The sequence below is a fragment of the Amblyomma maculatum genome, chromosome 8 (assembly GCF_055883805.1).
Source record: "Amblyomma maculatum isolate TAMU_Amacu chromosome 8, ASM5588380v1, whole genome shotgun sequence".
Lineage (NCBI taxonomy): Eukaryota > Metazoa > Arthropoda > Arachnida > Ixodida > Ixodidae > Amblyomma > Amblyomma maculatum.
Genome location: NC_139351.1, coordinates 31,550,345 through 31,622,433, shown reverse-complemented (window position 1 = coordinate 31,622,433; position 72,089 = coordinate 31,550,345). Strand labels below are relative to the sequence as shown.

At 44.4% G+C, this 72,089-nt stretch overlaps 2 protein-coding genes across 2 annotated transcripts; both read left to right on the top strand.

The window, feature by feature from the left end:
- The first annotated feature begins 51,912 nt into the window (after nt 1–51,912).
- Nucleotides 51,913–55,075, top strand: LOC146180852 (uncharacterized). The gene is made up of 3 exons (XM_084575668.1): nt 51,913–52,150; nt 52,448–54,283; nt 54,462–55,075. Exons 1-3 carry the CDS (start codon nt 51,913–51,915, stop codon nt 55,073–55,075), a joined length of 2,688 nt encoding a protein of 895 aa, XP_084431794.1.
- Nucleotides 55,076–55,924: 849 nt separating this feature from the next.
- LOC146180851 (uncharacterized) lies at nt 55,925–57,193 on the top strand. Its single transcript, XM_084575667.1, has one exon. It carries the CDS (start codon nt 55,925–55,927, stop codon nt 57,191–57,193), a length of 1,269 nt encoding a protein of 422 aa, XP_084431793.1.
- The last annotated feature ends 14,896 nt before the right edge of the window (nt 57,194–72,089 follow it).

Sequence of the window (72,089 nt, the reverse complement as noted above, 5' to 3'; positions counted from 1 at the left end):
GTACGTGCATGAGGTCCCCAAGCTCGTTAGGGGTTCGTCAACCTAAGCAAAAACAATTCTGTCGCCAGCACACACGCATGTGAAATATTCGGCGTGATTTTGACCTGCACCTCTTGAAATCGTGGCATATCGAAACTGAATGATCAAGGAGGTTTTTGTTTGCACTGGTCTTCTTTCTTTGTTCTTTCATGTGGCACAATCAGTGTGAAAAATCTCGCCGGGGTGGCGCTGTGGTAAGGGCGCTCGTCTACTGTGTCCAAGGAAGCGGGATCGAGTCCCGGCCTCGGCGGCCGCTTTTCGGTGGAGGAGAACACCTAAGCGCCCGTGTGCTGTGCGATGTCAATACACGTTAAAGAACCTAGATGGTCGAAATTTCCTGAGTCGTCAACCACGGCGCCTCTCATAGCAGCTGTCACTTTGGGACGTTAAACCCTGAAACTAAACCAAACCAAACAATCAATTTGAAAACGCAAGAACAAAAAATCATCTGGACGAAGATATAGTCCCGTTCCTGTTTAGATTGTGCAAGCTGTACTTACCAACGGAACAATATCTAAGTCAAAACAGCGGTTATCCGCAGTAACTTGAACGTAAATTCGTGTTCCAACTCTTTCTAGAACTGTTTCCACGAATAGGATAAACAATGCGAACTAAACCTATTAATGAGCGCTGGTGCCAGAAAGTCCAAACAAGTTTGTAGATGAGCTCATCAAATGTGTTTGCCTCCAATATACAAAAGAGGCAGTGCCACACTTATTTTATGGTCAGTTACTTTGGTCTTTTCTATTACGACCTTTAGGTACTTCAAAATCTATGCTTATAATTAACATAAAATAGTCGATGTTTTTACGTGTTATATTTAGATGCGTCATTGTTTCGTGTATGAAGGCCAATTTATGTAGCTGTAGGTTTTAATGAGCACGGTAGCTCACAAACTTGCTAAAAACTATAGCAAATATCTATCCGAACTGTCTGTCTCTCCCCAGTCCCGCGAACGTTCTGATGCCTGAAAAATGAAATCTACATATAAGAGCCGTACCCTCCGCCTCTGAAAACAAAGAGTCAGTATAGCGTATCTTTCTTCCAAAAAATATATATTTTTTTGTTAATTGTGTTTATTACAGTTATATTGCTTATTGTGCATATTTAGGATTCTTGTATACCTAAGTTTACACTGAGGTATTTTGAAGCATATGATAAGGTATTTGAATATCTATATCGCTTAACAAAATATCTAGTCGACACATTTTGCATATATTATAAGAGCCTGGGGTAATGACATCGTTTGTTAAAACTGCAATAAAAATATTATTTCGTTTTTCTCGTATTTCCGAAAGAATAGAGTTATTACGCCTATTGATATTCTCCATTATATAAAACATTGAGAATATTCTGGTCGCATGAAGAGAACTTTCAATAGAAATGCTAGAATGAATAAATAAAAGCTTTATAAATATCACGTAGAATACACCAATGTTACAAAATTACTTTTTCTAAAAACCTGTTCGAGCCATGTGCCATACTCCAAAAGGAACTGTAAGTAGAAGAACCCCTTTAATCGGCGGGAACCTTCATGTAGAATTGAAAGGAATAGCTGTAGAAGATGTTCCCAATTTATTCCTTATTATAGGTTTCTTTTTCCATGTGTCTTCAGGAACTAAGGGTAGATGCGATAGACGCAGATACGTCACCTTTGGTTCTTGAAAAGGCTAGTTATCATGCGCTCTTTTATATAGCAGTGATGCGGAGATCGAAGATTGAATTGAACTGCCTTTAGGATGTTGTGTTCGGAGCCTTTCAAGTGCACCAAACAAGCAGAGCAGAAGCACAAGACCTATCGCAAAAGGAAGCGTCGCTCCCAAACTGTGATGCTTTCATTTCTCTTGAACCTAAGGTATTATATCATGAAAGCACGCTTCCTGGTTTGGTGTCCGTATTGAACGGGCAGGTTGTACAAGAGAAGGAATTTAAGAACCGAGACAAAATGACTTCTACTGCGCTTGCTTGCTTTATGTAGCCCCTTACTTCTTTTTGCGAAGTGGATGAAGGCAGCATTTAAGAATCTTAGCAGTAAGTCTTGAAGGCTCCGCCTTCTACGAAACGGGTCCGCGAGAAATGGTCTCACCCGACGAGGGTAAACAAAAGGGCACTTCAGAACGATACATCGGAAGACAATTGTAGAGGAAAGCATAGCATTAGATGCTTGCGGTAGCGCTATGCCAAGATTACTGTGCTTTTACACGGCGCGGCAAAGCAAAACAAACTAGTGCGCGAATAGGGGGGCGCGGCACGGCAAAATCGCTCATAGCGGCACCAGAGATAATACTTCGCGCGTGGAAACATTTTTGCGGCCTTTAGAAAGCTTTCTCGGTTCATGCTGCACTAGGGTTTCTTAGGGTTTCTTGTCTTGCGGTGTACTGTAGCCGCCTGCAAGCATGGCCGGTACACCGTGTTTTAGTTGCTTAGCTAAAACTGTAGCATAACATTCTAACAGTGTTGTGATATTCCTCTAGAGGATCTAGATTTACTTACCAGTGCTTAAAAACCTTAGAAGTGTACACATTCTTCGCTATTTTAAGCTACATGCTCTTGACAGCTAACTGCTGTTGCTCACATATGTGGTGAGTTGTTTTTTTTTTTGTTTTTTTTTTATTTTTGAGAATACTGTAGGAGATAGAATGCCAAAGAACTGTATCATGGTTAACATTATACTGTCAATGAATGAAAACATTAGGAGGATCATGAAATAAACATATTTCTCAAGCATTTGGTTATTACTTGGGTTGTATTACGAAAATGCAACTGCTTGAGGTATAAGCTGCATTTTTAGCCCTGTTGTATTCATTGCGCATGCATCAAACCCCAACATGTATGTAGCCAAGATTATACGGCCAAAAACCTCTACTCTCTACTAATCCGTGTTGAGGGCCTGCATTGGCTAGTGACGTAGCAATACCGGCAGTCAGAGAGACATATCCACTTGCCGAGGCTGCAGTGCTAGAACACCCCACTCATAAACACAATTAACCATCCATAGTGTGTGGGACACTTTACGCCATTCACAAGCAACTGTGTAAGCTCATCATGTTTGAAATTCCCATGCTTTGTTTCCCAATACTGATTGCTGCATTATGTTGGTCAAAGAAGAGAATTACTGAATAAACGCTCTGTTTAACGGCGTCTCTTGAAATTTCCAGAAGCTTCAGAATGTGAAAGCACTATTTCTTCCAAAGCTGGGAACAGCGTGTAACTGTTTAGCTGTTGTGCAATTTGTGCTTGGGGTCTGGTTGGGCAGAAAAACTGGATTATGTACATACATTCAGATGCTTCCAGTCCGCCCATAGGCTGTTCATACATACATACTAGAATGCGGAAATGTATAACTTCTGCAATATATGAAATGTGTTCAAGGTGATTGAGTCAAGTGCGAAAAGCCAGGCATAAAGTGAAGTTGTCATGTGGTTCTTCATAATGAAAACATCAAGTGAAAACAGTCTCAACGCTTAGCACAGCTTTATTGCGGGCACCCAAAGAAACAGTCAGGCACAAGAAAATAGCCAAGAGTTAAAGCAATTGACCTTTATTATACGACCACGAAAAAGCCAAAGCTCTTGGAAATGGGAAAGCTTTCTCGTACTGTATTTAGACCTCATATTATTTCTCAAGCATACCTTTTGCAGAACATTCTTTACAGCATGTGATTAATGACTTCCAAGCAAGCCTACAAATGATGAATAGTAGTTGTGACAGAATGCCTACTACAGGCTATAGACATCAGCTTCAGTAGACCTGTGGGCGAGTAACAGAAAGCTGTACGAAAATGCATGGTACAGAGCACAGAAATCTTGCTTCGGCAAGATCATACTTTTGATCCTTACAGACGTAAAAGCTGCTAGCTAGGCCAGCCTCCGCCTTACTTGCAGAAGTTTGCACTTCTTGAGAATGCCAACGGCCTTCAGCGCCTCGTTTTCCTTTTGACGGTCACGCAGGAGGTCTCTCGAATTAAAATAACACATAAACTTCATGTATGCAGCACCCTACATTGCATCACAAGTAGCCGATATGTAGACATTCATTTAGTTTTCGCATCCACGTATAGCAGCACCTAGGCCCTTATAAAACTGCTTTACTGAACAGCAAAATTCGGTTTTATACCATTTCTCTCAGCTATCAGCTTTTCTATGTTCCATAACATGAACGATTAAAAATAGCTGGACAATGTTAGTGCTGTCCTCAAGTGAAGATTTTCATATGACTCTGTCTCACAGTATAGAAAGATGCTCCTAATTTTTATCTTTGCAACTGTCTGTAACTGTCTCTCTTTCTATACAGAACAAAAATAAACACCACTGCACAATGTAGTATGTCTACACAATTCAGCAAATTATTCTTCTTTCTTGTATTTCTCCACAATGTTTGCGTGCTCATGCTGATTGCTGCGTTAATGAAAGCATGTTTTGTTATCTGGAGTTAAATCAGTAAATAATTGCTTACACATCAATGTATAACTCTTACAACAGCTTACGTTAGTCTATAGGAAACGAGACCAATCATCGACAGCTGATTGGCGGACTTTGACTTTGATTCTAGAAACTTGCATGCAGCAGAAACGTCTGACGAAAAAAAGTTTTCAATAATTGCAACATCATACGACATTGCGTTGATGCGGGGCAAACAATATAATTTCCAAATCTTTTGAAGACGCGGAACGATGGCGTGCTGCTACCGTCATCATGCGAAAACAGCTATAGCGGAAAGCCAAAATCACCAGAGCGAGATCTTGGAGCCCCTGAACGAGAGAAAACAGCCTACTTTAGAAAATTTCCTAGCTTTCACAGCGCTGCCCAACACTTGCTATTGAAAAGATACACGAAATAACGCCTCGTGTTGCAAGTGCAGCTCGCCGTCGACGGTCAGCCGGCGGATCGCCACCTGTTTTCGCGGTTCTCAGTTCGATGGCATTCGGAACACCTTAGATCGCGTTCTAGTTGAGTTGCCGCAATTGCAAGTCGAACACGACAACACATTTCTAGCAAATTGAGAGTAAATTGCAAGAAAATAAAGGTCGAATGGAGCGCATTTGGGATGAAGCGCATTTGGCAAGCACTCGCAGATTATGACTAGCAGCTTACCGGTATCGCTCAAGAGGAAAGTATACAACAGTTGCATCTTACCTGTACTCACCTATGGGGCTGAAACGTGGAGGCTAACCAAGAGAGTTCTACTTAAGTTGAGGACAACCCAGAGGGCTATGGAACGAAAAATAGTAGGGGTAACATTAAGAGATAGGAAGCGGGCAGAGTGGGTCAGAGAAACAACTCAAGTTACCGACATTCTAGTGGACATTAAGAAGAAATGGGCATGGGCAGGACATGTAGTGCGAAGAGAGGATAACCGATGGTCGCTTAGGGTAACAAACTGGATTCCAAGAGAAGGAAAGCGTAGCAGGGTGTGGCAGAAAGTTAGGTGGGCGGATGAGGTTAAGAAGTTCGCGGGGGTCGAGTGGATGCAGCTGCACAGAACCGGGTTAAGTGGAGAAATATGGGAGAGGCCTTCGCCCTGCAGTGGGTATATTCAGGCTGATGATGATGATGATGATGATGATGATGATGATGATGATGATGATGATGATGATGATGATGAAAGGTCAAAACCGCACGCCCGCAAGCAATGCCAGCAGAAACCAAACCACAGAAACGCCCCGGAAGTCGAAATTCACCTTACAAAGCTTCACAGTGATGCAATGTCCGCCAAAACGTGGACACCACCTATTAAGGCTCCCGCTCAAGCCGAGCACATGTCACGCCCCGCGATTAAGTCTGCACATGCGCGTTTGCGCTAGCTCCGCGCGCACCAAGACGGAGTGGAAGGAGCGCGCGTAGTTCAAAAGGCAATGAGGGGCGCGGGAGCTCCACAGTTTTAGGGCGTTAAGAAACGATCTCCGTCATCAGTGGAATGGCTCAGTTCTTCTACTGGAGCTGTCTTAGGAGGCCGTCCGAGAATGTTCGGCCGGCGTGCTGTCAATCAGGATGAGTGGATACAGGAGACGGCAAACATAACAGGAGGTGGGACAAAGAGGGGTGAATGTAATTTTTATGATTACGGAATTATAGCAGCCTCGGCTGTCAGGACAGAGTTAACCGGAGTTCTTTGAGAGTTACCTTTCTCTTAAAGTGAACGGACTAAAATGATGGCCGCTAACACATATTATGAAGGTGTACAAAGTTCGCGGGAAGGCTACAAGGAGCAATTATCCTTGCAGGCAATAGAAAGTGTTAAAGCAGTGGAAAGCACAAGGTTGTGTGGATCCTATATAAGCATGGTGGATTTGTGCGTAAGCTTAAATGAAATTGCAGGCATTCCGAGTAGCAGTAACACCGGCAACCTCGGAGTATAGAGGCCTAAAAGAAGAATGAGGAGTAAACGTGGGGAGTGGAGTTACACACTGTAGTTGAAGTTCGGAATGTTTGAGCTGAATTTGAGCAAGGCTTCCACTGCGCAAGCATGTTCACCTTCCAAGTTCCGGTCGCAGCTACTCCTCGGTAACGCGATTGTTATAAAAAAGGTTTCATATAATTTGCTTTCAGTAAGTGCGAGCGAAGCTTCGCGGGAAGCACGAGTTAAAGCACAATACGTTAATCAATCGTAAAGCAGAGTGTTGCAGAAATGAATAAACTTGGAAAATACGATTGAAAGTACTGAAAATTTGCTAATATAGTTCTTTTTTCTTCTGGTTGGCATGGGAGCTTGTTGCCTTACCTCCGTGGGTCGAAAAATCGGACGTGTGTGGTTCTCATCAGAATGATTTGTTTTGGTTTTATGGGATTTTAGCGTTCCAAATCTTTTAGGGAAGCTGTAGTAAAGGGCACCGGAATTTCGACCACCTGGGGTTCTTTAACGTGCACTGATATCGAACAGCCAAAGGGTGCCTTGCTTTTCCCGGCCATAGAAAAGCGGCCGCCGAGACCGGGATTCGTTCTCGCGTCCTTGGGCACAGCAGTCAAGCGCCATTATCACTATACCATCGCGATGGGACGCAGGAAAGTTCGGCGAAACGTCAATACTTCAGCATATTCATTCATAAACATTGAATAAGATCTTCAAGATTGCGCACTACAAAATTTATCTTCTTTTATCATTACGTCATTGTCCTCTATTGTGTCTATTAGGCTCTAAAATTGTAGTGCTGTAGACAAAAAAAAAATTTAAGACTACTGACAACCACCAAGCGGAGTATTTTAGAATATCTATATATGTAATATTTTTGGCATATTTGACACCTCAGGGCCTTTAAGCCCGTCCGCATTTAGCTCTTTTATTTTGCTGTGGTGAGTAGTTTTGCCACGTTATCCATGCCCCTATCTATATCATACACGCGCAGTTTTTTTTTCACTTATTATTACTGCTGTTTATTTATTTATTTATTTATTTATTTATTTATTTATTTATTTATTTATTTATTTATTTATTTATTTATTTATTTATTTATTTATTTATTTATTTATTTATTTATTTATTTATTTATTTATTTATTTATTTATTTATTTATTTATTTCAGTACCCTCAGGGCCCGAGGGCATTACAGAGGAGAGTGGGGTACAATAAGAGAAAAAAAAAGAAGAACAGCAATCAGTATGAAAACAAATGTGAACAGTAGTATGGCTGGCACACATAAGCAAGTTACAACAATATAAGAATACAAATTATTAGCTACTGACACAGACGTATGAGCAAAATATATAAGCGCACAAATATATCACGTAAGCAAAACAAACAATTTTACGAGCAGGAAGGAAACAAAGTTGCTGAGATATACCATCATACACGTAATCAGCAGCACAATTTGGGGGGAAAAAGAGAAAAAAAGTGTAATAAAAACAGCAGATGAAATAAAAACAATAAACAAATGACAGTGTGGAAGAATTCAATGTCCTATGTTAACATCAGATTAGCTAAAGCAGATTTAAACGCAGAATGGTCACTCACTTCAACAACCGATGGGGGAAGGTGATTCCATTGTGCCGATGTGCTGGGGATGAATGAGTTCTAGAAGTGATTTGTTCGGCACGGAGGAATACCAACTTTATGACTGTGATCGATCCGAGCAGACATGTAGCAAGGAAGCGTAATGAATTTTCTCTTAAGGATGGGGTTATTATAGTAGATCTTATGAAATAGACAAAGACGGAATATATTTCTACGTTGAGACAGTATTGGCAGTGATAAGCTTGATTTCATAGCAGTGACACTTGAATTACGATGATAGAGAGAATGAAACGGGCCGCACGGTTCTGAATAGATTCGAGTTCATAGTTTAGTGTCTCTTGATAAGTGTTTCTTGATAAATGTTTCTTGATAAGTGTCTCTGTTACCTGAAATGTAACTCTGAAATACCAAGAAGCCTATTGAAGGCGGTGTCCTGATACAGATTTTCTCTACGGAAGATATAAATGCTACTAACTGGTGGGCTGAATGCTAGCTGGAACTGTGGCAAAAACACGAATTGAAATCCCTGTGAAAAGAGTCTCAATAGATCACTGAAAGTTTGGAGCGGAAACAGGAATGCTAATGTTGTAAAGTTTAAAATTCGTCTCATATGCAGTTTGTTTGAGTACTGATATTTACCTTGCACTGCCAAAAGCACGTGTATGACCTGCTTAAGTGAACGATATTGATAATAATTTGTTCAAAGAAAAGGAGAAGCGCAGTATTTGTCACACTTGTTTTGTGGACACCTGAACCGCGCCGTAAGGGAAGGGAGGAAAGTGGGAATGAAAGTGTACAAAGAGGAAGAGAAGCCGTAGTAGAGGGCTACCAATTAATTTCGACCACCTGGTGATCTTTATAGTGCGCCTCTTCGTCAATGATTTCGAGAAACTAAAAAATATAAACATATGATAAACAAAAGATCTGTGTGTTGTGGAACGCCATCTCTACAGGCATGTCTAAAGCACTCTGAAATTAACACGTGTAAATCGTGTAAACCGAGGTGTACGCTTCTTTATTGGAAACATTTTATTTGACTTGTTGCTTCGACCGGAGGAAGCACATAAAGAAAGTGTGCATTTTGTATAAAGCGCTATTACGCCCGCTAAGGTCCATAGATGTTTTTTTCTATTTCTGATGTTTTCTAATGCTCTACATGTTTTCTAATAATTTTTTTTCACCTTTTTTTGATTATTTTGGAAGCATGGAGGCAATGCTCTTTTTTAAGGGGGAGTAATACCTCAAACTATTCAAATCTTTGTTGTTTTCAACAGCCGCCGGCATGAGGCCTTGGCAATTTGATTGTGGAGCATGGTCCGAGTTTGTGCTCTTTGTTTATGTTTGGTACCACGAAAAGCCCCTTTAACACTTTCGTTTTAGCGCGCGATGCACCGAGAATTATCTGAAATTAACACTTTCAAGCACAAAAGCTTGCCTATTATTCCGGACTTTTCCAGTATTGGTCCTTCGCTGGTTTATCTAGATGTTTCAGCGCCACTGCCGAATGCAACGGATAATCGTAGTCCGACGACTGCCAAGCACGATTGCTACTATCCACGCCGCCATGTTTCTTAGCTCTTTTTGGGCGCAAGTCAGAGTTGATACCAGTACTACATCTGTTCGTTTGTCGTCGCTGAGTACATCCGAATATGCTGGACAAACAGAAACAGCCCTTAGCCTTGAGCAGCCACGGGAGCCCTTCATTTTAGAAGGACAGCCCGATAAATATGCAGAAGACTGGATGGACCTCTTCAACCTCATGGCAGGGTTTATTGGCTGGAACGATGCTGTGAATATGAAGCGAGTCAGTGCTGCCAAATGCAATCGACATTCATTGTTCGACGACCCACGAGCATGTTTGCTTATCGTGGCCGCTGAGTTGCTTAGTATTTACAGTGAAGCTGCATCAGGGCCCAGTCAAGCTGTCTGTGACAGCTTTTTCCCTGGGGGCCCCCAACTTGTAGGTTGGAAATAAAGTGGATTTGGATACCTCTATACTCTAAGAAAATTTTGGTGTCGTTGTCGTACTCAAAAAGCTACCGTCCTGGGGGAGGGGGGGGGGGGGGGCATTTGGCTCAAAATTGTAGTTGCAAAAGTTTTCAACGAATCTAGCTTTAGCATGTGGGAGGGAGTCGCCCTGGTCATTGCAACCGTAACAGGGGTGTAACTTCCGTTGAACATGGCGATGAATTGTTAACTTGGTTTAGAGAAAAGGAAAGGCTTATGTAGCTGTCACATTGCTCGGTGGATACCTTAACCGCGCAGCAAGGAAGAGAGGGAGATGGGAGTCAAAGAAAGAGGTGCTGTACTGGAGACCTCGGGAATTAGCGTCAAAATAGCGTGATCGTCGATAACCACGGCGACGTGAGAACAGCGCGGACTTCAGAACAGCAAAAAAAAAATCAAAATGGTGTTACAACTACCAGGTTAGTGGTGAATTAGATTAGAGACGTGCAATTAAAACTCATTGGTGTTTAAAATAACCGAAAAAGATAATTTGCGCTGTATACCTCGACCGACCAAGAAATTTTTCGCGTTGTCGTAAGCCAAATGCACCAGGCCATCGAAAGAAGTTGACGTCCTTCAAAGCCCTCGTGTGAAGTGCAGACAGCCTAATGCATGATAACGGCGCCTGTAAACAATGCGAAGCAAGGTCCATATCCCCGTGCGTGTTTCCCGCTAAAGATTTCGGTTGCGTAAGCTACGCCGAATGGACAAGTACCCAACAGCATAGAAATCACTTAGTGACGTCATCACGATTTCATGTATAACAGGGAGACCGGTGAAGCAGCTAATTCTGAGGTTCGTTCCAGGCTCCCATGGTTAGATGAGCTTCGCTGTCTAATTGCAGCCACATTGTTTAACCTTTCTATGGGCCAATACTTAGCTTAAGCAAGCATTACCTTTCAATTCTCAGCAGGTTGACACCTTATATGAATTATTATTTTATTTATTTATTTATTATACCTTAAAGGTACAATAGTACACTGTACAGGGGAGGGGCATATACCAAGACTAATTACGCAAACAATAGAAAACAAATATAAAGCATAGAGATACAAAAACAACAAAAAGCAAACAGAAAAATCAATGCTTACATGAAAAATATTATATTATTATTGTCCCAAGTTTCACATGGTAGCACGAGCAAAATAGCACAAAATGCAATATAAGTAAACAAACAATGCTACTGCAGACAGTAGGTAATTTGTGGCATTAGTTTACAAAATAAAACCTTGGACAGCCGTTTTAAAATTATCAGCGCTGGCAACGCTTGTAACTGACGCAGTAAGTAGTTCCAATCTTTGCTAGTTTTGGGGAAACAGCGAATACGAATAGCTGCGATGTTATTATGAGGAATATTACTTTTTTGGTGGTGGTTTAAGCGAGATGAAATATATGGTGGTGGTTGAACCCAAAGACGACGTATGTATGAATTGTAATAATATATTTTCTGAGAAAAAAATGTAGGCGCGATATTTTTTCTGCGGATGAATAATGGCGAGAGGTGTACGAATGATTTCATATTAACAATACTGAAAATCCTTTGGTAATTGTTTATGATGAATCGGGCTGAGCAATTTTGAGTTATCTCTAGAGACTGTATGAGGTTGACGTGCCCATTGTCCTAAACTGATGACGCATATTCAAGTTGTGGACGAATGTATGTTGTGTATAATAATAGTTTTATTGACCATGGAGCAAGTGTGAAATTTCGACTAATACGTCCAAGTGTTCGACTAGCCTATAGGTTATATCGTCATTATGCGTTTTTCAGGATAGATTACTAGCAATATGAACCATTTCTAATGAATTGTTATTAAGCAAGTATGTTGGCCACGTCATGTCAATGCGAGATATCCGCATACACTTACATTTTTGTTATGTGTAATTCCAGGCACCATGTGCGACACCACTCATTAATGTTATTAAGGCCCTCCTGAATGGCAGCAATATCTGAGTGGTTAGTTATTTTACGATATAATACACAGTCGTCAGCAAACAGACAAGTTTTGATGCAGCGTGAGCTAGCAACTTGCTAATATAAATTGAGAATAATAAGGTAGGGAGCAAGTACTGAACCTTGCGGAACACCGGAGTCAACTGGGGCCGAAGATGAGAGCATTCTTAGTAGTTACAAACTGAACACGTGACGCCAGAAAAGTGCGGATCCAATCAATTACAACAGGGTTTGTCTAGAACGCTTAGTTTATCAAAAAGGAGTGCGTGGTTAACTTTGGGTCAAATGCTTTTGAAGAATCGAAGAATGTGCAGTCAGTTAGAAAACCATACAGAGTCCAAACTGGCATGCAAGTCATTATTGATTGAGATGAGTGGGTGTCATATCAGATATGCGTACGTAATCCATGCTGCGCAACTGTAAAAAACTTGCTATATTCAAGAAAATTAACTAGGTTTGTGAACATTATATGTTCCATAATTTTGTATGGTCCTGATGTGAGGGAAATGAGTCTTAAATAATGAGGATCGTGTGTTGGTCCAGTTTTGTGAATGTGTATTGCTTTTCCAGTTTTCCAGTCGCGTTGTACAATAGCGGAGTTATATGATTGGGAAAAATACTTTGTAGTATTATAGAACAGTATTCCACAATATCCTTTAATCAAATATTACTGCTTTCATCAACCCTACATGATGCTTTAGGTTTTAGTTTGCTTATTACAACTTTTATGACAATTATATGGAATATGATGGAATCCATGAGAGGATAGTTGGTGGAAGTTATTGTAGGGATCTTAGGCGATGATTGAGTGAATGCATTGTTAAGCATAGCGGCAAACAAATGGGCAGGCACTGCTTCCTCTGAGTTTGTGAGTAATGATATTACGGACTGATAAGTATTCCCCCGTACGGGGTTCGAAAAGCTCTTGGGGTTAGTTTGCATAACATTGAAATATCAATTCTTTCAATTTTTTTATTACCTCGAATATTAATTTATTGAAATACGACGTTTAAATATTTCTATTTAGAATCATCAAACATTGGCTTTTAGCTGGGAGCATTTTAACACATTTGAACACGCTTTTTTCTCATTTCTAATATCGCAATCATTTTTACAAATAATTGATTCATTATACACTTTATATTTCCTTGGCATCATCAGGCATTGGTTTTTCATTCTTAGCATTTTGACACCTTTAAACCCCCTTTCTCAAATTTTCTATCCTTCATTAATTATTATAATCTATAATACTGATAACCCATGTACATGTACCTCGCAGTGAAAATAAAGATGATGATAAAGATCATGAATTAATTGCAAACTGTAAATTGTTCTATCTAGCATTATAAAGCATTGCTTTTTCATTTTATGCATTTTGACACCTTCACTGTGTTTCTATTTTTTATGGTTTACTTTCCTTAATATATCAAATAATTACGTTGGTTTTTTTAACCCTTCATATTTTCAGCTATTACACACCAACCAGTCATCAATCCCTAGAAATACAAATAGGCGTGATAAGATTTTCCGCAAGACCCGATTATTTCCAACGTGCGGTGTCGACTACCACGTAGACTAGGACGCCGACAGCCTTTGGACCGACTGAGCTGTAAAAATACTATCGCTTAAAATTTGCAGACCACTTAAAGCCCGCATGTGAAGGTATGAAATGATACGCTCTGACGGGCTAGTTAATTCATTTGAAGCAAAAGAGTAAAACTACGCGAAAGACACGGGTGTGTGCCTGCGCGCTGCTTTCAGTCCCGTGTCTTTCGCGCCATTTTACTCTTTCGCTTAAAGGTATGACACTGGACCAATTACTGCATCCATCTTCGGCCATCCCGGTGCATCGCCACTCGCATAGAATCGAGTTGCTATCTTCTCAGTCACTGATCTCTTATTCGTGCCACTAGAAGCTAACACATGCTCATTACTTAAGCTACCATAATTTGGGAAAGACCAACATCTTGAACATAAAACCTTGCATTAACTAAACCGTACCAACGTGCCTGGATGTCTGACACGGGATCCAAGTTTTTCGGGTCTGATCCGAATCTCCTGCCAGCATGCGCCATGCTGCGGCCTCGTCCTGTTCTAATACATCTACATCACGGGATGTCGTGACGCCCTGCTACCTGCAGAGAAATATGCGGCCATTTCACTTGCCTTTTATCACCTCTCACGGGAATTCTGATAATTTTTTTCACAATGCCAGCAAACTTCCATTAAACGGCCGCCCAGTCTTACAATGAACGGGAACAGGGCAAAACAAGAGGCGGAATATGGCTACACAATATGAAAGAGAACTGAACAAGCCTTGAAGGGCGTGGCTCAGTTCTCAAGCCAAGCAAACGTTAGGACAAGGGAACGTGTCTTTGTAGGGGAGTAGTAATATTGTGGCTTTGAAATGATGCATGATAGAGCTAGCAGGATTACGCGGACAGATTAGACGAGACATGAACTACATGCACTTAATTAATCCCCGAGTATTTAAGCTCCTTCCAACTTCTCACTCTCCTGTGTCTGTCCTGACCTGCCTGTTCTTGTAACTGTTTTAGTGACCATGAAAGACCAACAAGCCCGAAAATGCATTTCGATAAAACAAGCAGAGCGTTTGCAATAAAATTATTTATGCCTTTGAGAAAACCTCACATGCCACTACAGCATTTCTATAAACATGATGGGATTTATTTCCATCAGTTTCTTTTTCCCCTACCCAGGGTTAGGCATTTAAGTTGGTCATACACGCATATACGTGGACAGTACAAACATAAAGGACAAGATGCCTCTGAATAAATATGCAGAACAAATGCTTCAAATGCGTCACAGCTCGTAGTGCGAAGTGACATCTTTAGCGATATCAAAGAAGATAGCAATAGCAAATTTAGTTGAAGTAAATAGACAATGAGGGTGGGTAGGAATAAAGATAGCACAAAAAAGACAACGTGAAGATTTAACTCAAGCACCGAGGCCTGAACTGTAGCTTTAACAAAAATAGCTTTCCAAGCCGAAGTGCGCAATGGAGCAGCGCTAACGCAGTAGAGCTCATAATGCCGCAATCCTATCGCGCTCGCCTCGATTCCTCGAGCGACGAGCCATAGTCCTTCAAGTTGCGAAAACAGCACTCACAGTCCCCAAAAAGGGAAAGAAAACGCTTCTTCGAGTGTCTTGCGTACTGCCCCGCTTTTCTTACGCCAGCTGTGGATGGCGACACAATTTTCCTGCACGGCATTCTGCGGGACGCTATTCTCGACCTAAGTTTCGCAAAGCAGGCCAAACGTGTTGGCAGCATCCCAGCGCCTATTCTTCTTGCCTTCCGCTTTTCGTTGCGTGCAAGAACGGGCTCTTCGGAATGCGAGCTCTCCGAACGCGAAGTTCTGCGTGGCGCCTCGGCGTAAAGATCGGATTTCGAAGCGAGGTATACCGATTGCATCCCGGTTCTCCTTCTGTTATCATTGCAACACGCTCATTTCGGGTCTTCATTCTTTTGGCCCCGCATCAGCGCAGAAATAGGTACAGGCCGTAATTCTGGGTATGTAATGAACTAAACCCGTTTCGCCGGGCATGAAACACTTCATGAGATAGGAATTCGGTTGCATTGGTTTTGCTCCCTTCAAGCAGCTGTTTCCTCCCTTTAAATGTGGCGCCACTATACATGACGTCATCGTTCCGGCCACAGCCTGGTGCGGTGCACTGCAGAGAAGTACAAATACGTGCGTTACTTTATTCGGCAATTACATCGGAATTTCAAATACTAGCACAAGCATACTTCGCGTTATTTGCCTGTAAGTTTCATACGTTTGTCCCCTTTAAGCTTGTCGAAGTCTGGAACCTCCTGAGATGCCCTTTAAGAAGCCCGAGTTGTCACTTGCGCACCAACCTAGCACATTTCGTGAGCCAATCAGTTCACGGTAATGTCAACTACCGGCTATAATATGACAGAGCCATACACGTGATTTTTGGTTCACAAAGCCGACACCGTATTTTCTGGAGAGCGTGCGCTTTTAACGATATCGCGGTAGAAGAACTTGCGCCGAGAAGTGCCGCCTATTGCCCAGGCATGCAACGGGCAGACTGACTGCTATTTGTAGGCAAAAATATCCAGCAAATACGATTTGCTTTATTGTAACGCGCAATTTCATAGAAACCATATTTGCCAGCGCTTCTTAAGACAAAACGGACACAAGCATAGTATTGAGGGCCCGCGTGTGTAAATAGGAGAATGCTGAAGTTGGGAAGAAGCTGAGCGAATTTAGCAAAGGATGCTTGAGGGTAGATGTTGAGGAGTGGGATATTTTTGAAAGAAGACTAAAGTGAAGTAAACTATACCATTATATTTCGTATGCATAAGTCGGAAGGCTCGTAGACTAGCGGTTCTCTCTTGAACGCTGCTGACAATATTGGTTTTCTAAATAAATGAAGATGAATTAAATTCTTCCTTGTCAGCGGGATATATTATTATATAATATCCATTATGCAAATATTATAGAGTGGTTAGAAGCGGTTATGCACAGAAAGGGCTATGCACACAGACTATTTACAAAGCACTCAGTCGTTCCTCAGCTGCACAACAGAAAACACAACTAAAAGGCAGGCAAAGTAAACACCGTGTTACCAGCGGAAAGCAGTCAGGTTGAAAGTCATTTTCTTCATAAAATAGTAAATACTATATCTGAAAAAAAAATTATAGTGTAGTTAGAGCGCAGGGCGTTAGTGCATGAGTATCGAGGTTAGAATCCTGCCGTGTGCAAATGCTTTTGTAAGTTCTTTTGCAATGTTTTTCTTCGTTTGAAAGGTAGTGGTATCATTTAAAAAGCTTTGAAGGTTTTTGTCCTGCCCGCGGCCGTTTTTTACCCCAGAAAGGAGCGTCTCCGATGCATTCGAGGAATTGTGGAATCACAGATCTTTGATGCCAGTTCAGTGTTTACAATAAAACAGGTGCGGCGATTTCTCAATTAAATTGAGGCGAGATTTTTCGATAGGGCTCTAGTTCTAATTTGGTATCGCAATGCCGCATATCTTCTGTAAATATGCCATAAGGCCATTTTCCTCTCCGCTTTGTGGCCTCGCAACAGCGCTTCTGGGAGGTAGCATAAGGATTCACTAAAAACTACGATCGAAACTGTAGAGATTCGGGAATGACACAGGCTGGATGTTATTTCAAACGCAGAAGGCGCCAAGCGAAATTATATATTTCGGTTGGCTCAGCAAAGTAAGTTAGAACCGACGGACAACCAAGGTATTCAAGTATTTAAGGCGCACAAAAAAAGGATAAGTCGATGGCAAGCAGAAATCGATAAAAAAAATAGTTATAGTTAAACACAAGATCATAGGGGCACCGTCATCACTTGCATTATGCCGAGGAAATATAAATGCGATGAAAACGTCAGTACAAGTTAATATTTATTAGACAAACGGATCTTTCTGTGATAAGTTATCGGGTACAGTCCTCTCGTTTGATGTACACTCAGTGAGTATAAAAACGCCTAGCCATGAGGAGAAATAAGGTCCATGTACATTGTGTGCACAATAAAGAATGTAGGGTATTTCGTTTAAATGCTACAGTTTCTATATGCCGACTTCATTACCCAGCACCCCGTGGTGAGTGGCGACAGCGGGTAGTGTTGCGCAGAATAAAATAACCTTCCGATAGCTGCGGAGTAGAGGCACCAGGAATGGGGGTTCTCACATCCACAGAAGTTTGTAGCATGGACTAGAAGTATATAAGACGCTTGTAGCAGACTGGTAGGAACACGTGTCGACTCTGTGTGCTATGTTATGTTGCCGCACGCATTGCAAAGAACAACAACAACAAAAAACAAGTTTTCCGCTTGTAAGTGCGCATAGTTTTCTAACCTCAGTTTCTGAAATAAAATCATAATTGCTCAAATCAGGGGTTACAAGGAAGAAATTTGTAAAGCCCTGATATAAAGGCAGGCTCTACGTACTTCTGCATGTTTTCTATTGAGGTAAGCTGCAAAAATTTATAGGACTGCATTAAAATGTGCTTATGAGCGGAAATGGCGAATGCCACATTACAGGACTGTTTTCACTTACTGCTTTGTCATTGTCATCCCTATATTTTCCCCCTTTATTCCACCTTAAGGGCCCAAATAGATTAAATAAGGGAGGGCAGATTGCAGATTTTAACGCTTCATGAACATTGTAAAAAAAGAGGAAGCAGAATACAACAAAAACAAATACAAGAAAAACAGAATAAGTATGGGAACATAATAACAAAATTTAAATGGCTGGGAATAAGGCAGAGTGTAGTTCGTTCAGCTGGAATGGTGTATTAGCCTATATGACTTTTTAGTTTATCGCGGAACTGTATTCTATCTAGGTATGTGACTATGTTTTCGGGCAGGGAATTCCATGGGACTATTACGTGACGGAAGACCGAGATATTCATTGCTAGTGTGCGGGTAGGAATGCGCGTTAAAGATTGGCAGTGGTTTAGGTGGGCAGATCTTCTTGGAGGTCATCATCATCACTATCGCTACTCTCATCATTATCAACTAAATGCATCGTCGTTGTCATCGCTGCTATCACCCTCAGGCTAGACAAAAATTACGGTCGGTTAGGCTTTCATTCGGGCAAGCCACGAAGTTCAGTTTTCAATACCTACTGGATTAAGTAAATGTAGGCTCACTCGTGTTAAGGGAATTCGAGTGGCGTATGAAAATTACTTCGTCAGCATTATTGTAAGTAAGCAGTTCACAGAAGGATTTCATTTAAGATCGTCTGTTACACAAGAATGTCTGCTTCCTCCACTTTTATTTTATAATTATTGCTCACAATCTAAACAAAGCCTGTTTCCAATCAAACTTCGTCCCTGCGGACTAGGCATCCGGTACACACTATAGTCCGGAAATTACGGTAGGCTGAGCTGCACACAAGACTTCACGAGAAAAAAAAATTGCAACTGAAAATATATGAGAATCAAATTACTCTCGAGGCGAGGAGGCCCGGAAACAAGACTAGAACTTTATTCACTCGCACTATTCCGAATCACTACTGATGTCATTTCCGGCGTGCTCATCAAGCTAGAAGACTTAACCTGTCATTATCATCATCATCATCATCTCCCTGACTATACCCACTGCAGGGCGAAGGCCTCTCCCATATTTCTCCACTTAACCCGGTTCTGTACTAGCTGCATCCACTTGACCCCTGCAAACTTCTTAACCTCATCCACGCACCTAACTTTCTGCCGCCCCCTGCTACGCTTTCCTTTCCCTTGGAATCCAGTTTGTTACCCTAAGCGACCATCAGTTATCCTCTCTTCGCACTACATGTCCTGCCCATGTCCATTTCTTCTTCTTAATTTCCGCTAGAATATCGGTAACTTGAGTTATTTCTCTGACCCACTCTGCACGCTTCCTATCTCCTAATGTTACCCCTACCATTTTTCCATAGTCCTCTGAGTTGTCCTCAACTTAAGTAGAACCCTCTTAGTTAGCCTCCATGTTTCATTCCCATAGGTGAGTACCGGTAAGATGCAACTGTTGCATACTTTCCTCTTGAGCGATACCGGTAAGCTGCTAATCATAATCTGCGAGTGTTTGCCAAATGCGCTCTATCCCAATCTCATTCTTCTTCTTATTTCCTTTTCATGGTCTGGATCTACGGTTACTAACTCTCCTAAGCAGACATTTTCACCTACTACTTCCAGTACTTTGCTACCTAATGTAAACTGCTGTTTCTTCCCGAGGCTGTTGAACATTACCTTAGTCTTCTGCAGGAACAGATTTAACCTGTAAGTTGGAACAAATGAACACCATATTCTGTACTCTATGTTCCTTGAGCTTATTCCTGCCGTTGACGTGCACACAGCTAAACAATGATCACTTACTCTCGCATACAGTAGTGGAGGCTGCAACAAATATGGCAGCGACCTTCTAGAACCATGAAATGGGATATTTATGCCTTTTTATAGACTTGTAAAAATGGCGCAACACATATATAAGGAGCTAACAGCTAGGAAAACGAAAAGTGTTTCCTGCTTCAATGATATTTTAAATGAAATTTTTCAAAATGTTCGAATATTTCCTTCCGTATTTTTTTTTTCGCCGCCTTCAATACTTCCGGAAATTCCTATTGTCTTCATCGCCACCAATTCGCACACATCGACAGCCTCCCTCTAGCCTTCGAGAAGAGTCTGCCTGTTGTGCATGCGGTAGTACCAGTACACACCATGCGCCGCGGTTGCTTCGTAACCCGAAACGCTGTCCACAAACAGCGTTCGGGGCCGCTCTCTCGCGTTGCTCATCTGACCTGCTCCTCGCGTGAGGGAGAGTTGCTGCGACTATGCAAGCAAAATGACTAAGCTGAACTCGACGGCGCTCTGCGTTTGTCTACAGCTCAGTCTACTGTACGTTCCGTTATGCTGAATACAGCTGCATTAATCGCGCCATGTGCAAATTGACAAACATTATCTCTACTGATGTTTTGCACAGGGCCCTTTAGTCACCGAAGACTCATAGGTGGGATTAGAGGGACGCTACTGTCATCAGCCACGGTATACTCAGCGAACAGCTCATTAACTGCAGCTAACGAGAATGGAATCCGCTGCACGTCGTCTGGTAGCGAAACAAGCGCCAATAACCTTCGAGCACTGTAATACCGGGCCTGATCCTGCAATCGGCCTTCCACGAGAAAATAGCTTTGTTTTTGATTTCCTTATTTTAGCTTTTGCTAATCATGACCCTGCTTTGATGGAATCTGCTGCAGCTAAGGCTATTCGCTATCAAGCTCGAGCCTTTTGAGTTCTATCTTGACCTCGCTTTCCATCTTTCCAATATGGACTTCGGTCTTCTTCTGTTTTTCCGTTGCTTGCCTTCGAACCACAATTTTTGCCTTCGTTTCTCCACGCTTCGTTGTGTTTCGTATCTCAGTTCTGGTCTCTGCTTCATGCTTCCGTCTCCTTCAACTACGGGCACGCTGGTCCGACCGCCGCCCGCCGCCTTTCCGCTTCTCACGTCTGCTATCTTATTACATGTCGATACCACGCACCTCTCGTTCCTAATGCCTGAGCCACGCGTAGCAGTGGGCGCAAAATGTTTGTTCCGTGATTCATGGGGCACTTGGCTACGCCTTTCTATCTCAAGTTTCACACTTCAACAGTTCACAAAAATAGCGATACCACACGTGATATATTCCCCCTTGCACAAATAAATGACTTTTGGGTTTTCCGGTGATAACAGCAGTTTAAATGAACTGGTTCTAACACAGGCGATGTTAAAACAAGCGCTTCCCTGAACGGGCGCTGTTACCGACGTAGCTCACACGAAAATCGAAGCTCCTTCTTGCAGAAAGCTCAAATACGTCAGTTGTCATGGGAAGGGTGTTCCAGGTACAATTTATTATAAGAAACAACAAACATCGCATTATATCACATTCAGCATTGAGCCAAATTAGCAGCGCGAAGCGACCTTGCAGAGTAGGTCCCCAAGCGCCTTGACCCGAAATCGAACTGCTCTTGCGTTGGGACAATTGGTTCCCGCTAAAGTCAATTAGCAGTCACCGTCCGGGTGGGTCTCGATGCCTTTCTCTGTGCCACAAGTAATTTCTCATTCAAGTCGATAACGGTACCCAGTTCACTGAAGCCTGTCCCAGCGCCCCGTTGTGCGAACACGTATTCTATGGGGCGATTGATTTGGGATAACTGGCAGGATAATTTGCCTTGTGAGCTTTGCAAGGAGTGAACAGAGCTAGTGAGGCATGTTTTGTAGAGAACTACATAAATGTCCTCGCATTTATAGCAGACGCGAAAATCGAGCGCTGCTTGTCATGGTCGCTGGGGCGGCCACCTAAACCACGGTTTGGTAGTCACTGGCGAATCGGAATGTGATTTCCACACGCATAATCACGTGAAAAGCTTGGCTTGTTGATTGTTCCGGAATCTGATAATCAAGGATAATCACTTTTCGTTCGAGCGTGGTCATAACATTCCGGGTATTAATATACGCGAATAAAACAGATCACTGAAAGAGCATCGAATAAAAGGATTACAAAATACGTTTGCCCGTATTGATGTATTTCGTAGACTTGAGAGTGTACACAATACACTGTTTACGCATTTTAGTGCAGTAGTTTTCGATATCTTTGTTTGTTTGTTTTTTAATATAGAACAAAACGTTTACTTTGAAAGCATACGATACATTCAGAAGTAAGGTTCTAATAAGGGCCACGTATTCGTAGGTATGGGGCGCCGAAATTGAGGTTAAAGTGAAGAATCAAGACATGACACAAGCGCTGCTCTTGAAAACAATTATTAGAATAAGTAATATAAGCCAACCTCTTTAAGGAATTTTTAATGAAAAAAAAAGAAAAATAAGAAAACTGGTGAATAAAAAACAAAATTGCGTGCTCAACGTTATTCAACTTAAGAGAACAGCTCAGTGACAAAATAACACACACGTTACTCTATATAAAAAGCATCTTTCTCAGAACCAAAGAACAACGCGATAAACCTAGTTCCAAGTATGATCTAGACACATGACCACCTTGCCTATTCATCCTGTCCTCCATTTTGGCATTAACTGCTCTATCAACACGCATAGCATTCGCAAATTTTCTTCACGCGGGTGTATTATGCTTGTTTTGTAATGAAGGTTCACATCCCTCCTCAGTGAGCGCCTGAGGTTTCTTTTAGCAGCCTGGGCACAGTGAACGTAAAAATGATTTGGCTCACACGTCGGAGCTTTTGTCGTTTCTATTTACGTTGATATCAATCGCCTGGGTTGTTTTCGTGAGCCTTGGTTGCTATAGTATACAACCCTACACACTGGGGTAGAGGTATATTTTTTCAAGTCAGGTGTCTTAGGTAGATAATTGCGCAAGCTCGCAATTTTAACACTTCTATTACCGCGAACAAGGCGATGGCCAAAAATACACCACGATAGACTGAATTTGAAGTCCGAAAATGTGGTCACACATGAAACACAATAAGCGAGCTCCCACTCACAGAATTAAGCAGACAGTGCCTTCATTTGAGATAATTTTCGGTCGCAAAATGATTGCCCAATTTGCTTAGTCCCACTAGGAAGTCGCCTAAACACCTTTCCTGCGCAATGTGCTTATGTGGGATGCACGTCTACATTATGCGCATGTACTTGTGAAGGACAAGAAGACCGGTTACTCTATACCTCCCAAACCCGCCCTAGCACCCAAACCGACCGTTTGCAAATGGAACTTGCGATTTATCTTAAAGTAGGTACAATTTCTCAGTGAAAAACACGAGCGCAGTAGAAAGGAGGAATGTAGCGTTTCTCGTAGCAACGTTTCCCATTCACTTTCTAATTCTGCGAAGCAAATTCGTCGCACTGTGAGATAGCCGTCGACTTGTTTGAGAATGGAACACGCAGGAGTGTGTCAGCATGTACTGCAGAAAACAAGAGTTACTGTCTATGATACAATGAAGGCAGGGAGTTAGGATCCTTGTAGAGAAGAAAGCAGAATGAACAATAGCTTCGACGTAGATTATATGTGCTAGCCAACAGATCAGCTACAGAACCGTTTTGTGAAACCTGAAATCTCCAGGTTTTTCAATCTTCGATTCTGTATTATTCTGTCTTGTTTTTAAAAAAGAAAACCTACCGCTTTGGTGAATATCTGTATAGCATCCATATGGGCAGTTGTCTAAAATACTTGTTTGTGTATATGCAATCTTTTTTTTTTTTTTAATTTACGCACTCCAGACGAGGATGACAAAAAAACTGCCGCGAACTCGCAGATCAATCCTATCCACGGGATGAGATCCAGTTCACCTCCACTGTTCGGAAAACTGCACATAACTTTAAGGGTGTGCAATGTTCTCTGTTGCGTTGCGTGAATACAGACGTGGGCTTTCACCGACCTGCGTAGCCAGCGCTATAATTGCTAAAAGCCGCCTTATGCGACGTCGTGTAGGCTTTAGTGCAAACTAAGCGAAATATTGTGCGCCAGCGAAAAGGATAAAGGTGTTAGTTCCTTTCCTAAGCGTATTTTGCTTACGAGCTCTAGCTAGGTACCGTTACAGTGGCGTGGGAGGGCGCGCCATATATTCGCCTATTTCAAATAGTCCTTGCGCAAGAAATCGAAGCGCTCACCATTTTTAATATTGCAAAAGGCAGCTGAAGATCCTCAGTCTACTCCTCTCGGTGCAGACGTTTCTGACAGCAAAAAAAGAAAATGCGTTACGTATAGCATGATCCACTAATAGCCACTGACATTCATCTTTGTCAAAAGCTTAGAGAATTGTCTTCTCGATCATGCTTCTGAGTATCACGGCGAGAGATGTCAACAGAACAAGGTAACCATTTCTTTTGGCCAGTGGGTCTGCGCATACCCCTAGAAGTGCTACTGCGTTTAGAATTCACAAAAAATGCTTGATGATAACTTTCCAATTTGTATCTGTCACTTTATATCGTGCATATACAGTGGCCTAGTGCACACTTTCTTTTGTGAAGTGCCACAGTAGAGCCGTACCTAGCCTTCCTGCAAGTGCTATTAGGCTAGCTAGAGCTCGCAAAATGGCAGCTTTCCAGAACATAAAGGCACGAACATTTGTCAAATAAAACTCGATGTTGCAAGCTTTCTTTGAAGTATAAAATGCAAAGGCCATATTAAGGCATATGGAGCACTACTGAGACTCATCCTGATTCCGGGTGTACAGGTCGCACCCCTAGCTTATCCGGATCCTACACGGGAAAACCGGACAGTGCACTTCCTCCTCCTGTCATGGTCGCTCTCACGAACGACAAGACCAGCGCTTCCGAGGAGCAAAATATCCAGCGCCACTAGAGAGCTGCTTTTATTTCCGCTCGGGTTGAGTTGCCCGGGTGTGCTTCTCCGCGCAGAGACCCGCAAAATCGGCATTCTTGTGCCACGCTGAAAACAACATTTACGCGCTATTTTGCAGATAGTGCCCCTCCGCGTTATTTTCGGCGTCTCTTTTTTTCCCAGTACTTAGCCTCGCTGAAAGAACCTTGTTTTCTTGCCTTTATTTCAGCCTGACTGGGGACGCCGCGTTGGCTACGCTTCGTCACAGCATGTAATCCATGGGCTGCCGACCATAGAGGCCCACCAAAAGGAGAAGGGAACAATTCCTGAGAGGGCTCATGCAACGACAAGATGAATTCTGCACCAGGAAGGAAGTTAGATAAAATCACCGAGTGATCGAGATTAAAACAGAAGCTTAGGCATGTTGGTATTCCATTACTTTCAACTGACAAGTTTATTGCACGCCTGCATCCTTATATATGAACACGTTCACACAATAAAAGAAACAAGAACAACTAAACAAACACCGGAAAGTGTAAGAATGCAATCGAACCATGTGTTATCCAGAATTTCACAAAGCATTATTTTCTCGTGTTCATAAATCTTACTTCACGTTCCGATAAAGTTATAGACGGGCTGCTGATACAAGTTTCCTTTATCCTGTTTATTTCTTTTGCCTCTAAAATCTCCCGATCGAGATTCACATGCGGCTCTAATTATAAGAATAATGACTCTTTGAAAGCACAGGCAGATGATGGCTATGGGCTTGTAGGAAAATAATTATTTAAAGAAGCTGCGCTACTTAGCCTTACATGGATGCTATTAGCAAAGTCGAACACAACAGGTCAAAATACAAATTTGTAGCTGAAGTTTTAATTCCAGAGGAATTAGACTGTAAAAGACTACATAGTTACTGCAATAAAAAGGAACATCACCCTAAATAAGTGTTAGTACGCTATAATATCCTTCAAACTAAGAATAAGAATAAGAATAAGAAAACTAAGAATAACCACAACTACGATTTCAGAATGCTTTTCCGGAAGTGTAGGACGATATGTGTACTCTCCCCAACTGATCCGCACGCGTGTTTGACCCTCAGTTATTGTTTTTCTTGTTATGTACATATCTATTTCTCACCGGCTGTAGGCAACAGACGGAGGATGTACTTATTCATTTTTCATAATACAACCATTGAAAAACGTTAAAAAAATCATCTTTTTTTTCTGTCAATCATTTGCTAAAATGCCGCAGTTTCAAACGACGGCTTACGCTTGTGTTTCTGGAGACGACTGGTGTTTCCTGACGCCCCTAGGGAGCGACATTTCCTTTTTGGTCTAAGAAAAATAAGTTTAGGCAATTTTCAGTTTATCTCACACTGGACTTGCCTTATGAAATAGAATTTTATAACTCCTCGCAGCCAAATATCTTTTTCAAGCGCATTTTCAACGGGAAGCTGTTTGTGAACGCTATTTTTTCACACACAGCAAACCTCTACTGTAACAATCAATATGTCTGCACGTGTTCCATCGAAAGGCTGAAAGCTTTTAGTTATTAGTTTTTAGTTACCTTCAAATATTGTTGCCCATTTCTTTGTTATCGCACTACTAACGACTTAAGGCGAGCAAACCTTTCTCACGAGCTAGTTGGTACATGGAACTTAATCGGGCAATGCACAGGAAAATCTATAAGCGCCTATATTAGCGCGCCTGTGTCAACCCATTTTCTGTTATTAAAGTTTGAAGTTGCGCTTCTGTCCTATCCTCTCTCCTGCTCTATCCTGTCCTGAGATCGTCTATTAGCGCACACTTCTTAAGGCAAGTAGAGCGTGACCTCTAAAGAAAAATTTTATTATTGCGCATTCCAATATTAGACAATTCTATTTAATAAATATTTAACATCTGGCCATACTTCACTAAGCCTCAAAATTAAAATATGTCTAAAGAAACTAGCCTCGATGCCAGAAGCCACTCACCCTTCTTCAACTGTAGGTTCCGCCAAAACATTTTGGATGACACGTAAACTTCGCTTTAAGAGTAGACCCTGTAGAGTTCTTGCTCATTGCATCATTGGTTGCTATTTTAATGCTTTGATCATACTTGTATTTTTTTTGCCTATTAATAAACGACGTTGGAAGTCTAATAATAGGCATTTTTTGCTTTAAGAACAGCTTACGATCGTCGGCAGCTTGCTCACGTTTAAGCTCGGTTCCAGCTCCTCCCGCTTACGGCAATTCGCTACCTTTGCTGATGCTCGTACCTCGGAATCCCACATTCGCTTTAACCGTCTAGCTTCCTCATACTGAGCGTTCTTCTCTTCCTTCTCGGCATCTCTCTTACGAAGTCACCCTGGTCGTTGAGCAGCAACATTACGACAACACACATCGGTAAATGAAGCCCCGCACTATTGCACGCATCTGGTACAATCTAGACGAGGTTTTCGCTCTAACGCCAGCCACAGGACATCGTCCGTATTGAGATTTAGCGAGACGTAGGCAAGATAATTTGTTTACCCAATTGGTGGTATTATTCACTAATCGCTGCTCTCTAACTAACCAATCAGTCAAACACAACCAATCACACTATCAACTAGCTCCAGTCGCTCAGCCAATGCTACTTATATTATATGCACTCCTTACAAGGCGTCTATCAATTTTTTGGCATCCCTTTCGACTCCACCTTGGGGCGCAGTTTGATTATGTACTAGAACCCGAATGCGCCATCTACGTTGGCAAATATTTATTAGGTCTGCAGAGTAGGGCATAGCCCCAGGTCGACGCTTGGACAGCGTCACAACGGTTTAACCCGTCGTTTGCCGGCTCCTTAATAAGTCATACATACATACATGCATGCATCCATGCATGCATACATGCATGCATGCATGCATCTATACATGCATCCATACATGCATCCATACATACATGCATACATACATGCATACATACATACATACATACATACATACATACATACATACATACATACATACATACATACATACATACATACATACATACATACATACATACATACATACATACATACATACATACATACATACATACATACATACATACATACATACATACATACATACATACATACATACATACATACATACATACATACATACATACATACATACATACATACATACATACATACATACATACATACATACATACATACATACATACATACATACATACATACATACATACATACATACATACATACATACATACATACATACATACATACATACATACATACATACATACATACATACATACATGCATACATACATGCATACATGCATACATACATGCATACATGCATGCATACATGCATGCATGCATGCATACATGCATGCATACATGCATACATACATGCATACATACATGCATACATACATGCATACATACATGCATACATACATGCATACATACATGCATACATACATGCATACATACATGCATACATACATGCATACATACATACATACATACATACATACATGCATACATACATGCACGCACGCACGCATGCACACATACATACATACATACATACATACATACATACATACATACATACATACATACATACATACATACATACATACATACATACATACATACATACATACATACATACATACATACATACATACATACATTGCAAAATAACTGAGTTGAGCTAGTTGGTGCATCATTTTTTAAAAATACACAGTGCAACAAACATAGGACAACGAGTAGACGGGAACAGCGCTGACTATCAACTGCATGATTTATTGAAAGAACACGAATATATACAAAAATGCTCTGACAACCAAGGGTGCATGTTCGCAGATAAAACAACATTTCACTTTAACCAGTTTCGTCAAGATATGAGATTTCTCGCGGATGAATGATAACAGATGGGGTGCTTACGCATGTGTCAGAATTCTTGTGAATGAGATAGGCCTCTTTTAATTCTCGTGTTAATTTCTCTCTGTGTTTGTACAACACTGGTTAAAGTGAAATGTTGTTTTATCTGCGAACATGCACCCTTGGTTGTCAGAGCATTTTTGCATACATACATACATACATACATACATACATACATACATACATACATACATACATACATACATACATACATACCTACATACATGCATACATACATACATACATACATACATACATACATACATGCATACATGCATACATACATACATACATACATACATACATACATACATACATACATACATACATACATACATACATACATACATACATACATACATACATACATACATACATACATGCATACATGCATACATGCATACATGCATGCATGCATGCATGCATGCATGCATGCATACATGCATGCATACATGCATACATGCATGCATACATGCATACATGCATGCATACATGCATACATGCATACATGCATACATGCATGCATGCATGCATACATGCATACATGCATACATGCATACATGCATACATGCATACATGCATACATGCATACATGCATACATGCATACATGCATACATGCATACATGCATACATGCATACATGCATACATACATACATACATACATACATAGGTCTGCAGTTCCGGTAACTGCAGCATTGCATGAAGACGCTAATCAAATATTTTCACCAGCAGAAATTTCACCCATCCCTGAACATTTTTCTCAAACCGGGAAACGGCGATGGCTATTTTGTCGCAACGATAATAGTACGCTACGCTTAAGAACGCTTTACAACTGCCTTTAAACTTGCACCGAGAGCCAAAGACAACCTCCACACGAAACACTAAACGTTTGATCAAAACCTCAATCGTTCACATTTTTCTTCATTACCTGTGCCCATATTAGCCTAAGCAATGCCGCTAAACTAAAGTAAATGCTAGATTTGTTATTCTACAACACTTGCTGCTTCCAGGCACCTATAGCTTCCTCGAGGAATTTGGTTTCTTATTCTCATTGCAGGAAACTAGACCGCAGTACGGGTTGTCTGCTTGAGCTTCCATTTTTCCCTTCAAAATTAGGCTTTCCGTCGCTGTAATATCTTTTCCCGATAAAAGAGAGTTTTAGCTAAGCGGAGTAGTAAACAAATTTATCGAACGCCTCCTGCGCATGAGCAGTGGACGCACCGCCACCTTCCGCTTGTGCCAATCTATGTGCGCGAGACGCTCTGTGAGCCGGTGTTCTGTAAACCGGTTCCACAAACCGGTTTTTACTTGTCATCTGCGCTACAATTACTTAGTAGCTCCCTGATGGGTCATCAACTCCATGGGAATTAGGAGCATGAAAACCATTGTAAGGTTGCTTTTTTTTTAAAACAATGAAGAACTCTATGCGGCGCAACTGGAGCAGGGCAACAGACGACGGGACGTTGCTACACACAAAACGCTCCCAGACCTCTTGCTCGGCGTCGCTCCTTTGTGCTAGTGGCCCCTATGGCGGGCCTTCTTGTAAGGCCAGCGCTTGAGTCCTAAGTCAGACATTCACAGGTTGATAAATGTATATAGAAAGGCAGAGATTGAAACCTTCTCCGGGCAGTCCACTGCTATATCCAATAGGGTTTGCGTCTGGCAGCACATAAACGCCGCAAAACGTAATTGTCCATTTACAACGGAGGCCTACGTGTGTGTATGAATGCGCTTTGATGGCATCATGTGACTTGCCTCACATGCCCACATGTTATCTCGTCGACAATCTATTTCGCTTTATTTTATTTATTCATATATACTGTAGGCCAAAAGCTGGTCCAAGCAAGAGGGCCAATGCAATACCAAGTATGACCATGCAGGTCACGATAGAAAGTCATGGAAAGGATGCAGGCTTTAGATGTGTCACTCAAACAAATGCAGTATTACACTAGCACAACGACTCATCATCCTCATCATCATCAGCCTGATTATACCCACTGCAGGGCGAAGGCCTCTCCCATATTTCTCCACTTAACCCGGTTCTGCAGTGCTAGCTGCATCCACTTGACCCCTGCGAACTTCTTAATCTCATCCGCCCACCTAACTTTCCGCCGCCCCCTGCTACGCTTTCCTTCCCTTGGAATCCAGCACAACGACTAACAAAGCAAAAAAAAAAACACATTTATGAATCGGCAAACAAATGGGCAAATTGCTGTGCCAAACAACAGAAAGTTTAAAACATCACAGTGTAAAGGAATTTGAAATGCATGCAGTAAAGTGGGTTACAAACACTGCGATATTTGGGCTAGCTTAATAAAGAAAAATGTGTTCCAATTATTCTGCAAAGTTCATTGACTGTAATACCTCTACAGGGATGGAATTTCATTCGTTTAGAGTTCGGGGGGTACCAGGTTCGATCTTCAGTACCGCCGGGTACACACCGGTTTTCAATGGGTACAAGAGAGCCTCCGGCCTGGCGCTCGGCTCTTCTGGGGTGAAATGCTTGGAAGAAAAGGCCATGGACCAAAAATACTAGTTCATTGGTACAAAAAAAAAAGATCACATTAGAAAGTTGTGTTCTGGCAGCCGCCGATACCTGGAAAGTTCCGGTAGATGCCGCATTTGATGACGACTCCAATCAAATATTTTTTCCAGCAGGAATTTCACCCATTCTTGAAACATCTTTCTCAAACCTGGGAATGTTGATCACCTTTTGTCGCAATTATAATAGTACACTGCGCTTAGGAACGATTTACAGTTGCCTTTAAGCCTGCGCGGAGAACCAAAGAGAACCTCCACCCGAAGCACTAAACGTTTGATCAAAACCTTAATCGTTCACATTTTTCTTCATTACCTGTGTCGATATTATAGCCTAAGCAGCGCGGCTAACCTAAAGGAATTTCTAGATTTGTTATTCTACAACCCTTGATGATTCTAGGTACCTATAGATTCCGCGAGGAAGTTGGCTTCTTTTTGTCAATACAGGAAACTGGACGGGTTTTAAGTTTATGCAGCTGCCCAAACGTCAGCTGCGTAAACTGAAAACCCGTAAAAACTGCATAAAAGTTAGTTTATGCAGCTGGATTACGATTGCTTTGAAAGTTGCGCTGCGTTGAGTTTAGGTCTCCCTGAACAAACATGACCTAGCGCGGTTGAAGGTTCTTTTCCGGATTCGCGCTATTATTTCCTCTTTACATTTATACGCAAAAAGTTGGTTTTAACGGGATCACATCGTCATTCTATTAACCATCGTTTACAGTCGGAAGAAAATAGCCAAGCAAGATTGCATTTTTGTTTTTCCAGGTACGTCTTAATCGCAGCAGAGTGAGATCTACATCCTGTTTTGATGCGGAATCTTTAACAGTCTCTTCCCGCAACAGATGTGGCGTTGTACGCATTGTAAGTGAAAAATCAGGGCCTGGTTCTCGCATCTGGTAGTTGGCAGGTAACTTGGCCGCGTACTGAACGGCTTGGTAATACGGTATGTCAGGAGACCACATGACATGACAGAAAGGGTCAAATCGGACTTCTTTTTGATGGCAGCGTGAGATGAAAATGCAACATTCCAGGGCCCTCAGTTGAGGAGAAAGACGCGTTTATTATAAGTCATACATTCACGTACTTACGACTAATTAAAGCTGAGCTTTGTATAGGTATTCACATCAATGTTTTATTCCCACCAGGGCTCCTTTTGCGCACCTGGCGAAAATTACGAAGTGCGCACTCTGCGTATACCGACTCTTCCTCCCAGATCTTCGCGCGGAAGACGTTTTAAAAAAAATTTACGCGTATTGAAAACTGCCCACAGGGAAGAAGTGTTATATCCAGGGGTCCCTCTGGGCGCCTGGCGAGGACGACGACGAGTGCGCGCGCAGGGACGTTAGGATACACAAACTCGACAAGCTCACTCTACAGCTACAGCTCAGTGTTCGGAAATAAATCCTGCATCGGCCGCAACTTTGCCGATACAACAGTCAGATGGTCGTTCGTATAATTAGGTAGCCTGCAACACCATGCTAATGAATGTGCGAGAGAAAATAAGGCGTGCGTTATAGGATTAGTCATTGCCTAGGAGCAATGTGGAAGCAGTAGGCGAATATGTCTACTTAGGACAGGTAGTAACCGCAGATCTGGACCATGAAAGGGAAATAACAAGAAGAATAAGATTAGGATGAAGCTCATTTGGCAAACACTCCCAGAGTATGACTAGCAGCTTACCGGTATCGCTCAAGAGGAAAGTATACAACAGTTGCATCTTGCCTGTACTCACCTATGGGGCTGAAACGTGGAGGCTAACCAAGAGAGCTCTACTTAAGTTGAGGACAACCCAGAGGGCTATGGAAAGAAAAATGGTAGAGGTAACATTAAGAGATAGGAAGCGTGCACAGTGGCTCAGAGAAATAATTCAAGTTATTGACATTCTAGTGGAAATTAAGAAGAAGAAATGGGTATGCGCAAGATCCATGTAGTGCGAAGAGAGGATAACCGATGGTCGCTGAGGGTAACAAACTGGATTCCAAGGGAAGGAAAGCGTAGCAGGGGGCGGCAGAAAGTTAGGCGGGCAGATGAGGTTAAGAAGTTCGCAGGGGTCAAGTGGATGCAGCTAGCACAGAACAGGGTTAGAGAAATATGGGAGAGGCCTTCGCCCTGCAGTGGGTATAGTCAGGCTGATGATGATGATGATGATGAACATGAGTATACGCGAACGACCATCGGCAAAAGGCCCCGCATATGGGAGGCATTAAATCTACTTCACCATTCCTTTACCGACGAAGCTTATATGTCTCGCCAAGGGTTTTATGGTTTTCTGAGAAATTACTGCTTCTCAGGAAATGCTTCCATTTCCCGCGTACTGCTTGCTTATTCTGTGGACAGATATTACACGAGAACAACGCAAAAACTGCGAACGCAGCGACAGAAACACGTCTTATTCGTTTGACATGTGCAGGCAATACCAGACTTACCGGACAAGACATAAACTTCGGTTAGCTTCTGTTGTCTCTGCTTTGTGAGGTGGGGTGGCGGTATCCAGCCATGTAATGCTTGGTTTATTAAACTAAGAAAAAAATAGGGGAATACTCTTTTGTTTATACGAGACAGCCTCCGAAATACTAGCCCGTGCTTTTTTTATTTTTCTTATTAACGTGCGGAACACGGCATAAAATGATTGTTCCTTGGCTGTTCCTTACGGTATTGCGTACCATAGCCTCAGCACAAGTATACATTTATAAGTAGTAAACTGGTTTTTATTTGCCGTAGCACACAGGCAATTTAATCGAACTGCGAGCTCTGCAAAGTCAAATATAAGATGTGTAGCCGAGCACAGTCCAGGATAGTGCAGCGCCCTGGAAGTCCCAGAGGCAGAAATGACCCCCCCCTTGCATTCACACAGGATACGACAATTTAGGCACGAGCATCGCGTTTTGTTAAGAAATGAAAATGTTTTCGGGCGTGGTTTTCAGGAAAGCTTACTGTTTTCTATATTCCGAACAAATATGGTCAATCAATGGCAGGGAATTAAGACAAGATCACTTTTTTTAGTGAAAAGCGTGTCAAAATGGAAGCGTAGCTGCCAGAAATTCTTTTCTCATATCAGCATTTTCATAAGTGCCAATCGCAAAAAGGCATCGTAGCAAACGAATTGTCAGACAGAGAACTTTACGCTGGTTTTGCAGAGTGGTGCTCTCTACTATGGTCTTCGAAAAAGTACGAAGAAAACAAACAAATTATTCAAGTCAAATTGGCAGGCCAATGTGCATGGAGGAGAATGAGCTCGTTTACCGTTCGACCGAGCAAGGTTAATCCAATCTTCAGTATAATTAGTGTGCGCTCGCAACGAAGCTTATCGAGGCATGCGGTAGTGGTTCGTAGGGAGCACTGGGTTCATTATTTCGCCATGGGCAAGCGAGGTTCTCAGTTTGCTTTCCGTCCCCCTCCTCCTTTGCCTTTCGAAGTACGAAAGCGATACATTGTGGTAACTTGAGCTCTGCTTGCGAAGCCCATACGGAGCCTAAATTGAATGATCGAGCAGCTCTCTTGTTGGCTTTGTTACTCCGAGCTGCCGATCGCAGCACAAGGTGCCCTCGGTGTTATTTCTGGAACATCCGCTACGGCAGAACCAGAGCATAGTAATTAGTGACGTGCCATAAAACGCAAAAAATGAGAAAAATGCTGATGGCTCGCTGAACGCTAAAAGTGCCGAAGAGTTGTTTCTTTTTCGCGCTGAGAAATACACGCGTGGCGGGACGGAACGATCCTTGGGTTTAGTGGGATCTACACATCTTCGGAACATCAGAGTATCATGGGGGTAATAGTGGGCGATTGAATGTTCTCTCTAAAATGCATGTGGTCGTCTTCAGCGCAAGAAAATTCTTTTCTTTTTAAAGCAACCGCTATTTAATTAATTTCATCTCCAATTTACGCTTAGGGGGTATTTTCTGCTCCTTTTGTACACTTGCACTTAATGCTGTTTTTGGGTTTGGAAAGCCCTTAAGGGAGGCGAGTAAAAATGGCGAAACTCCAAGAACGGGGCAATCCGAGGATGGCACACTCCAGAAATACTCTCAGCGTGGTCTTCCGTGAAAGGTGGTGGTATGTTGCAGTCTTTACGATGCGGGAAGAAAAACATCAATGTAGACTTAAGCGATCGCCTTGAAGGGTCTGATGCCACCGCGTAGTCTACCACCCAGCTAGAAACCCCGCTTTTAATAAGCGGTATGAACATGCAATTGGAAAGTTGATTCTATGTTCCATCTTTCCAACTGAAATTAGCAACTCGAGATGGCAGCTTTTCCCAACTTTCTGAAATTATGGTGTCTTGATCAGCAGCGCGAAACATCAAAATATCGTTTCTTACCCTTGTCAACTGCTAACTGCGAACAGCCAGCGCCATGTTCCGTCATTTTTCGTTCACAAAACTAACGCCAAAGTCAGATTTTCTTTGTAACGGGACCTTTATTATTATCGCGTAATAATGTTGGTTAGCGCGAAGGTAGATTATATGGCAGTCATGCAAGACTGACCTACAGGGGGCTGGCTGCCCCAAGCCGCCGTTGGGTCGCTTGGGTTACGGCAACATGGCGGCGTCCGGCCTAGCGGCGGTCGCTTACCTCAGTACGCATTCGTCGTCACCGCTCGATGGTGTCACGCGTTCATGGCAAATGAAAGGTCAACGAAGCTTATGCTATGTCTCATGATTCCCGCACCACCAACTTATAGCGATAAAACGCACTATATTTTCTGATTGCTTCCGGATTTACTGAGGTGCTAGGCTTAGCGAGGTCTCCTCGTTTGGTTGCCATGGGGACAAGACGGCGGAAAGCGCGGAAGGTTCAAATGAGGTTTGCCGGCCTCGGCCTGGATTGACAATTGGCCGATTTCGTGTTGTCTGACGAAAACAGTTTATATAACTGGTAGTTATATATTTTTGTGCAATAATAGCACTTTTTGATGAATAAAATAGTATTGTTGGCTTTTATATATTTGAATGCTTTTCCTTGGTTTACCGTCGTGGCGCTGCAATCGACGAACGCAAGCAGAATATAAATATCTGGGGGTATGAGTAAACGAAGGATTGGAATACATTGGAAAGCATGAGCAATCACTTAAGGCCAAAGGGCGAAGGAATGCCGGGATAATGAAGCATAAGACATTGCGGGGATACAATAGGTATGAGGTTTTGAGGGGTATTTGGAAAGGAATTATGGTGCTCGGACTTACATTCGGAAATGCGGTTTTGTGCCTAAAATCAGAGGTACAGTCGACATTAGAAATAAATCAGAGATACGTTGAACGATTAGCAGTAGGTGTCCACGGCAAAACTACAAATAAGGCGGTACAGGGAGATATGGGCTGGGCATCTCTCGAAGTACGGGAAGCTCAGAGTACAATATTATATGAGGAACGCCTGAGGAAATTGGACAGTAACAGATGGGCAGCTAAAGTATTTAAATACCTGTACCTAAAAAGCGTTGACTCACAATGAAGGAAAAGAACTAGGAAACTAACTAGTAAGTATGCTAGTAACAAGGACGGAGAAATAAAGAGCATTAAGCAACAGGTGAAAAACACAGAAGGTAAAAATTGGATAACTTCGATGGAAAAGAAACAGAGTGTGGAATTATACCGAAAGTGGAAAATGCAGATCAGGAAGGAAGATTTCTTTGATAACTCAAGAGGCAGTGCCCTACTTTTTGAAGCTAGATCAGGGTGCCTTAGAACACGCCGCTACAAAAAGAAATTTAACAATGGAGATGACGCATGTGCTGTATGTGGAAACTCCAGTGAAACAATTGACCATATTATACTCGAATGTAATGGTATCCATCCGGAAGTTGGTGCAGGCGCAATCACTGTTCCTGAAGCTCTGGGGTGTAGAGATAACAGCGGCCGGGTGAATAAACCGGCGGTGGAAACTAGCAAAAAACGACTGGAAGATTGGTGGCTTAAAAGCAGAGAAGTCACATAATGTTTGTAGAAAAAAAAAATTAATAAACAGAATGATGGTATAGCTAACCAATCTAAAACAATAATTAAGATATAGGGAGAAAATGAGCATAATAGCTACTGCTACCACCCCGTTTCAAAGGGGACGCTCCTATAATCCATCCATCCATCCATCGCAAGCCCGGCTCCGCTGCGTCGGGAAAACCCGTATTCTAAAACTCGCCGCTCGGCTAGCACGTTGCGCAGCCGCGCGCTATTTCCTTGGGGGCCCCCAGCCTTGGGGGCCCCTATTCTAAAAATATCTAATGTTTTACTGTTGAACAGCGGAGCGCATGGGAAGAGCGCCGTTTGTAACATAAAAGGTGTTGCCTCGGGAACAGCCTGGAGAGTTTCGAGAACGGAAGGACGAAGGTTTGGCGAGACCACTGAACGCTCAAGAGAAAGGTGGTTGCAATATTATGACTCCAAACTGGGTTTACCCTGAATGGAATGAGTCAAGGCGACAGCGAAGTAAGTGAGTCGTGCTGTCAAAACTGGCTGCTGGAAACACGCGTAGCGGCGAAGTGCAGATGTAAAGTAGTTCCGTTAACAGCGGGGTGAAGAGGAACGACCCCTGCTCTAAGAATCATTGCGTTCATGTCAGTACATTTTGCAAAAACAAAAAAAAAAAAAAAACCTCTGCAGCTCTCAATGAATCGCGCTCTGCATAATGGCAAGCGTCCTGTGCGCTTTTCATCCTTTGCTTCTGGGAATCAAGCTGACTCAATTCTTTTATTAGAGTATTGGAGCAACATAAAATTAAACATCAATAAAACAGATCTCGAATTTAAACGAAGAATACGTCTTTTTCACTTATAAATTAAAATTATGTACTTACTTACCAGAATGTACACACACCGGTAATTTCTCCTCCCGCTAGTGCTTGCTGCAAGAAAAAAAAAGCTGAAAAATAAAGTACTATTCGACGTTCGATATACTTGCATCGTGATCTCACTAATAAAAAGTGGCCGCGACTGTTTATTAATGCGGGATATCATTAAAGAGTATACATACCATTGCTGACGTAGTGGAGGAGCACGCGCGAGGTGAAGCCCTTGCAATGCGATCCTACACTAGCCGCGCCACGTAGCCCCGGGTCACGTAGGCCGAGAATGAGAGGGTGTATACGTGCGAACAAATACGCGGTCGTCCCTCTGCCAGGCTGTTATTGGCTGAGGACATGGCTAGGCACTTATAGGCCAGCCGACTGTGTCACTTCGCAAAACGATGCCATAAGTAAGAAGTTATTAACACCAAGCATTGAATTTTAAGATGTCTTTGCGATGGAAAAAACTTTTCGCTTCAAATATTCAGGCCGATTAATTTTCTCTATATGCAACTACCAAGAATTTTTCTGGAGAAATCAAATGCCCGAGTGCCGCACCTAGTACACTTATATGGTAAGACCCGTGTACGCCCAACTTAAAGTAATCTTGCACAGCAGACGATGCGACCATATGCGATTAGCCATTATGAGAGAATATGTAACCTGACATGGAGGGGGGGGGGGGAGCTGCTAGCCGATAAGAAACTATCAAATCGCTGCAATCACTTGCTTAGCACAAACTTGTGTGGCCTGTACAAAAACATTGTAAGTATTTGCTGAATTACTCATTGCAGGCTGACTGTAATAACTCCAGGTGAACAGGTAGCACTGTATGGGAACATTTTGCGCATTTAAAGAAATGGAAGTGTTTACATTGTAACACAGCATGGAGAAAATATTTCAAAACTAAAAAGCCGAGGTGGCTACGGCTGAAACTTGAACCGGTGTGGTTGTTGAGAATATAATACGCATACACAGGCTTAAGAATGCCTGCAATCTATGCGTCTCCTTAAGGTACCATTTGTATGGTTCAAACATGCTAACTGAAGATTTATTGATGCTGGCAGGGCAATATTTTTCTTTTTGTGCTGTCCACAGTGATTTATGTGTGTGTGTAAGTGGTGTACTGCAGGAACCTGTTCTTAAGTGTGATCTTCATTATCATCATTAGGTTTTGCATGCATAGTAATCCATATTGTTCATTATGGGATTTTTAAACTCTGATAAGTTTCGGAGCCTAAGTGCTCAGGAACATTAATTCTTTATCACCATTGGTTGGTCTAAATTAGATTCTTGCTCCAAAATTGCTCGTTTTGCACGCAGGATGTATAATATTTCTGCGTGTATTTTATCAAGCCTCCGTCATAAAACACTGCATGTCCCTGCAGGCCCAGAGGCCTATGGTAAGAAGCTCATAAAATAATGTGTGGGCATAGGCCTTAAATATATACTTTGTACTAAATCATATAGAGCAACCAGACTTGACCTATATGTTTGAATAAGTGTTGAGGAGGTGAGGTAGGATCTTATGGTGTCTGTTACCTTCAGTGGTAGCAGCAATGACGATGTCGACGATCGGCTGTCCGCCTACGAACGAGTGAGCCGTCACAACTGGGACGACAATCACAAGCTCAACAACGTCATCTTTTACTTGAGCGATGCAGCCAATCTGTGGTTTAGAAACCACGAAAGGGCCTTACCACCTGGCTTACCTTCAAGACCAAATTTTTTGAGGTCTTCGGTCACCCCGTCATTCGCAAACCTCGCACGGGACAGCGTCTTCGGGCGCGATTGCGGCTGGCCGGTGAGAAGTTCACGAGTTATATTGAGGACGTTGCTGATTTGTATTGCCGCGTAAACCCGACCATAACCTAGACCGATAAAATACGCCATGTTCTTACGGGAATTGATGACCGGGCCTTCAACATGCTAATCGCCAAGAGTCCCACTATGGTCAAGGAAGTCTACGAGAGGCGTGTTTTGATTCGCCGCCCACCTGACGCTTCGCTCGCTGGACTGGCCCCGGAGCGGAACCCGTCTGGCCTCTCCGCAGAAATCAAGGTTTTCGTACGTGAGGAGGTCGCAGCCTACTGTCTCTGCTGCCGTCTGTGATGGGTAACCAGCTGGTCTTGCTCCGGAACCTCGCCGTGCAATCGTGCGACAAGTCTCAGAAGGCTTTCTTAATTCCGGTTTTCAACCAGCTCCAGTAGTAACCATACTGTCGTTCACTGCGCCTACAATCCCACCTCCTGGCGTTGCGCCGCTGAGTTACGCTCCAGCACTTGCGCGTGCTCCATCGCACGTATGCCGAAATCGCTTCAAGTCCGCCTCCTGCGCCGGCATATGCCTATGCTTCACCCCTTGTGCGTTCGACTCCAATATATTTTGCTCCTCTTGTGCCTCCGACATCTCCATGGCGCACTTCAGACAACAGGCCAATTTGCTAAGCATGCGGCATCCCTGGGCGCACTGCTCTCCACTGTGTGCGCCCCTTATCTGTGGCATTTGCTGCACGGCCTGCGCCACCTTATCTGGCCCAGAGTTCTCAGTCTCACCGGGTCCACCAACAGCGCCACCTGATCATCCGGAGTACCTCCCTTGTTGTTCACCTTCACCACGTCACCGCTCCATTTCGCCAATGCTTCGACAACCTGCTACCGAGGCGGAAAACTACCCATCGCAGTTCACGAGGCACGAAATGCGTATTGGACAGAACTTCAAAGCCCTCTTATTCATCCCGCGAATGTTATTGCTGCCATCGTTGAAGGTGTTATTATTCTTTCGCTCGGCCACACTGCTGCCGCTGTATCTGTCATCATCCAAAAACTATGCCGCTCCCTCCGAAAGATGACAACGCTTCTCGCTTCATACTGCGTCCGCTCAAAGTACACAACCGAGAGCTGTCTGCACTGCTCGTTAAGTGCCTCCACATATTTGCTGCCCGTTAGTGGTACTTTCTGAGGCCGCGACGATGACTGGACCGATATCTCGACCATCCTGCACATGACGAAGCATGTAAGTGAGCTGCTACAAGCGCTTTATTGCCACGAAGTGGCCAGTTCGCCGTGGAGCGCGAAAGCGGTGGCAAACCCTGTGCGGCATCATTTAGTGGGTACTTATTCCCTAATCTCGAACTGCAGATGACGTCTGCCCTTGCTGTATGGGCTGCTGTGCTCCAAGAGGGTGAGGTCTAAATTCTCCCTGGCATCCTTCAAGGTTTCGGCGAGACGACTGGAAATATTCTGACTGAACCTGGAATAACTGAGGGTCTATAACGCCGAACCATGTGCAAACGCATGCTCAATAAGAAATCAGAGCTCACAACTGAGGACAACAGCCGCCGACATAAAGCCAGTTGACCGGTTTACGGTAATCTTTGTGGCAAAGGCCATTTCCTGCACACTGGAATCCCAGTCACTGTGATGCTCCGTGAAAGCCACATGCATGTTTTCAGGTTTCAATTGACCCGCTCTTTGGTGTTAGCCTGAGGGTGGTAGGGCGTAGCCGTTTTGTGCTGTACGCCAAGAACTTTGCAGTTGTAAGCAAATATCCTGCCCATGAAATACGTCGTATTTTCAGTGATAAGCTGCGTTGGGAAGCAGAACAATTGAATGCTTCTATAAGCTTATCCCAGACTACCTTAGAGCCGAGTTTATGTAGCGGGGACATTTCTACCTATTTTGAAAAATTATCATTGACCGGTAATAAGTATCGATTTCCTTGCTTGATTTCAGTAAGGACCCATTAGGCCGCATACAATTTTCATAGGTATCAGCTCTCTAGAAGTTGCATGAAGCCTGATGGTTTCACTCATCTCTGCTTTGCGTTCTGGCTGGTATACAGGTTCCAACATACTAGTGGACTTCCTTTATCATCTCAGGCCACGTCACAACACTACAGACTTCGTCATATGTTTTCTTACCATCACTGTGTCCCGCGGGATGTGTGTCATGGAAGTACTCTAGGAAAGGCTTGTCAAGGGTTTTAGGATCGACACTAAAGAAAGACTCACCAGCATTATGTGGGCAGCAGGTACATACCGCAGGAGTAGACTATCGTCTGCTTCCATGTAGCAGTCATAGTTACTATTTCGGTACTTCGCTGAGCTGGCTGAGACACTGGCGTAACGTGGAGGCACAAGTCCTCAGCGCGCTAGGCGTCCAGGACTGCTGACAAGACACCAATGTTCCCCAGGTGAGTGCGGCCGCTGCTACAGCCAAGAGTGAGGGGATCGCCTCGTCCTCTTTCCGGCAAGTGGAGCTGTGAAAATTGCGTGTGTTGCACTTTCTGGAGTGTGCCCTTCCTGTATTCAACATGTTATTTTTGGAGAGCGAGAGCCCAGCAGGATAAGCGGCCGGCTGGTTTTTGCAACTTTGTCAGCTACGACAGCGGCTGGTGATCGGTCTGAATGATGAATTCGGCCTCATCCAGGTACATGTCAAATTTCTTTAGTGCAAGCACAATCACTCGGAACTCGTTCTCTGTCATGCTATAGTTCTACTCTGATTCCGTAGAACTATAGAACGCCATTGGGGAAAGCATGCATGGTGCTTTTGGGGCGATACCGCACATATTCCGTACTCACTTGCATCAGTTTGTACAGTGAACGGAAAGTTGAGGTCGGAGAGCCGTAGGCGTCCAGCAGTCATGCCGTATCCGCGAAGGCTGCAGACAAAGCTCGGAATGACCTTTCCTAAGTGCCTGTACAACGCAACCGAGGGGCACCTTTACGCTGGAGATGATGGAACGGTCGCGCTAGACCAGCGCAGTTCAGGATGAAGTGACAGTAGAAACTCACCATACCCAGAAACTTCTGGAGGCTTCTGACATCTGTTAACGGAGGGAACTTCACTATCGCCTGGAGCTTTTCTTTGTCCAGATGGACGGTGCTTTTCTGCACGATGTGCTTTTCCCTAATCCCATCCGCGTCCCTCCCATCAAAAACCGTGTAGCGAATTTACGGTGTCCCAGCGGAGCACCAGAACAGAACATGTAGCGTGGCATGCTTCTCAAACCTAACAGCTCCTGCCGTGAGTGCGCACCGTGCACGCCCGGTTCAACTTTATCTTATTCTTTCGCCAGCTAGAAACGCCGGTCTTAGCGCCTGCCTTTACAGCGTTGCTGTCCACTACAGGGCCCCCCGCCTACACGGAACGGCGAAATGTACTTTCCGACGGGCAGGTATGTGGGTTCCACGGTGGCAGGCAGGTCGGCAGATAAGCCACCAATGTCCGAGGCGAGGTCCAGGGCTGGTGTCTCCATGAATGCGGGCTTGAGGTGATCTAAGGAGATGATCGCTTCTCGATCATCCAGCAAAATAGTTGTCGACTTTGTCTTGTTGAGGACTCGGTACGGGCCAACGTATGGGGGGTAAGAGCCGCTTTTACAGCGTCTCGCCTTAGAAAAACATGCTTCGATGACGAAAGGTCCGGGTGCACGAAGACCTGACGATTAGATGATCGAGGCGGGACTGGGAGCAAGTGCTGAATGCAGTCCTGAAGGCATTGAAGGTATTGCAATGGCTGGAACAAGAAGCGAGGGAACGGACAAAACTCAGGGAAGCCTAAGGGGTGCACCGTAGACGAGTTCGTCCGCCGAACAGCCAAGGCCACTACGCACAACGGCGCGTAGGCCAAGAAGCACCATAAAGGTGGTCAGCCCAGTTCTCATGATCAAGGCAAGTAGTGAGGGCAATCTTGAGCTGATGATGGAGCCGCTCGACCATCCCGGTGGCACAGGGAAGATATGCTGTGGTGCGGCAGTGTTTAGTGTCGAGCATATGGGTGAGGGAAGCGAAGAGGGCGCATTTGATTTGGCGGCCGCGATCTGTGGTAACAATGCCTGGGCAGCCGAAGCGGTAAATCAATGCTGAACCGAAGGCTTTGGCCACTGCTCCCGCTGTTAAATTCGGAATGAGCACTGCTTCGGGTCAACGAGTGAAGCGGTAGACCATTGTCCGAAAGTACCGGCATCCATTAGAGAGAGGTAGCACTCGAACCAAGTTCAGATGAACGTGGTCAAAGCGACAACCAGATCGCGGACTGGCAAGCAAGGCACTAGCGAGCCCTGGTGAATGTCGACGTTTGGAGTTCGGCCAGACGTACTCCTGGCTAACGAGGTATTGTGTGCCTCTTACCGGCAGATGTATGCAAGTGAAGGGAAAATGGCATCACGAAAGGCCTCCGAGATGAGTGGACGCGGTAGAGCCGATTACATGTCGCACCCCAGCGATCCGGTCACAAGCGGATGAGGCATGAGCTGAAGACGGAGGAAACGGGTGTGGTCCCGCGGGGTTTGAAGTTCAGGGTCTTCTGGCTGCGCCCGTGTCAGACATTTCCAATCGACAGCAGATGTAGACACACCGATGGCGGTAATGCACGAAAGGGATTCAGCTGCCTCATCGTCGATGCCTTTGGTGGGCCGTATATCTATTATGATCACCGATATGTAGGCAAGCTGACGAAGTTCGCGGGCAACGTACATGGATACGTAAGTACGGAGCAGATACGCAAGAGACTTATGATTCGTAAGAACTTAAAATGGCTGGCCCTCCAAGAAGGGGCGGTAATGCTGGATGGTAGAGTAGATGAGGAGCAGCTAGCTCATGGTCAAATACGCTGTAGCAAGTCTCGGCAGGTTGTAGCTTCCGAGCGAATAAACGCAGTGGGTGCCACTCGAAGTCGATTATCTGCTGAAGAATGGCACGAACGACCGCGCGGAGCATCTACCACAGTAAGAGTAGGCGCGGAAGTCTTAGGGCGGATGAGAAGGATTTAAAAGGCGAGGGCTTGTTTTGCAGCCGTGAAAGCAGCCTGATGTTCAGGAGACCAGAAAATCGCGGAGGAGGAGAATTTGTTTGTGCTAAGTAGCTCAGTCAGGGGGTGAAGAAGCTAGACTCAGTGAGGGATAAAGCGCCGGGAAAAATTCCCTACTGCCAGGAACTCGTAGAGCTTGCGTAAGGTAGTGGGTGCTGGGAAGTCTTTACTACTTGGACGTGGGAAAGCAATAGACAAATTCTCTGTTCCGAGATGTGGTGGCCCAGGATCTCAAGCTAAAACACAAGTCTAGACGTTGACGACCAAGTCAAATTCTTGGAGGCGTTGAAATAGTTCCTGGAGGTGGCGCTCGTGATATTATGGAGTACGACTCGCGACGAGTATGTCATCGATGTAGGCCAACACAGCTGGGAGTCCGCACGTCACTTCAGCACTAAATCTCTGGAATGTTTGAGCTGCATTGCGCAGTACAAAGGGCATGCGCACGTATTCATACAGGCCGAAGGGTGTAGTGATGGCCGTCGTCGGGATATTAGCCAGTACAACAGGCATTTGATGGTACGCTTTTACAAGGTCCACTTTACTAAAAATCTTGCATCCGTCCAGACGTCCAGTGAAGTAGTTGATGTATGGAAGGGAATAGCTGTCGTGGAGCGTGTGAGCAATCAGAGCCCTGTAGTCGCCGCACGTACGCCAGTCACCCAGTTCTTTCTTGGGCACCAGATGGAGCGGTGAGGCCCACGTGCTAGACAAAGGGCGAACTATACCCATCTGGATCATGTGTTCGAATTCCCGTTTAGCCATTGCCAGACGCTCACCGAAGAGGCGGCGTGGACAGGCTTCAACGGGTGGACCGCGCGTGACAATGTGGTGGGTTATGGCATGCTTCGGTGGCTGGAGCAGATTACAAGGCTTCGTGACCTCGGGAAAGTCTGCGAAGACTTCGGGTTATTGGCATGACGGGATCAGCTTGAGGATGCGAGTGGAAACGACAGCAGGTGGGCAGGTAAAGTATTTAAATACCTATAGCTAAAACGCGTTGACTATAATGGAGGAAAAGAACTAGGAAACTAACCAGTAAGTATGCTCGTCACAAGGACGAAGAAATAAAGAGGGGTAAACAGGTGAAAAACACAGAAGACAAAAATTGGACAAATTCTAAGGAAAAGAAACAGAGCGTGGAACTATACCGAAAGTGTGAAAGGTAGATCAGGAAGGAAGCTTTCTTTGATAACTCAAGAAGCAGTGCCCTACGTTTGGAAGCTAGATGGGGTTGCCTTAGAACACGCAACTACAAAAGAAATTTAACCATGAAGACGACATATGTGCAGTATGTGGTAAATGCACAGAAACAATTAACCATTTTATGCTCGAATGTGATGGTATCCATACGGAAGTCGATGCAGGCGCAGTCACTCCTACTGAGGCCCTGGGGTTTAGAGATACTAGTGGGCAGGTGAATGAACCTGCGATGGAAGCTAGCGAAAAATTATCGGAAGATTGGTGGCTTACAAGCAAAAAACTATCATGATGTTAGTAATGTAGAAAGAAAAATTCAATAAATGGCATTATTATATAGATAACTGACCTAGACCAATAATTAAGATATAGGGGAAGAAACTTGCACCTCTTTTCAAAGGGGACGCTCCTTTATTCCATCCATCCATCCAGACACCGTCGCGTGGGCGCAAGGTAGCGTCAGGCGGAAGGTCTCCTGAGGGCGGTAGGTTGTTGCGGTCGGTCATCTCAGAGGCCAGAGTCACCACTACAGCGAATTTACGGTGTTGCAGTAGAACACCAGAACAGAACGACCAGCGTGGCAGGCTTCTTAACTTAACCGCTCGTATCGGGCTTGCGCACCGTGCACGTGCCGTTCAACTTTATTTTCTTCTTCCGTCGGCTGGAAATGCCGCTCTCAGCGCGTCCGCTACAGTGTCGCTGTGCGCTGCGCGCTGCAACCCCATCCCCTTCTCCTGAGAGCCAGCCTTTCTGGCCACGCATTAGGCAGATCAGCTACAAGTGGTCAAACGGGTTCAGGTAGAGGGAACAGCCAGAGGGCTCCTGGAATAAGAGGCCCTTCTGTGTGGGTCTACTTTAATTTTAAATAAATAAAATATTTCCTCCTGCCTCCTGCAAACAACATCTGTTTATTCGGAATAGACGAAAAACACTCAGAAAAGACACAACACAAAAAACCACTGCGCTTCAAACATGCGGTCGAGACTCACTACAACGCAACACCAAGAATAAACCAGAACGGGGGTCAGGGCTTTAAGGTGGCACGAATTGTGTGATGCGATGCGACCAAATTTTTCTGATCGGTATAAGCAATATTTCCTGTACTATGACAAAACCGCCTCACCCATCTTCATAGCACCGCTTCGGTCTTCGTCCGGCAAAGCTCCACTCCAACGTTCGCGTACCTTAGGCTTGCCCGTGGTGCTCGGCTACCCCGCAACCAGCCCTATAACAATGCTCCCACCAGGAAAAAATCACGAGCTTTGCTTCCGGCGCCCTTATCTACACTCGGTCCATGCCGATAACATGCCGCCCGCAGACTGACAACTCGTGCATGCGCAATCGCGCTGACCGGCCAAGCACCAATCAATAGAAGGAAGCGCGCGGTTTTAAACACCCAAAGGGGTCGTGGGGCCCCGCAATATATATATATATATATATATATATATATATATATATATATATATATATATATAAGCTCGACCTCGTTCATACACCCTAGTTTTATTAGTGTCTTTTTAACATTTGTACTGACTTGAAGCAGCTGTATAGTGTTTCTTTTGAGGTTTCCTCCTTTATTTAAGAATGCTGCGGAAAACTATTACATGAGTACTGTAGCCAGACTCTACTCAGAATGAGCGACAGCCATCACATCGAAATGAGAATCTGCTAAATATTTTCTGAAGAAATTTCTCCAGGTGCTCCTAATTGAAGTCATTACAGGGTTTATTTACTCGATGAAATTCCTGCTCCAATAAAAAAATACATGAAAATATCTTTTAAAACTAAATAGAAATATTTTCTGCAAATATCAAGGGGAAAATTACAATTTTTCGTAAATGAAACATAATTGTGAATTTAAATAGACATTTTAATGGTATAAATAGAGAAGTTGTGGTAGCAGTAATCACACTCTCCTCAGCTCGAAAACAGACAGCTGTCAGTGAAGTTATACGTTTTTGCGGGTGGCAGTGAATTTCGTGAACTTAATTTATTCATACTGTGGCAATAAAGAACGACACCCGTAATCTTTGTACTTATTTCATATAGTTGACTCTGTAAGCATCTTAAGCCAATATGTTTGAAAGTTATTCGTTTGCAAGAAATATAGCTGACATTTGGAGCAAAAGGGGCCAGCCCAAGAAAGAGGATGCTCTGCGAATACATCGAAGCAGACTAAGCTCGACCGTGTTCTCGGCAGCACTGGCCTTCGAAATAGCAACGTTGCAGTAAACATCACTTCCATTTTAATGGGCTCCTTCACCTCCCGGATGGTCGGTTGAAGAAACTCATGGTCATTATGTCACCAAGCGTCCTGTTAAAATGTTCAAACGTTCGAGTTATCTGGTGATGGTATGAAGACGTAGTATGGTGAACGATAAGACACTCCTCCAGAAGGGTTTTTCAAAATCAGGCAACCCTGATCGCTGAGAAATTGATGGGCACATCGTGCCCCAGATTGTTGTTGTGACGGATGAAACGAGCGACGTTTGGGGCAGCCGCAGCTGGTAACCCGGTGTTTCTGCATAGCGGATGAGATGACCGATAGCGGCAATGATCTGCCGCTTCCCTAACAGGCGGAGAATAGATCCATCGAGGTCTATTCCAGCCCATGTATATGGTCGTCCTGGACACGGTAGAGGCTGCATATGAGCTGGAGGGCCCGGTGTTGTGTTCTTAGGATGAAAACAGTGGAGGAAAGAAAGGACGCATCGGCGGACAAAGCTGTTGTGCCTTGCACACTGTCAGTAATAGCAATAACACAGGGGAGTAAAAGTTTACAAGGACCAGCATGGGCGAACTGACTCTCGTGACAGCTGACACAAATGAAGGTGCGCAGGTGCGATAGAATTAGGAGCAGCCATTTTTGGTCATCGGGTATGCAAGGTGGTAAATGAGGCGGTCACGGACAGAAAAGTGATTACCTTGACAACGCGCAGCTCGAGAAGACGGACACGGTGAAGGGCTGACCAAAAATCTAGGATTCAAATAATCCTGGAATCCTTATGCTGCTCAGACGACATGCCAATGGCTTCAAGGGAGGAAGGGATATAGGGTGCCTCGGGATCAAAGGGCGCAGGATAAAGGGAGAAAGTATCTGCATCAAAATGCTTACGACAACAAGTATAAAAGACCAGAATGTATCACCTTGTGAACGGAGAGCCCAGCAAGTGAGTTGGCTGAGCGGACCTTTGAGAGAAGCTAGCCAGCACAGATCATGTTGGTCGTAAATTATATCCTATGGACGCTTGTACAAGTAACAGCAACATTTTGTATCAGCCTGCGCAATCGCCAGACATTCCTCCACGGTGACTGTATAGCTAGTCCCTGAGTTGACAAATGCACAGCTCACATAAGCAAAGCCGAACTCATTGAGACCAGTTTATTGCGCTGAGCAAGGACCACACCGACACCAATGCCGCTGTCGTCTCTGTAGAGCTCGTTAGGAACGTAGATTGAATGAATAGGAAGCATCGGAGGGGATGTTAAAAGGCAGCCCTTTGTTTGGAAAGCTTCGTCAGATGCAGGTGACCACACAAACATGTCGGCGCTACGGGTAGGAAGCTGGGTCAATGGGGCAACAATTTCAGCAAAAACATCTGACAAAGCGGCGGAAGAGCAAAGCCCTATAGTCTATACGACTGTACCTATCCTTCGACCCAACGCGGCATAGTACGATCAGCTGTAGATGATTAAAGCAACAATTCTTTAAAGTTAGCTGCAGGCCTGTTTTGCTTAGACATCGACGAACACTCGATAGGCGAGGAAGATGATATAGCATGTCGTTTCAGAAGATGAAAATGCCTTATAGGCAGCCGAGACATGTCTGTGGTTTCCATTCCCCGGTGGGATTTCTTCAGTATGTCCTCAAAATTGGCTGGGGTGTTGCGCAAAACAAATGTCAGTCTATCACAAGAGGGTTTCTGGCTGTCTGCCTCAGCCATCGTACCTGTTGAGCCCGCGGAGCGTAGGTCCAACCAAGAAAAGTGTTCAAACCTCTGCTGTGAGACATGGGCGTCATCGTCTGTTTGACCTGTGTTCTGTTTGAACTGAGGGATAAGCCGGCGCAGAGACGAGCGAACCTGTCTTTTTTCTTTACGAGCACGTCTTTAAGCATATGGGCTATGAGAGGGCTGAATCACTACTCGCAGGAGTATGTCGGTTGCATGTTCATCCACATGTCTGAGTCATGGCGCCCAGTGTCAATTAGGAGTTGAATAGTTCTTACACGGCTCAATGAAGTTTGCGGAGGAAAGGATGCGACTGACTGTTGAGGTATGTGATGACCTTATCGCGCTGGGGAGGCGGCAGGACACCATCGACGGAATGGTAAAAAACGTCGGGTGTAGTCGGGTCGGGGACCCCGATAGGAATACGGCGACAATATTGTTACGGAGCGGCATGCCGATGAAAACAGAACAGGGAACAGACAAAAGATGCTCGATGACCTTGAAATGACGTTCAATTAATTGTTGGCGGGCCTAGTGCGAGTGCTCCTGATGTTGTTGTTGCCCAAATACCTTATGGCACAAACCCACAGAGGGGATCGGCCAAGAATTGGGTAACAAAGATTTTTGAAGTATACCTACATAAAAAAAAAGTGATGCGATGCGCCCGCGCCACTGCCCGCTTCTTCCTCTTTTCGCGTCTTTAACATAACCCAGGGCCACCGAGCGATCGTCCCGATCGTGGACGAGGAAGTTTACTGCTGTCGATGAGTTCATGGCATGATGATGGGCATGCCTGGATGCTTGGAGAAGAAAGAATGCAACGACTTGCCCCACGATGATTCCTGATTAACCTTGGTCCATCGGGCCACACGTTGCCACGACTCGATGACGGAGGCCAAGGCACGCACCGCATGGCATGGGCAGGGGTCATGTGTTCATGTGTGGTGGTGTCTTGGGTCGGTGCGGTCTCCGGTCGGCAAATTGGGTCAGTAAGGTCACATGGTCATCGGCTCTCGCTGTGTCTTGTGGTCGTGTGGGTGACGTCTCAGGTCAGTCTCCTTCGTCGTGTCTTGTGGTCGGGGCAGGGGGCGGGGAATAGGAACGGCAAGGTCTTGCTGGATCCGGCAGGCTTGAGAACAGCCATGCGATGCATCCTAACCTTCAGCCGATGGCGCAAAAAGTCGCAGGGCGCCGAAGCTCCGTACCAGGATGAGGGAGTGATGATAACGTACCCCGCACCTCCAACAAAATATTACGGAACCGCCAGCTGGTGAACACAGCAGAAAGAGAACGAAGAGAAAATGCTCGATTACCTTGAGATGACGTTTGATGAATTGTTGGTGGGTCTAGCGCAAGCGCTCCTGTTGTGTGTTCTTCTCTTCTGGGATGGAAGTTTGAGCGTGTTAAGTGATTTACAGTTCTGCATTCCTCTCTCCTGTGTTGTGTGCGAGGGGTGTTGCCGCATCCTGTGCGTGGCGCGGCGCGGGAGCCGAGCCGGAGTAAGACGATGCTTCCCTACCGACCCCTCTGCTGCTGTACCGGGTGATCTGGCGCCTGGGAGCTCAAGGTCGAGACATGCGGGGGACCGCGTCCCGGCGCCGGGAAAGAGACTCGCCTGCAGATCATGTTCTCGCTGTTTCGTGAACTGACAGAAAGCGTGAACTGACACAAAGCAGACGCGTGTGTGCGGCGCCCCCTTCGGCGCCGAGGGAGAGAGGCTCCCCTGCGGGTCAGTCGGTCGGACATTTGCTTCGTGAACTGAAATAAAGAAGTCGTGCGTGTGTTTTTCCTTTGTTTAACCTCTCCGTATAATGTAAAGTTCAATACAGTTTTGTCGTTTGTTCTCATGAAAGTTTCACCGTGTCGTCATTGACTGTTAACACAACATGGTGCCGAAACCCGGGAACTGAAATCTCCAGGACTAGGAGAACTTCGGAAACTCGCAACCAGGCTGCGACGGATAAAGTAAGTGATGGCACGGTCCGAGACGACGCAATTATGCAGAGGACAAGGGAAAAGAGAACGGCGCGTCGACAGCAGAATACCAAACTCATCAATGAGGCAAAGGCAACCCTGCCATCGACAGATATCGGAGCGTTGTGCTCACTCATTGAAAGGCTTACGGCCAACAACGATGCGCTTCTGAAATTGAACACAGAGTTGGAAGACGGAATAGCTGATGAAGACTTCGCTTCCGAATTCGAAGCCGTCATGCGATACGGGGATGCAGCCACGGGTATGCTTGGTCAACTCAAGGCAAGAGAGGCTGAGCTGCTCAGATCGCTACACCTCCTGACAGCGCAGTCAGCAGAACCACAGCGGGGGAGCCAACATATAGGCCGTGAAGCTCCACATCGTAGTGCAGTAAAGCTGCCCACTCTTCAACTTACAGCATTCAACGGAGAGCTTTAACAGTGGCGCAGATTCTGGGAACAATTTAAAGAAGCCGTCCATGACAATGCGGAGCTCACAAAGGGCGAAAAGTTTCAGTATCTGCGAAGCCTACTAAGCGGTGCTGCGGCCTGATCCATAGCCAGATTACAGGCGACGGGAGAGTGCTACGAAGACGCTGTGGCCATCCTCTCCAAGCGCTTCGGCGACACCCGAACTATCATCAGGGAGCACCTGGCCCAGCTTCGAGCGCTGCCATCGGTTACTTCATCGGACGACGTGAGAGGCCTACGGAAGCTACTCGATCACGTTCAGTGCCATGTGCGCGGACTGAGGGGACTGAACGTGAGCTCGAACACTTATTCCACGATGATGATCGACATTATTTTGAAAGCTTTACCTGCCGACATCGTCGTGGGATATTATAAGCAACTGGCCAACCATCCGAGCTCATCTCGTTCCGAAAACAACGCTCCGAGCAGCGAGGAACCCACATCTGCCACGGGTCTCACAGACGGTGAGTTTGAACACCTTCTGACTTACTTGACTGTAGAGGTGGAAAGTCGCAAAAAGGCTGGAACTGGACTCAGTCGAGACAAGCCAATGAGACAGGGAAGTGAAAGGAAGCAATCGTCCTTACCGCCTACATCTGCGGTACTGCACGCAACCTCCCACGTAAAGGAGCAGTGTCTGTTCTTCGGATCTCTGACACACAGCACTGCTGATTGCAACAGTGACATGGGCCGTGAGGAGCGATTAGAGAAACTGAAGAAAGAAAATCGCTGCTTCCGATGTACCTTACGAGGGCATCGTTCGAAAGACTGTCGCCACCGATTGAAATGCGGAAAATGCCGCGGCAGGCATGCCGTATCGGTATGCGACCCTGACTGGAAGCCGAACAAAAGGGAGGTCACTCCAAATTTGGATGTCAGCAGCTTGCATGCCAGCAGCCGCAATTCCACGACTAGTGAAATTCTGCTACAAACTTGCCGGCTTTGGGCTGTTGGTGAAAGTCGATGCGGCTACATTCGAGGCATCGGGGATGGCGACAGTCACCGCAGTTTTATTCGTGAGGACATCTCGAAATTTATGGGTCTGAAAGAAAGCGGCCAAACCTCTCTACAGCTGAGCACATTCGGGACAGCCACCTCTGCAACTAAAAGATATCGTCTTGCAGAGGTTCGTCTCCGCAGCCAGTACGATGACAAGGAATATCTAATCGAAGCCATTGAAGTTCCTTTCATCTGCAACGACTTAGTCCAAGTGCCTGTTGAGGATGAGTTTGTCAAGATTATAGAGCAGACAGGGCGTCCCATAGCTGACAAACTTTTGTTGCCAGGTATGCCAGCGGTGCCAGGTATCGGTCTTCTTATTGGCTCTGAGCACCTGTGGAAGGTCATGACCGGCGAAATTCAACGTTGTCAGCAAAACGCTGACTTGGTTGCCCTAGGCTCAGTCTTCGGTTGGATGTTTCAAGGCCCAGTATCAGTGCATACCTCAGTTGACACTTCATCCAACATCTGTGTTCTGAGGGTTAGCACGGCGCTTAACACCACCGAAAAACTAGTAACACGCTTCTGGGACTTGGAAAGCATCGGCATCATAGATCACAAAGGAGGACCTGATGAGGAAACAGAAGCGATCATTCACCAATTTGAAAGAAACATCACTATGCAAAACGGCCGTTATGAAGTCGCCCTTCCCTGGAAGGAGAACAGCGGACACCTTTCAGATAACCGATCTCAAGCTCAGAGGCGACTCAAGAGCCTCGGGAAAAGAATTCAGCGTGCTCCGGAATTCGGAGCCCAGTACCAGGCTACTATGCAAAGCTACATACAGATGGGCTACGCCGAACGGGTGACCACTGACGAAGAACCCACCTCGCACGTTTACTACATGCCTCACCACGCAGTTATGCGCAGCGACTCAACAATCACAAAGATGCGTATTGTGTTTGATGCATCCTCATATGAGCAAGGTGCTTCTTCCCTGAATGAACATCTAGAGAAAGGGCCTTGTCTTCTCACAGATCTGGTCAAACTACTAATCCGTTTTCGACTATCAGATCGCTTTGACAGCAGACATTGAGAAGGCATTTTTACAAATCAGTGTCAGCGAGGAAGACAGAGACGCTTTACGTTTTCTTTGGTTTAAAGGCCTGCCTTCAAATGCTGAACCGGACCCTGAAATCGAAGAGTGGCGTATAAAATGTGTGCCGTTTGGCACTAAAGCTAGCCCATTCTTGCTTAATGCCACGCTGCAACACCACTTTGAAGCTGCTGATGCCTCTAGCCAAAAAACAGCTGCGCTTCTGGCGGAATCCTTCTACGTCGATGACCTGCTGGTTGGAGCTGACACGGAAGAGGAGGCGGAGGAGATTTTCTCTCAAGCCAATGATATTCTTCAAGCTTGCGGAATGAGTTTGCGAAAGTGGTCTTCCAGCTCCAAGCGCTTGCAAGACCTATTCGCAGCGCAGGAAAGTCAGAAAGACTCAAACAAAACTGTGACGATTCTTGGCCTTATTTGGAATATTGAAAGCGACACAATTACCGTGGCCACAAAGTCACTTTTAACCATTTCGGACAGTCAGCACAGCTGCAAAAGACGTATTCTGCAGACAATCGCCATAATATTTGATCCTCTTGGAATGCTAGTGCCATTTACAATACAAGCCAAGACACTCCAGAATTATGGCAACGGAACATTGATTGGGACGATCCACTGCCTACTGACATTGCCAAGAAGTGGGAAAGCTGGGTTTCAGAGCTAGTGGACCTTTCTTCACTGACAGTGCAGTGCCACGATGTGTTGCTCCGGTGCTTAAACCGCAGAGAGTTATGCAGTTGCATGTCTTCTGCGATGCCAGCCTGCGAGCGTACGGGACCTGCGCCTACCTACGAATAGAGGACACAAACGGTTGCATCCACGCGAAACTTCTATTCGGGAAAGTGAGGGTTGCGCCGCTCAAAAGTATGACACTTCCCCGACTTGAGTTGATGGGTGCACTGCTAGGTGCCAGAGTTGCCACGTTTCTCAGAGGCTGTTTGAAAATGTATGCGGAAGAGCTGCAAGTGGTTTATTGGACAGATTCCAGCATAACACTTCATTGGTTGAAGGGAAACCCTTTGCAGTGGAATCAATTTGTCAGGAACAGAGTGAACGAGATTCAAGCCTCCACAGAGAAATACCAATGGAGGCATTGTCCTGGTTTTGAAAACCCCGCAGATCATGTCACCTGCGGTGTCACTTTACACAGCCTTCAGAGCGACCAACTTTGGTGGTTTGGACCGACTTGGCTTTCACAGAGGGAAGATTCCTGGCCTATTCTGCAAGAGAGCTACATCCCAAAGGCCGAAGAAAGTTCGGAAGAACGAAAAGAAGTGAAAGTGTTGCACGTACGGATGTTTAAGCCGATCTTGGACTTGACCCACCACAGCAGGTTTTGTCGAGTTTTGCGTGTAACTGCCTGGGTGTTCAGATTCATAACTGCGTGCCGGAATCCGTCGAACAAAGTGACATCGTCGCTCGTAGCGGACGAGATCGAAAGGTCAGAATTATACTGGCTGAAATCCGTTAAGAGGAGTCCTACCCGGACGACGTGTCACGTCTTCGCCAAGGAATGTCGGTGAGCTCTCAATCGAGCATTCGGGAATTACAGCCCATTCTAGACAAGGAGGGACTACTCCGAGTTGGAGGCAGGTTGCACTTTTCCGATGAGAATGAAGATGCTAAGCATCCCATTCTTCTTCCTCCCAGCCACCCATTCACGGAGCTCGTTATTCGTGACGCTCATTTGCGAACGTTCCACAGCGGCGCTCAAGACACTCTCACTGAAGTGAGAGAAAGGTTCTGGATTCCACGCGGCCTTCAGCAAGTTAAACGGGCTATACATCGCTGCAACAGCTGCCTGAGAGGTCGTGCAAAGCCAGGAGGAGCTCCCACGGCACCTTTGCCAGCAGAAAGAGTATGCCGTTCGGAACCGTTTGAAGTCGTTGGCATAGACTTTGCCGGACCGCTGTTCATTAAAGACATGGAAGCGGTCTCAAAATCGTACATTGCACTTTTCACTTGCGCTGTTACTCGAGCCTTTCATCTAGAGCTTGTCTCGAACCTCACATCTGATGTCTTTCTATTGGCTTTCCGAAGATTTACCGCTCGACGGGGATTACCATCTGTTATATACAGTGACAACGCGAAGACATTCCAGAGGGCTTCTAAGGAAATTGCAGCCCTGAAAGACACCCTCTTTGACGGAAAGTTGCACGACCACTGTGCCAAGACGAGAATTCTGTGGAAATTCATTGTCGAAAGAGCAGCATGGTGGGGCGGATTCTGGGAGAGGATGGTGAGATCTGTGAAGGTTCGTCTGCGCAAAATTCTACGTCAGGCAAGACTCACCTTCGAAGAACTTACAACGGTTCTACAGGAAGTCGAGGGCATCGTGAACTCCCGCCCCTTGACCCATGTTCCTGCATCGCCAGAAGAACCAGATGTTCTTACGCCAGCCCACTTTCTGATTGGAAAGAGATTTACCTCGTTACCATCATCGTATCCTGCTGTCATCTCGTCAACCCAAGCTTTGACACGAAAGTGGAAGCATCGCCAACAATTGCTTGACCAGTTTTGGAGGCATTGGCGCAAGGAATATCTTTTGTCTCTTAGGTCGGCTCACACGTGTCACAGCCAGCGTACTACAAAAACCGCCGTCGGTGACCTGGTTCTCCTTCACGACGAAAAGGCGCCTCGACAGATGTGGAAGACTGCTAGGATAGTGGAATCGATCCCAGGAAGAGATGGACACTTTAGAGCCTGCGTCGTGAAGCTGCCCAACGGAACCACACTGCGACGGCCGATTCAGCTTCTCTACCCCCTCGAGTTGTGTGTTTAGTACTACCCTAGGGATCCCACAGCTGGGGCCCGGGAGGTTGTTGTGTTTTCTTCTCTTCTGGGACGGAAGTTTGAGCGTGTTAAGTGATTTGCAGTTCTGCATTCCTCTCTTCTGTGTTGTGTGCGAGGGGTGTTGCAGCATCCTGTGCGTGGCGCGGCGCGGGAGCCGAGCCGGAGTAAGACGATGCTTCCCCACCGACCCCTCTGCTGCTGTACCGGGTGATCTGGCGCCTGGGAGCTCAAGGTCGAGACATGCGGGGGACCGCGCCCCGGCGCCGGGAAAGAGACTCGCCTGCAGATCATGTTCTCGCTGTTTCGTGAACTGACAGAAAGCGTGAACTGACACAAAGCAGACGCGTGTGTGCGGCGCCCCCTTCGGCGCCGAGGGAGAGAGGCTCCCCTGCGGGTCAGTCGGTCGGAGTTTTGCTTCGGGAACTTAAAGAAAGGAGTCGTGCGTGTGTTTTTTCCCTTGTTTAACCTCTCCGTATAATGTAAAGTTCAATACAGTTTTGTCGTTTGTTCTCATGAAAGTTTCACCGTGTCGTCATTCACTGTTAACACAACAGCTCCTGCCCGCGCCACTGCCCACTTCTTCCTCTTTGCACGTCCATACCATTATGATGCAAATTATGGTTATCAATTACAGTGTAGGAGTCCGAGAGATTGGTGACGTCAACATGATCCTCATTAAAACAGTGGCAAAATGCAACAGGTTAGCGATGTAAACAGCACTACTACCAACAGAAATTGTGTCCACGGCGTGCAGGAGCTTTACTCATTTTCTCTGATCTCCAAAAAGAGCCGGTGGATACATAACAGTAGCCTTACAGATGGCGGCAGTTGTGAAAGGCACAAGGACAAAATGGGAAAACCGGTACCTTAGTGTCATCGCCAGTTGTGCCCCGCGGAATCGCAGGATACGTCTATTGGAGTATCATAAATCGGTCACAATTCAATGTCAGCACGTGCACAATGGATGATTGCGTGATGTTTGGATAAATGTCCTATTCGAAGATGACAGCATGAGAGAAGCCTGACTAAACTAAATTTTGGTTTGTGAAAACAGAACATTTTAAACTTTTGTGTCTTCTAATCCCAATCTTCTAAAGGTATATAAACGTTTTCAAATTTATTTTCCGCATTGGTCTTCAGCTTACTCTTACTAAGACTGTATTTGATGCTTATGAATTTCACGATGTTTTTTGTTTGCCGCTAGTAGACTAACAGGTAGTTGCCGAGATTGCGGTTAGTTGAAAAGTTTGAGCAATTGGTATAATTATCACTGAATATATATCAGTGTGAAGATGTTCAGTCAACCCCACGTACATTATTTACCAAAATGGTTGCTGGAAGACCGAAATGGCTAGAACACTTTTATTTCAGAATTGCACCCAGTTTGTAATCATGAACAGCAAAGGTTGCAGGCGTTTAATCGTCGGGTGAGGACTGAAGCTGCCGGGGCTAAATGTGCAGGAAATGCGGGAATGGCAACGGCTCCAGATCAATACTTCCTCCAATATAGATCAATACAGTAACATCTTCGAAGGTGGTGTAACGGGCCGCCGCCTACCACATCACCTGGGGTTGTACGGACCCCAAACCCTCAGACATACACACACAACATCCGGAGGTGCAGTGAGATTCCACTCTGCTATGTGCAGACATAATAATCCAGCGTAAATTGGTGACCCAGGCAAGAGCGGCAGCTCAGGCCACTGGGGTCTTGAATCTTCGTTTTCTTTCTTTTTTTTTTCGTCTTTTTTTTATAACGTTTTCTTTCCCTCTCAATAATTTTTTTTTCTTCGGCTTTCTCCATACTTCTGTGCTTGCTTTTCTTTTCAGTGGCTCGGATTACGGCTTCCTGTGTGCCATATTTAATGTTTCTTATTCTTTCAATAAAGCCTGCAGTCACGAAACAGCCTTCATATTTGTCTCATTATCCGACTTCCATCTCTTTTGCACTGATATTGCATGAATTCTAGGATGAGTTCTAAAGCAGCTGGAAGGCTCTGAAAGACGACTTATTTATTATTGTGGGAAATTTTTATCAAGACTAGGTTTTTGGGGTTACACGGGTGAACCGTTCTGCAAGCACTGAGAGCAGTAGTTGCGCTGGATGCTCTTTGATCTAGGCGACGCTGAATGACATCGTTCTGCTCTACCCGTCGGGCTCAAAGCTTCAAAAATGTACTCGTGAAGAGGTTAAACGTTTTCAACCTGTTCACGTTAGTATATTGCTGGCAGTGAAGCATTACACCCGGTAACGAATATAATATGGCGCTAGATTTCTTAGTGTGGAAAGGAAATGCGTTACTTTTTCCTGTCATTTTGTCTGCATGACCTTCCACAGCTCACGCAAGCACTAACTCTTTGCCCAGAAATGCAGTCTAGGAGTGTCTGCGCAGCATACCAGCCGCTGGGCTTCCAGCATTCAGATTCTTAGAAACTTCCATCTCGGCATCACAAAGATTATGACATTGACACTAGTAAATCGACTGCAACATGTTTCGTTATTTTCGACCACTTGGAGGCAAATGGTCGAGGGGACCTGTGGCGATTGGAGTTGACGGTAAGTTCGAATTATTTTTGATGATGTATCGAGGCTTAGAGCTAATTCCGGGCTGTGCATCATGTGCCTACCCGCCAGCCATCTATTGGTAAAATTTGGAAATCCCGCTCCAATATGCGAGACACCCATATGGGACGTGCACCCGGGACATCAAAACAGGCGGAGGATACGTAGCCACTTTACGAACTTGCTAATGATACGTTTGTATCACTTCCTCGTCACAAGGCAGCTAGCGCATTTTCATCCCTGGTTAATGTGTTTACATGGATTTATTGACTATTTTAAATAGCATGCATGAAGGCCGAGTCAAATGTGGATATAAACTAAAACAAATACATTTCTGAAGGTCATCCTGCAATACAAACTTCATTAGCTCGAGAATATGCCTCCTAATGTTTTCAAAACGTTTACCTTCAGGAAAGCTGGTAACACTGCCAAACTACCGAAGAATCTCTTCTGTGCTCGTGTAGCAGTAGCTTTTGCTTACGTTAGGATTTTACCATCAAGCATTACGTTTTCTCCTCAAATTCGTATTTAAGTTATAAGTTATAAATTATTATAACACCAAACCAAGAAATCGTCATGCAAAAAACAGTCGCTCATTTGGATTTCGGTCCAAGAATGCACGCCATTGTCCCTTGTATGAGCCTTGGAAGAAGACCTCTTTAAAGTCACCGCTTATAGCTCATGATGATCGCTTCTATAAATCTTGGGTTCTTGCACATGTCAGACAGATGTGTCCGTTTCGTTCCCATTGGAGGCAAATGAGCGCTGCTGATGACGCTCCACACTCCAGCAGATGCAAGGAATGGCGCAAATGATAAAATGCTTGCCTCCTGGCTTTCATACCTGTACACAAAGAAAAAAAGGAAAAATAACTACAGTTAGAAGGAAGTAAAATAGCAGCAGCACATGTGCGAAAACATTCAGACCTGTATGTTCATGGAACGAGCGCTTGTTTTTATCACGCCTTATTATAGGGGAGTCATTCGTTGTGAGCTTTGCCAGAACGTGAGGACTTTATCTGGCATTCTCTTTTATTCCCCCCCTGATGAGGTTCGCGCCAGGCGATTGGCATCGAAAAGCGAATTCAGCCATTCCTTTCACCACAAGAAGCGTAGCGTGAAGACTTGACGATGTCTAAACTCCTCTTCGGCATAGTTTTACTTAGGCTGGAGAAAGCAATACAGACCGGGCGAAGTAGCGGTTCTTCACAGCACCTCGCCCGTTCACATCTGAAACCATTGCGCTCCCCACACCTATTTTCACGAGGCTATTGTTGGCTCGCAAGGAACCCTTACTGCAGTCCGACATTGCCACGCCTTTTCATTCAGATCGCTCCGACCATATACGACTGGGCTCAGATGCCTGCCCATTCGCAGTCAACGCGAAAAGAATGGGTGCCCGAACTGTCGCTTTTCACGCCGTTCACGCCACTAGCACAAAGGAGCGGGAAAATCTAATATTTTTTACGCTACTATTCCAAAACCTTTCTGGTTTTCTTCCTCGACAGCAGAGCGTGATATGTGGGTGAAGCTATTTCGCAGAACTTACATCAATTCTTTTCTTTTAGCCTATCTTTGAACTGAGTGCTTGCTTTTCTTTTGCTCTTCCTCGACCGAGGGTAGTGAAGCCAATACAAGGTGTTAGTCGTTTCTATAGTGCTGAAGAATGATACCTGCATGGTATCCCAACAGTCATTAGATAGAATTTTGAAAGGAAATGAAACTGATATTGCTTTAAAATATGTATACACAGAAATATACGCTACTGGCATCCCTAGTCCTCTAAATTTATTTTGTAAAAAATTACAAAGTGCAATATTATATTAATCAGCTCCACCACACGTCGCTTGGCCTCGTTGACTGTCAACTGAAACGATTATTTCAAACCACATAACAAAGAACGGTAATTTCAACTACTTTTATCGGCAAATGGCAGTACAATGGAAAAGACCTTGTCCATTTGAAGCAAGCACCTGCTCTTTCCTTGGAGTCCTGAGGTAGCGCTTATCGTAACAGAAAACATTGCATTCGATACAAGTTGTCGGTAACATTGATTTGCTTCATTTCAATATTTGCATTTAATAGAGATTCCGTTCTTTGCATTCTTCCGCTACAAAATATTGTAAACTTCGGCACAGTCACCCACTGAGTAATGTGTACACATTAGGATGTAGCATAGCATAAGAGGGCGAATCAGAATGTATTTCAGCTCCTTTTATTAGCCAAAACAAGGTGCATACAGATAATTACAAATTGATGTACTTATGCACCTTACACTACTTCCCCGCATATTCCCCCTCTGCTTCAGGCATTTTTCGCGTCACAGGCCTAATTTGAGATGTCTTTGGCACAATTCGTCCAGTTAACTGTGGAACCACCGTCGAGCTGCTGTTTTCGGTTTCGTCATTGCGCATGAAATACTGTCCTACCAGGACCGTTTTCAGAGGGCCCGAAAGCTTGTTAACTACTGGGAGCAAGGTCCGGACTGTGTGGCGGATGATTTAGGATCTCCCAGTGAATTACCAGAGCTAGTGCGCGCTACTGATGGCCACATGTGATCTAGCATCATCATAAATGGCAACCACGTTGTCCACATCGACAACGACTGCCCACGTGACAGCCAGAAAACTTAATAGTGTGAAACGATAACTCGGTATGGCTGGTCGCATCTTGTGGCATGAAATACAGACCGAGCGGTCCTCGGCGGTCCCATGAGACCGTTAAATGACCTTCCCGACAGATGGTGCCGAATGAAATATTTTTCGCAGGCACGCTTAAACTTTCCACCATGCTTTACTGTTTCGATTCCGGCGTGATATTCAGTGTCCAGGCTTTGTTGCCAGTAAAAATGCGGTCAGGAAATTTTCACCCCCCTTGGCACAACGTTGCAGATTATTCAGTGAAGCAGTCATTCGCTGGCCTTTCATCATGTCTTCCAACTGCTTAGAGACACACCGCACGAAACGTTGCCGTACCCTAAAGACCTGTGAACGATGTCGTAAATACTCCCTTGAGAATTGCCAAACTTCCAAGAAATGCCCTTGAGGCATACACGCCGATCCCCTTTCACCATTTGATCCATTCGGGAGATGTGTTCAGCATAGCAAGGCACGCGGCCTTCCATTAATGTTCATTGTCGAGCAAGTCTACAGAATATTTTGCGTACTCAACACCTGACAACCTCACCCTTCTCAAAATGAAACACTTTTCCCCGAACGTGGGCTGCATTTCCCCGAGGATTTCGATGGCCGTTCGTCCCGTGCTCCATAAAAAAAGGAATCACACTTTGTTGCTTGCCCACCGTAGACGTATGAGGCACTACCGCCATCTTCGAAAACTTACAGCAGTGCTGCGCTGCCGAGCCGCCGGCACATAAGGCCGCGCCAGTCCAAGAAATACCCACCGCTTGAAATCGATATGCTGACTTCTCTACAACCGTAATTCTAAAAAGATATGGGCAAATACTTTCAGAGTCGCCCTCGTATGTCGTACAGCAATTCAGTTTGGGTGTCTCCTTCCACATTGATTCAACAATACGTTATTTTTTGATAGGCTGATATTTCAGGAAGAATATTAATAAAGTAGTTGCCTCAGTGAAAGTCCTGGAAGATATATATATAGAGGGTGCACAGCAACCATTGTTCTGCATAAAGAAAGTAACGAAATTACTATAAAGAAAGGTGTTAGGCAAGGCGACACGATCCCCCCAGTACTATTCACAACTTGCTTAGAAGAAGTATTCAGAGACTTGGATATGGGAGCAGTTAGGGATAAGAGTCGATGGAGAATATCTCAGTAATCTGTGATTTGCTGATGACATTGCCTTGCTAAGTAACTTAGGCGATGAATTGCAAAGAATGATTGATGACCTAGACAGGAAAAGTAGAAAGGTAGGCTTGAAAATCAATATGCTGAAGACTAAGGTAATGTTCAATAGACTAGAGAAGGAACAGCAGTTTACGTTAGGTAGCGAAGCATTGGAAGTAGTAGGCAAATATATCTATTTAGGACAGGTAGTAACCGCAGAAGCGGAACATGAAAGGGAAATAACAAGGAGAATAAGACTGGGATCGAGCGCATTTGGCAAGCACTCGCAGAATATGACTAGCAGCTTACCGGTATCGCTCAATAGGAAAGCATACAACAGTTGCACCTTACCTGTACTTACCTAAGGGCTGAAACGTGGAAGCTAACAAAGAGGGTTCTACTTAAGTTGAGGACAACGCAGAGGGCTATGGAAAGAAAAATGGTAGGGATAACGTTAAGAGATAGGAAACGTGCAGAGTGGGTTAGAGAAATAACTCGTCACTGACATGTTAATGGAAATTAAGAAGAAGAAATGGGCATGGGCAGGACATGTAGCGCGAAGAAAGGATAGCCGATGGCCGTTTAGTGCAACAAGCTGGATTCCAGGGGAAGGAAAGCGCAGCAGGGGGTGGCAGAAAATTAGGTGGGTGGTTGAGGTTAATAAGTTCGCAGGGGTCAAATGGATGCAGCTCGCACAGGACCGGGTTAATTGGAGGAATATGGGAGAGGCCTTCGCCCTGCAGTGGGTAGTCAGGCTGCGGATGATGATGAGTCATCGCCATGTTATACATTATCGCACACAACACGCACTGTGAAAACCCAAGAAACAGAATAGTTACAGCACGTTACAGCAGATTAGAGCATACAGGCTAATTCGCTTATAGATGTTGACTACAAAATATTTACGAAGCCTTTAACGTGAACACTACATTCACTGATGCAAGATATAGTTGGCCCTCAGCAAAGGTGAGGGATCAAGTAAGGTTTTGTCGTTTTAATCTTATGCATATCAAGGTCAGTTTCTTTCTGAGTATTTTGGCCTAGTCATCCTCCTGGTTGATCTGGAAATGATTTATATCGTGTGCCACGCGAAGGTTTGTTTCGTCTATTTCAACCATGCGAATGTTAGTTCTCTCGCCCTCGCGCACTGCAGTTGCGCTACCGAGGTGATAGAAAAGAGAAACTCGGTGGCCGATATTATCGTGTAATGCTGTGTACGCTGACAATACCACCGAGACTACTTTTATTTTGCTTTTACATAGAAGTCATGTACTGTAACAATAAAACGGGCGACTGAGATACATTTGCTTGCATAATGAAATGATTGAGCCCTATTCACAAGGAATAAAAAGAAAGCATAGCGCATGATATAGGCCATGTGTATGCTTTGGGCATATCACCAGAAGCAGAGTGAAATAAATATTTTTTTATTTTTTTATTTTTTATTTTTTTTTATTTCACATTTCACCATCAGGGTATATAAACATATACATTTCAAAGCAGAAGGGCAAAAAATTACTATATCTGTAAACAATGATAAAAACAATCAGAAAAAGAACACGGTATTCGAGCAGCAAAGAGCTAAATAAAGAAACAAAAACGTCAAAGAACTCGTAAAATTGAACGGGAAGTAGCGTCTAGAGTACCAGGTTAGTTATCCCGTTTTTAAATAGTGTTATGTCTCTTATGGATGTTCAGGCTGAAGGCAGGTTAATCCATTTGTTACTTGTCTGAATGAAGAAAGCATGTAAACATGTTGATGTTTGACTAAAAGGTAATAGCTTTATCCTCTGGTGGACGGCTGCCATCCTCTCCTGATAACAATGCAAGCATTAACTGGTTAATATGCCGACGATGTATTCTAATAGGTAGCCATAGAGACAGCTACACATATTAGAAATAACAAGTGCAAGATTCTCGTGAGAAGGCTGCGAGATTGAAGGCCGTATACTTGTCTGTTTTTACTAGCACCACAACTGGTGACTGCTTTATGAGTAGCGAGTTGTGGTAAAACATATATGTGCTTCATTGCTTTGCATATAATTGCGAAATGTTCACCCCAGATTTGCATTTTTCGTGTGCTCTTCGAACTGGAAATCGAGCCGCCGCACGAAATTAAGGTCTCTCAGGTGTGGTGGCTTTGATGGTGGTGAGATGCTGGACATGAAAACAGTAATTTCATGTCCGTAGAATGAAGTAAAAGGGAAAAACTGTGTACCTTACATGACAAAGAAAACATTCCCTGACGCAATGTTGCTTTGAAGTGGGCAAGCAAAGGCTGTTTCTTCGCATGTTTTATTGCGATAGCAATACTTCGCCAGGTTTCGGCCGCTCGCGTCGTCCCGGGAAGGGCCACGTTTGGCTTTCAACAGCAGCGAAGAAGAAGAAGGAGAAGATAGTGAAGATGGAGAAGAACGCTCGGTCACCGGCAGCTAATGCTTTCGCTCCACATTCGGTTCAGCAGCATTGAACGCTTCTCAATTATAAGTGGGCTGGTAGCTTATGCTCTCGCGTCCTCCCTAACAAATGAGCATAAGTGTCCCCAATAATGTAGCACCTTACACTGATAGGGCGTCATAGGGGAATAATGTATCAGGCAAAAGAAGCTTCTTCCGTTGCTATCGCAATCCGCAAATACCATTTCCACTTCCAGTTATAGATCAGTTCGTTCCCGGCCTACCATCTGATCTGCTAGCCGTCCTGGTTAGCTCAGTCGGTAGAGCGACTACACCGGAAAGGCGGCGGTGCCGGTTTCGATCCCCGGACCAGGGCGAATTTTTCTTTAGGTACGACGTTTCTGAGAAAGCTGTATAGCTTTCCTTTGCAGCCGTATGGCTGCGCTTGGGTGGATTTCAATGAGTAATTACTCCCTTATTACAAATCTACTCCACCTTCGGGGATTTCCCTAAATATTTGACCAACTAGGGTTAACCAGAGTTATACCACAAGAAATTTTTAAAGTTTAAAATAAGCTAGAATTTTAAACAAAATATAGCTATAAATAATATTCAAGGTGACCGAATAAAGAAAATTAAGAATCTTCGCACGTATAGATATTTTCCTTTCGTTCGGCTTTTGGACACATCACCATTGTTGTTTTTAGCCACCCCAAACCAGTGCAACCCGCTTCTTTACTAACGCAGAACACTTCCAAAAAAACATATGTGCTACGCTCACCACCCCCTAGACCACCAGTACAACGGGCAGCGAAAACCTACAGACGGCGCCTGATGTTCAGCAAGCAGCCCGTTTCGGTTGCAGGAGGTGGTCGGTTCTAAGCCCTCCGTTGGATACCCATCAGTAAAAAATTGCTGATGGTTTACCTTGATTAAGCCCAATGTGTAAGCGAAAGCTTCATTGCTAATGGGTTCACTGCACTCTATTCCCTTACATACCTTCGGCTGGAGGTGTTGCAGTAGGGGAGGGGTTTCATATATATATATATATATATATATATATATATATATATATATATATATATATATATACATGCATACATACATATGCGAAATTATGGTTTTGGCTTATGCTGATGACATTGCCCTTTTCTGTACTGATAAAAAGAGTATCATCGAGGTTTTGAGTGTAACTGAGCTTTTTTGTGATAGTTCGGCTGCGTCTCTTAACCTAGATAAATCAAAGGGGTTCTGGTTAGGTCCCTAGGGTACAAAGCCTAAATATTTTGCCGGCATCAGGTGCGACTCCGAAAGGTTATAGTATTTGGCGGTTCCTTTGCATCAATATCGCAATAGTGGGCCTCACTAGGATTCTCAGATCTCATCAGTTAGGAGACAAACCCAGACATGGATGGGTAGGGAGATGTCTTTATTTGCACGAGGACAAGTTTGCAATGTCTTCCTGATTTCTAAGCTTATCTATGTATTGCAGGTGTTACATTGTGCAAGAAACAAAGTACAGTCCATGCATTGTATTTTTGCTACTTTTGTGTGGCGCTCTCAATGGGAGCCTATTGCGTCGAGATAATTTGTTACTCTCTCTGGAGGTTGGTGGAGCTGGTCTTCAGCACTTGTCTGTTCATCAGCTTTTTCAAGATTTTTCTTTTTTAAACAAGCAAGCCATCCCTTCCTCCTAGCTGTGTTTAATAGACGATTAAGTGCCCATTTGCGTAATTTGTTTGCGCCCACTGGTCAATGACGTCATGTTCGGCCCGGCCAATTACCGACAACAGCGGCGTTTCCTTAGTGGGCGGACCCACTTGAGCTCGTTTTCTTGTAAAATCTTTCGTTTGCGCTTATTTCTGCCATTTTTAAGCATGATAGTAATGCTCAGTAGATAAAAAACTATAATATGTCGCACAGAACTCATTTTTTGCGGAAAACGTTTCAGCTTCCCTTTAATTCACCACCGGTTCAGACATTCAACAGATTTGAGGCTCTCCAGTTGGGCGATGATGAATGGTCAAACCTATCCGAGACCGAGCCACTAGCAATCTCTACGCCAGTGGCTGACAGTGCTAAAGTGACGTAACTTTGTCTCAAACAGGGTGCAAACATGAAGAACAGGCCCGAACTTCCATAAATGATGTGACTGCAGTTGCCGATTAAATTGAGCGTCATTTAGCGGAGGTCTTTAAGCTCCGCCAACTTCGTGAACTGCTTTCTCGTCGTTCTCGAGCAGCGAAATCCCAGATAACCAATATCAATATTGCCTCACCATCGGTTACGTCGCGTACCCTAGTGAAAAATTCCTAATCGCGCCAAACGGGTTTGACCCGGTCCTGTATTATCCTGTATAAATTTCGTACCGGTGTGACCAGTCGTATGAAGCTTAACCCATATCCGGAATGAATTTCAATCCGGTATGGAGTTAATACAGGGCAAACCATTGTAGTATGCCTCTCATATAGGACATCCCAGTGCGGTATGGATATGAAACAGGGCAGACCAGTCCTGTATTGGGCTCATATACAGGACTGGTCATGTCCGATTTAACTGAAACCGGACAAACCCGTCATGAATGGAACTTATACGGGACAGAGTATTTCTTCTTCTCAACACAATTCGGGTGAATCGTGAAGCTCAACCAGAATGACCACATCGGAACATGCCTGCGCCCCAAATAAGCATGAAACCATACATATTATATGTTACAACTTTTCTGTAAATGTGGATTACGCGTTGTTACACAAATACCTAGAAGATATGAAGCCGTGGATGTGTGCGCTAGGAAGTAAATACGCTCATCCCGTTGCTTTTGCGTGTGCTACAGTCGCTGCATCTTGTACGATTTTGCGGCGCATCTTCATATCTTCGACTAAAGATCTGCCACCTTCAACGCGAATGTGCAAGCAAGAACGTAACGTTTCGTTAGCGAGGATAAAAATACGCTCGAGAATAAATGAAACACATCGCTGACCATCGAAATATGCACAGGTTAGCCGGACATCGGGAGTCGCTTCTTCGAGTGTTTACGTATGCAAAACGCTTGGTCGGAAGTAAATTCATTGAGGCGCTGCTCCGCTGGCAGCAGGTGAAGCTAAAAGAAGCAGTATTACAAGTGTTGGTGCCCCGCATATCTCTGTATGTAGCAAAAATTACATTCGTTCGAAGACGAGCACAAAACACATCTGCACTTGTAAATTGCGACATTCTGAGGTTTGTCTGCAAGAAAGCGATGCATTGTAATGATGCGGGACACGGATAACCCTTCATGATAGTCAGGAAAACTATTCAGCGTGTTTAAAGGGCGATCAGTCAATTACGAGCACAAAGTCTACACTCTACTTTAATGCACGAAGTACGAAAGAATAAAGTCGACCACATAAGCAGAATTATAGCCATCACCACCGTATCACGTCGTGGTGCAGTGGTTACCGTGTGTGCTTGTTGGCCTTGAAGACCGAAGTTTCAATCACGACGTGTGTTTTTTTTTTTTTTTTCAAAGTTTCTTTTTTCTTTCAAGGGTAGTCGTGTTATTTTCTACCTCTGCATGCTTTTTCCAACCTTGCGTCCAGCTTTTTTTTTTCTGAAAAAAGGGCCACGGACCATACAGGAATTTTTGGAATGAGGGCTCCGTGCTGTTTCATTTCAGTTAAGCCTGTATCAATTACCCAGAAACTGGACGAACGCGTCATTTCTGGAACTGATACCGGGCAGAGTATTTCGTCTTCTGAACAGAAGCCGGGCCGATCGATGAAGCTCAACCAGAATGACCATGCTAGACACGCCAGCGCACTATATAAACATGATACCAAACATATTATACAAATAGTCTGTATATAAAGAGCGCTCTTCGTTTCACAAATTCCTAGAAAATACGAAGCCGTGGAAGTGTTCGATACCAAGCATATACGCGCATCGCGTCGCTTTTGCGCGTACCACAGTCGCTGCACCTCGTACGATCTTTCGGTGCTTCTTCATGTCTGCGAATAAAGATCTGCCGCCTTCAAAGCGAAAGTGAAAGCCCGAACGTATCGTTTCGCTAGCGATGACAAATTATGCTCGAGATAAAATAAAGAAACATCGCTGACCATCGAAAGACGCACAGATAGCCGCACACTGGGCGACGCCTTCTCGAACGGTCACATATTGAAACCGCTCAGTCCGAAGTGTGTTCATTGACGTCGTTGCTCCGCTGGCGGCCCGTGAAGCTAAAACGCCCAGTATTACAAGTATTAGTGCACCGGATATATCTGTATGTAGGAAACCGTACAAGCGTTCGTAGACGATGAAACCCACCTCAGCATTAGTAAATTATGATATCTTGAGGTTGCCTCCAATAAAGCGACGCATTATAAAGATACGGGACATCTGTGAAGCCTCGTGATAGCCTGGAAAAAATATTCAGCGTGTTTAAAGGGCGATCGGTGAATTACGGCCACAAATTCTACACCCAAGGGCCCAAGGGAAATATACAAGGTACGAAAGAGCAAAATGTGCTACACACACTGAATTATAACCAATGTAACTGTAATTCAGGAAACTAAATTGGCTACGAATGAGGATTCTAAAGGAATTTTAGAACGACGAAGCCAGCCCCTGGCAGGATTATTATATCAATGTCTCGTGTCTGTGTTGTCTTGCAAAAGTCAGGCAATGAAGAAAAAAAAAGGATGAGGATACCCGTGGCTAAGGTGCCCGTTTATTTATTTATTTTTATTTATTTACACATACTGCAGTCATAGAGACCAAGCAGGGGGGCAACATTCAAAAAGCAAAAATAAAATCAAACACTACGCAAATCCAGCGTTCCGGCAACAATAAAAGAAGAAAACCAAACAGAGGGCAATGATATTGTTAAGTTTACACATACAATAAGACACTCTTTTCAAAAGCAGCGGCATCCTGAGCCGAAAAGACATTTGCTGGCAGTGAGTTCCATGTTGTGATTGTTCGGGGAAAAAATGAGTTTTTGAACGTATTTGTGCGTGCAAAGTACGGGGTAAGGTTATGGTTGTGGCTATTGCGTGTCTGTCGTGTAGAACGGGGGGATATATAGGGAGCAGCATTAATATTAAATTGACTAGAGTAAAATGAGTACAGAAATTTAAGCCTTGCAAGTGCTCTCCTTCTTTCTAGAGTGGATATGTTCTTCGTAGACATCAGAACGGATGGCGAGATAGAGCTATGGTAAGCGTTAAAAATGAAACGGACTGCTTTTCTCTGGATCATTTCAAGTTTCCTTATATCCTTTTTTAAGTGCGGATCCCATACGACGGAAGCATACTCAAGTTTCGGACGAATTAGTGTGTTGAAGGCAAGTTGTTTAAGTTCAGAGGGAGCGTGTTTTAATTTGTGTCTTAGAAGGCCGAGGTTCCTTGAAGCAGACGAGCAAATGCTATTAATGTGGCTGGACCATGAAAGGCGATTTGTAATGGTGACTCCAAGATATTTGTGTTCGCTCACCTGTAGCAGTGGAAGATTGTTTATTGCGTAATTAAAACTGTATGGCGCTTTCTTATTAGTAACCTGAAGAAGAACCGATTTGTCGCTATTTATTTTCATGGACCAAAGGGTGCACCACTCTAGGACATTATTAAGATTTGACTGCAAGCATTTTTGGTCGGTAGTGCTGCTAATTTTCTTAAACAGAATGCAGTCATCTGCGAATAGTCTAATACTGACTTCGGACGTATTTACGGAGTTAACCAAATCATTGATATAAATAAGGAATAAAAGAGGCCCAAGTACGCTGCCCTGAGGCACACCAGAGGTAACGGGTAAAATACCTGAATGAGATTTTTTAACATCGACGAACTGTTTTCTGTTGGAAAGATAGGTTTTAATCCACCTGACAAGTGCTGTTGGAAGACCAAGATGTTGAAGTTTAAAGATGAACTTATTGTGCATGACGCGATCAAACGCCTTGCTGAAATCGAAAAAAATGACGTCAACCTGTCCAGCATTGTCAATCGATGAAGCGAATTCATGCACTGTAGTGACGAGCTGAGTAACCGTAGATAAGCCTCTTCTAAAACCATGTTGAAAGGGAGACAGGATGTTATTTTTTTCCAGAAATGACATAAGATATTTAGATATAACATGCTCCATAAGCTT

What these genes read in the sequence shown, in the direction of transcription:
- LOC146180851 (XM_084575667.1), top strand. Translation starts at nt 55,925, where the DNA reads ATGTCGGTGAGCTCTCAATCGAGCATTCGGGAATTACAGCCCATTCTA.
- LOC146180852 (XM_084575668.1), top strand. Translation starts at nt 51,913, where the DNA reads ATGCAGAGGACAAGGGAAAAGAGAACGGCGCGTCGACAGCAGAATACC. An exon ending in ATACGGGGATGCAGCCACGG is followed by an intron (nt 52,151 to 52,447) that starts GTATGCTTGGTC and finishes CCTGATCCATAG; the next exon opens with CCAGATTACAGGCGACGGGA. An exon ending in TGCATCCTCATATGAGCAAG is followed by an intron (nt 54,284 to 54,461) that starts GTGCTTCTTCCC and finishes TTTGGTTTAAAG; the next exon opens with GCCTGCCTTCAAATGCTGAA.